The following is a 71712-nucleotide window of genomic DNA, read 5'->3' as shown; positions in this document are numbered from 1 at the left end:
CAGATGCATGATTTTGTCTGGAAACACTTCCCTCACTTTAAAGAACTTATTAGCACCTCTTCAATCATTTAAAGGCTTAATATGTAAACTGTACAGGGCGCTGTTCCTCACTCACCATCATTAGACAGAGATGGGAGCAGGACCTGGGTGAAAGCATGACTTGGGATACTATATTAAAAGGAGTCCACACCTCCTCTATATGTGCACTGGGCTATTACAGTGTAAAATACTGCATCACGTGTGTTTTTGTAAGCTCATCATTTAAAAAAATGCAACAAACAGAGATTCAAAAATAAAATCTGTATAATGTCATAAAGACTGTCCCAAAACTAAAAACATCTGTAGAGCTGAGGGGAACTGCAGAGTGATGACTCTTATTCACATTATTGTTGATATAAAATATTGATCACAGGAGCTTCAGGTAATCTGTCTCTGTGAAAGTGTAAGAACCAGGGTGAAAACCTGAGATGTTAAAGTGACAGACTGATTTCAAAAGGTCCAGAGCTGAACTGTGACACACAAAGCTCTTCATGGTGAACATGTGACCACAGCAGGCCGAACACAGCAGAGTGGGTCCACTAATCCAGCAGACAGACAACAGTTAGTCCGAAACTGATGCATCATTCATCAGTTATGGAGGATCTTCTTCATCAGACAGTCACAATTCACAGCAGTACATCAACAGTCAACCTATGACAGCAGACACTGATGAACAGAGCATGAACAGTTCTCACTCGGCACTGTGGAGGAACCAGGTTTAAGTCTCAGTCAGATGACGTGGCCTCAGTCTGTCCGCTGGTCTCTCTACAGAGAACCTGATCCGTGGACAACAGGTCGACCTGTCGACTTGTCACTGTCAGGTCGACCTGAATCTATTATCATTCATGTGTTATGTTTCACTGTTATGATAAAATCATTTATATCCATGTTTCCTCATCAATCTACCCTCAATATCCCATAATGACCATGATAAAACTGAATTTTAGAATTTCTTTGCAGACTTACTAAAAAGTAAAAACTGAAATATCACATTGACATAAGTATTCAGACTCTTCACTCAGTACTCAGTTGAAGCTCATTTGTCAGTGATTACAGCCTCCAGCTGTACACATCTGGATCTGAGGATTTTCTGCTGTTCTTCTCTGCTGATCCTCTCAAGCTCTGTCAGATTGTTACCTCCACCAAGGAGGTTCTGTTTTTTTGTTTGTTTGTATGTTTGTTTGTTTGTCTGCAGGACTTCACAAAGATTACTGAACTGATTTGCACCAGACGTGGTGGACGGATGGGACACGGACGAGTAAAGAACCCGGTAGATTTTGGTGTTGATTCAGTTAAAAGGGCAGATCCAAGAATCTTTTATCCCTTTTCATGATAGAACACTAATCAAAACTTTAATTAATTTCTCAGGGAATAAAGTTTGGCTCCTGATGTAAAAAATCAGACATATTAATGGTGACGAGATCTATGAGTTTGTACAGTTTGGTGCAGATCCACGTGTAGGACTGTTTGGTCTTGGTGGAGGTCTGAGCTCTACTCAGACCCATTGTAGTTGTGTTCCAGATAGCAAAATAAATCCGGCCTGGGCCACATGCTTGTTTTCTTCAGACCCTGTGTACAAATCTGGTTCATATACAGCATGGTTGTCAGATGCTACTTGCACATCTGGACCAATTCTGGCAGCACACAGAAAATCTTCCAGCTGACAGACAATACTGGAGGATAACAGCCAGAATCAGCCCAGATGTGGAAGTATATGGGCCAGACTCGGGCCAAGGATCCAGGTATATGTTGGTCCGGGAAATTTCACTTTGTTATTTGGGTGAATTTTATTGTTAGTTACATGTTGAATGAGATGCTGATGTCATCATCAGCACTGTTACTCAGTATTAATTACAAGTACAGCTATGTGGTATGTGGAATCAGATTTTTCTTCTAAAGATCCGGATTATTATTATTATTATTAACGGCAAATGCTGACGTCATCACTTCACACAACAGCTAATAAACTTTAATACAGTCGATTTAAGGATTAAAGACAATAATAAAGTTAAACTTGAGGACTGTTTGTCCTTGTGAAGTCAGAACTTTTAATTACCATTAGAGAAGTTATTAGCGATAATGAAAACTGTCTATTTTAATGACAGTTTCATGGAGAAAGTGCAGAGAGAAGTAAACCCAGACAGCAGTAAGTACTGACCTGCAGCAGCTTATGGAAAACCACACCGGCTCCGAGGTCAGTGAAACAGCTGTACAGGGAGTAAACCAGAACAAAACACCCAGTCCTGGTCCCTCAGTCTCTCCGTCTCTAAAACCGAGTAATACCGTTTCCAAACAGACACGGACCACCTCTCTGAACCGGTTCACACAGCCCCGCCGAGGAGGTCCGTTCTGACGTCTTCTTCACGTCAGGCCGACAGGAGCTCATCACTGCCCCCAGCGGCCACAGGGGGAAACGCGGAGCCACCTCCACACAAACGCGAGGCGTAATCTGGTTGAATCTGGTTTAATGAGACCGCTTCACAACGAGGAGCCGTTTGTTTAATACCATCATTCATTTTAATGCATGTCTGCAAACATGTAAAAACATATGTACAAGTGTAACACAAAGACGATACAAAACTGTGCTTAGAAAAGAGTGGAAACATGCAAATAACTCCGGTAGTATAGAGAGAGAGAGACACACACACACACACGCACACGCACGCACACACACAAGCACACACACGCACGGATAGAAATAAATACACATTACAGGAGGATCATGTGGATTCATTAGTAACAGTCCATCAAAGATTCAACACTTCTACACATGGTGAAAACACTGTCAGGCACAAACTATTTGTTTTCCCGCTCTTTTCAAACTGAACAGAATATTCTGGACTCGTCTGTCTGGACACAGATCACAGGGCTGGTGATATGACTGTGTCTCTCCACTCTTTCACATGTGAACGTTAATGAGACTGTTCACATGTGAAATGGAGTTAAACAAGAAAAAAAGAAACAAAAGCTTCACTTTTTATTTCATTTTTCTCAAATTAAGCTCTTTAAAAGGCATATTTTTCTAAAGCTCTGTTACGTTTCTTATTACAGATCTTATTTTCCTGGAAATCAAACACAACATTTAATTATTATGGAAGTTATGACTGATAATTCCTCCAGTTTGCTTTTCGTTACTGAAACAGAAACAACTTCTGTCACATGGACAGCACAGTATGGTTATATTAAACCATACTGTAATTGAATTTATAGAACAATCAATGTGTTACTGTGATATAAAATCACTGTGATAGAAGACTTTGGTCTGAAGACTTCAGTAAATGAGATTTCCGTTTTTGATTTCTGATAATTTGCATACATTTCTGAAAAAAAGTTTTCTCTTTGTAATTATGGATTTATTTATAGACTAGGTTTTTATAATACTGTGAAAGTGTCAAAGCCTCAGTCCACAGAGAAATGCACACAGCCTGTATTCAGAAACTGAGCCTTAAACCCCGCCGTCAGGACTTCTGGTTGTTACTAGAGCTCCAGAGAGAAGCCTGAGAGAGGAGATGTGAAACTACACTGCGATGGTTTTTGGTTCTTAAAACCACAAATATATCTTCTTGTGGATCAACACTTCAAATAAAACACAGAGAAGAGGAAAATATGGGACATTTAAAGTGCCAAGTCTCAGCTTTAATGTGAGTTTACCAGTAGAGTCATTGACTGCAGAGGATTTTCCACTTATTATTAAATATTATGACTTAGTTTAGCTTCATGTAATCTGTCCAGTTACTGTTGAACACATAAACTTTGGAAACTTGGAGTTTAAAGGTCTCATCTCCAACACAGTTTTTACTATACTGATGTACAACTGCCACGTTAATGAAGTCTCCATTATTCTTATTTCAATCTGAATGAGGCTCAAAGCATGTGACATGAGATATGACATATGTTGGTTTCTCCTACACTCAGAGAGCTGAATTCTGAGCTGAAACTCTGTCATTTGCACACATTTTACACCCTGATGGATTTTTGTTTTATTTGTGTTAGTCCTGGGCTCACAACCGATCGAGGGGATTAACAAGTCACTTCTGGTTTTGTTCTTTTCTTCAGCTTCTCTGACGGTCAGAGCTTCCAAACTGTTTTTATTCAGTTTACAGTTTGGTGTTTAAATCATCCTGAAGTCTGAGGTCCTGCCTCCTATGGACTGAATATTAACTCATGATCCATCATTTGACTCTAAGCCTCTTGGATGATTTACAGTTAGAGTTTTATATAAAGAATGGTGGATAGAATGAATTTTTTAATAAAATGTGGCATTAAAAATAAAACAGCTTTTGACCAACTCACTGGAATTTACCGGTTTCACATTTGAAAACACTGAATAGATTTCTCAACTTCCTGTTTCCTGTATCTGATGTCTAATGCAACAGTTCTGATTGGTTACGTGATGTGATGCAGTGCATGACACAGTTCAGAATATCCTCCTCAGTTTTAAAGAAAGAGCTCTTCAGATAAACGTGATCTTTGAGCAGCTTATTAAAACACCTTCAAAGCACTGCACTGTTACACACTGTATGTTACACACAAACACACACAGCCCTCCACAATATTAAAGACCACAATTCAATAGTGTGTGAAGAGGGTGGTCCAGTCTGATCTTCTGTGGCAGAACAATCCGACGGGGTAAATCATGAGTTTTAATGCCCCATCCCACTTCAGAGGAGTGTTTATAAAAATTATTTTAAAAAATCATACATTACAGAAATTCTTCAGTTGCCCTGGAAACAGTGTCTCTTACTGTTCTGGGCTTGTGTGAAGGGTCATGTCTGAAAAGTCTGAACTATCTACAAGATGAGATCAAGACTTCCTGTTTCATCCTGGTTCAGGTTCATGGTCATCACAGATCTGAGTCCTTCACACCACTGAGAGTCAATGAGGTCAAAGTATAGATACCTCCACAGATTCACCTGTTAACTTGGCACCAGCTGGTTACTGGATGTTACAGCTGTGGTAGGTTTAAGATTAATCTGTAGTTAATGAAGCCATGACCAACCTGCCACACAGATTATATGTTTGTATCACGTGATGAACTGAATAAAGAGGGGGGAATCAACACGAGCTTTTTCACACTGAAAATGAACCAAGAGGTTAATCTGTATGTTTAACCCACAGGACTAGTCTAGATATTAACCAAGAGTTAAAAAGTGTTTTATTTCCTTAAACAAACAGCTGCAGGTTTGAGTTCAGAACAACAGCTGATCTGTGTTCAGTCCACTCCACTGTTTCACGTTTTAATCTAATAGAGACAAGAGGTTCAAACTAAACAGTAAGCTTTTTAACATGCCCTGGCCCATTCAGACCTGTTCGGACCTGTTCGGACCTGTTCGGACCCGTTCAAATTTGTCTTCATCTGATCATCAGTGGTCAGCTCTAAGTTCAGGTATGAACGCACCCAGAGCACATTGAGGTCACATTTGAGATCTAATCACTCAGACCACATTAGGAGCTGGTCTGGACCACGTGTCCACATTCTACTCAACTACTCTACTGACGTCTCCTGACACAGTCTGGTTAGTCCCAACACAGTTTCATCATGAACCGAAAAGTCTGACTGGTTAAAAACACCGACACGTGTGTTTATTTATATATGAAGCAGGAGGAATGTAATCACAAGTGGTCACTAGAGACAAAGTAAAAATAACATACACAGTGATTTTAATAGACCTACCTAGTTAACTTGAAAAGGTTGAGCCATGTAAATGAAGAGGAGGCGGCTGGAGCAGCAAACAGCTCTGGTGCACTGACTATTGCTCCTTGGTCTCCTCCCTGACACAGGTCCCCCAGGTGTGAACAGGTGTGAACAGGTGTGAACAGGACTTATCTGACTGTGTGTCATGTGCAGTTAAGGTCTGTTCTGTTCAGATCGTTCAGAATTTAAATTTGGCAATTTTAGATAATTTTATAAACGTGTTTGTGTTTAAAAATCAGAGCTTCAGCTTCTTTGGAAATTGTAGAGAAACATTTTATATTTCTCAAAAAGGAAAAAACACTAAAATAGTTTTATCAACTAAAACATCTGTTAACCCACTGATGTCATATCACACTAATGTCTGTTAGAGTCAGTAAAATAACGATTCTCCGTGCCACATTATAAATTACTCAAGATAAACTACTATTATGTAACACATGTAAACCCAGGTTGGAGAATGTTCAGTGTGTAAAGCTCCACAGTTTCCTCTGATTCTTTCAAAGTAAAAGGACTTTTATTTCCATTTGGACTGGGCGGCTCTGTTGAGACATGATGCCCAGGAAGTCATGATTCTCTGAAGGTTACTTATACAACATCCAACAGACCCATCACTTCATGTTTAACCAGACAGGAAATAAACCCAGAAATACTGTCATTACTGTACTGTCATCATTGAACAGCTAAGGCAAACATGTTTCTGACATTAAAAAACATTTAAAAATTAAAAAACACACACTATTGCTCAACCCATTTAAACGCTCCGTCTCTACACACATGATCGCAGTGGGATTTATGTCAAATTCTCAGGCTCCAGGTCTGGAACCAGGTCTTCATGACAGACTAACATCGGTAGTGTAAGTTAAATGTGGCTCCCTCTGCCTCAGACAGTTATCTGAGCACAACATGTTTCCGTGGGAGAGACGGCTGTGAGAGGAGGAGGACCGTGTACCGAGGCAGCCCTTACCCACAATCCACCAGGAAGCAAGTGGCCTCTCCTGCTTGCTTTGAGGAGGCATTTGTTTCAGCACGTCCTCCAGTTTTTCACAGCAGCCCCCACTGACCAATCACACATCAAGTTAAAAAGCAGAGTGCTGGTTGCCCCAGCTCATCCGTCCAGGGTCTTCATCGATCCTCCCATGACACGTTTGACATGACAATGTTTGTAATGTTTGAGCTCCCACCTACCACGTCAGAGCGGGAGGCAGGGGGACAGGGTGGACAGGTTAGGAGTTGTCCTGCAGCTCTTTGGCCTTGGTCAGGATGGTGTGGACATCAGAGATGGGGTAATCCTGCAGGGGCATCAGGGAGATACATCAGTCTGTGTCAGTTCATCTCAGCTGTGTGAATATGTTTCACTGTGTGTCGTTAATAAGTCTCACCTGCAGTAATCTCATGTTGACTGTGAAGTCTCCTGCCAGTAGGTTCTCTCTGATCAGTCTGTGAACACACAGAAAATAAGCCATGATTCTCATACAGAGTCAGAGTCGCTGCTGCAGGAGGGAACAGAGTCTGAGAAACTCACACCAGCATAGCGCAGCAGACCAGGATCAGGAAGTGGAACCGGTCCTCGTCAGAAAACAGGGTGTCCCAGATGCGGATGACATCTGGCAGGAGGAACTCCTGAGATAACAACAAGGTCAGCCAGCGGAAGGTGAAGTACTGAGGCTTGATGTTCTGCTCTTCCTGAGAGGACACACGAGGAAAAAGAAAGTCACTGAATTTGACGGAAGCTGTTCAGAGGACACACAGGACCCTCACATGACTGGAGGACTTACAAAGGTTACTGTTCATTAGCAGTCGGGACATTTTACTATTATATGAAGACTGCACTAAAAACTTAATCACTGACCTCCAGAGCTGAGGAAGATCTGTACCATTAAAAACAGACACTTCATTACACTAACCCAGGCAGCTCAGGACACATATGAACTTCAGTTGAACTTTTAGTGTTGTTCATAATTAACCATTATCCCATAATAAGAATTTGACATATTAATCTTATCCATTAAACAGTTAAATATCCTGGGACATCAGAAGCATCTGAGCAGATGTTCTCCACCGCAGGTGTCACAGTTAACAGACCGACCCACATCACGTCCACATGTTGCTGTGTCTGAATAAAAACCAGGACACCAGCTGTCTGCTCTGCTGAGCACTGAACCTGTTCACTTTAGTTTGAGGTTTAATGCCAGTCTGACTCTGTGTCAGGTGAGCAGCTTCACACGTAGAGCTAGATAAAGAGAAAAGGACCATCGCATTGTGTGGCGATCTGTGGGAGGGGCTTGTCTCCTGCTTCTGTGTGTGCTCGTCTGTCTCACTCTCAGACTCCAGATGTATTCACTTATTAATCAAAGGTGGCTTAATGCAGTTCTGGATTGGTGCGGTCCACATTAACCCCTGTGTATTAGTATTTTTTAAAGGGTTACGGACACTCGTCTTTTCTAAATAGTACATTTTAATCTCGTTGGTTAACGGTTATTGGTCTGTAAACGAGAGTTGGTCACACAGAAAGAATTCAAAATGAAAATCCATATTTGAATACATTTTTACATAGAATGAGGACTGTGGGTTTTGTTCCCTTAAGACAGGAACTTAGACAGCAGTGACATAAGAAGGGATCTCCTGACAGAAAAAGTAAACTAAACACTGTACAAGTTGTTGTGAGTGTTGTTTTAAGACAGAAGATGTGAACCTATCCTTTATGAGGCTCAGACTCTGCCTCCATCTCACTTTCTTCCTCAACTCTGAGTTATTGAATGATTTTCAACCGTGAGGATTCACCTTTCTTTGTCTTGTTTGATAGTAAACTATTTATCTCTAGGTTTCAGTCACTGAGCTCTGTGAACAAATAATCAATAAATAATCAATCAAGGAAATAATCATTTGTTAGAATGCTAATTCAAACATCAGACCTATTTTAGGGTCTGAGCCGCTCCACCATCTGCATTACGCAACATGTTGTCAGTCACGACCAACATGTTTACACGGCAACCTCGAGAAAAGTTTTATTATGATTCCATTTTTTGGTCTCATCACCGAGATCTACAATCTCAAGTGAATTCATGCGTCAGAGATCCGAGCTGCTCCAGCAGCATAGAGCTGTCATGGGCAGACAGCAGAACCAAGAGAGGAGCTGTGACTGAGCTGCTGTGGTCACACAGAGTCCACAGCTGTAAAAGAGAGGGAACACAGCTGGAACCAGTGGCTGTTACAGCTGAAAACATAAGGTCTGAACTGACAGCTTGATTTCTGATTCATATCACTGAGGTTTGGAGACAGTTTAAAACTTAAATGCCCCTAAAAGCATCTGAGAACGGGCAAACAATGGGCACGAAGCCTCGACCTCACCAGCTTGAGATAGAGCTCCATGTCTTTATCTTTGAGCATGGAGTACACACTCTCCATCTTGTAGGTGATGCCACACTGGGAGTCATCCAGGCTCTTGATGAAGTTGTCTCTGTTCTCCGACATCAGGTTGGTGAAGCAGAAGAAGGTGTCAGCTTCAGCGTGCTCTGAACAGTGACGCAGAATCACACCAGGGTTACATTTAATTCCTTACGGGTGAAACACGGTGAATGATGTTCAGCTCAGGGGTCACTGACCTTTCCACTGACTGTTGGGGTCCGTGGCAAACGTGTAGTAAATCGGCCCGACGATCTCATTCATGCCCTGCACATAGGCGATCCCAGGGTTGAGTTTGGCGTAGATGAAGAGGATGCGCTCCACCACCTCCCAGTGTGCTTCACTCCCATTGGGCAGCACTTCATACTCATTAGATGGATACAGGTTTAAGGCCTTTCCAGGAGAGCTCACCTGAGAGAACAGATTCAGGTTACCAGGAAGTGACCAGCTCTCCAAACCAAGCAGACAATGTTTACGACAAAGTACAGTGATACAGTCTAACTGAAAAACAATGCTACTGAGGGAATACAAGGAAAAACAAGAAGAGATTTCAATGTTAAATCCCTATGAAAGAAAACTGGACATTAGCAGTAACCTGAAAACAATAATCTAATAGTTTCTCTTTCTGTGAAGCTGATCTGTTGGACAGCCGTGTGACAGCAGGCGCTGAAAGTGAATTTATATTTCATAAATTATGAAGTCAAATTTGATTATCCTTCAATTTCTCAGGACATTCCTAAAGACTAATCTCTGTCCATTACACTGAAATTTAAATGTAGACTAGTCGACTAGTGTAAAAATAAGAAATCATTCATCATCAGCAGCTACGTACAACATTGTTTTCATTCTCTAGATCAAAATCCTGCCAAGCCCAGGACCTCCCTCCTCCAGACTCCACCTGAAACGGTCTGGATGTTGTACAAAAATATTAACCTCTCCCTGAATAAAAGTCCCTCCAAATTAAAAACCCTTTTATTGGAGGGAAGGAGAGGGCTGCCTCTCTGGACCCTCTAATATATAGGACCCCCTGAAATACAGTGAAACAGTCACTTACATTGGTGACTCCACTGCGGTTACGGTTCACAGTCTGAGCCTTCAGGGTGGTTTGTTCAACTCGTCGACGCAGCGTCTCATAATCATTCTGAGGGTCCAAGATGAGCTGGCAGGGGTACTCGGTGGGGCGCTGGAAGAACGCCATGTCCGGGTACAGCCGCCTGGAAACATGCAAACACTTTTTTCAGCTACCTGGATCCCTTCAATAGGTCAGAAGAAATGTATTTCTTCTACATACAGCCAGGCTGTGGTGTTTCTATAATCACAGACTAGAACAAGAACAAAGGGATAGAGTAATACCTCACATCCTTGTCAATCTGCAGCAGAATTTCATTGTCTTTGAAGTAGGTGTTCCACCTGCTGTCTGGGTTTGGATTTAGAGGCTGAAAAAGTTCAAATCAAAACAGAGACAGATTCAGTTTCTTCCCCAGTCAGACACAATCTGTCCCACGTATGAACGAAGTGTTTACATTATCAGCTGCAGTGAGAGCTGAGCTGATAGTGTGTTTCATATTTAGTGTTAAAATCAAGGCAGAATCTGTGAGTGGCAGTCAGTGTGCAGTTTATACAGCAGTGAATGAGAGTGGGACAGTGCTCTACCTGTGTATTAAAGCTTATATGTGAAGACCTGTAACTACTGATGTTTAGATGTTTAGACATTCTGAGAGAGAAGAGGCCTGTAGCTTCATTTTAAGGTTTTGTATAAACTCGTAGTTTATAGCGTGAGAGTAGGTTAGAAATTTCTCCTGGGCTAGAAAAACCACAGGGCCACAGTCTGGGTGATCACATGACCGACTGATGAAAACAGCTGGACAACTGTCAACTTTAGGTCTTAATTCTGTCAAAGAGCATCAACCTATCATGACACCGATCACGACTGTGAAAGGTCGAAGTCTCAAGAGCATTTTACAGTTTGAATGAAGTCTGTCGCTGCATGTCAGAGCAGCGAGCTTTAGAAAGCCAACACTGAAGAACCAGAAGCTGCAGTTCCTCTAATGGCCACTAGAGTCTGGCTCCAACAGTGAGTCAGTCCCCATAGACTCCCATGTTAAAATGTCCAACTTTCCAGCAGAAATAAACATGTTTACAGCCTCAGAACTGCTCTTCAGAAACCTGTGGGTGACGTCACAGAGGATACGTCCATCTTTATTTACAGTCTGTGGTCTGAACTGAGATGAATCCTTCCTCTCATAGACTTCAATTTAAAATTATGCTCTTTATAATCACTGTTAATACACCACAAATACAAAATCTTTCCTCAATTAGTTGTTTTTATAACCCAGATGAATTCAAGTTTTTTTTTTTTTTTTCTGGAGCCTTGCAGGAGAAACTGCTGGCAGGTTGTTGAAGGTTGGACTGTCACACAGTATAAAGTTATGTGACTGTAATCAGCTGTGTGCGGAGCAGTTACACAGTCACAGTTAAATATTTACCATAACACAACATTAAACAGTGTGTCTGGACTTTTCCTCTCTCTGCTGTGTGTTAGTGTTGAATCTTAACATCAGCTGTCGTACAGTCTCAGGAGCTGTAGAGCTGCTGCTCAGTTAAACAGTCACATCAGAAAAGAACAGTCTGCTCACTGCCTCTATAAGAGCTGTGTGTTAATCACACCGAGTCACTGAGGTACACTCTACCTCACACAGCAGACCCTTCATTCACTCAGGCCTCATCTTAGTGAACACCAGGACAAAAGGAGACTGGACTCACGTGGTCCTCCATGGTCACATCTTCTCTGGACAGGCCCAGGTTGGCTTTGGCGATGCCGGGCTGGATGATCATTTCCTTTAAGAACTGGGAGTACACGTCCCTGTGAGAGAACCCATCAGTCAAACCTTCTATATATGTTTACAGTAGATATATATATACATGTATATATACACATTTTTAATTTCTTTCTTTTTCCCTTTCATCCCAGTTGGGTGTTAGGTATTAATATTTTTCCCCTTCTCCTCCTTTTTTTTTTTTTTACAGTCTAGGAGGAAAACAGATACTTGGGGTAGGGGGGGTGGTGGAGTCAGGACCATCCACCAGTGGGAGAAGCAGATAGTACTGGCCAATGATTTACAATAGAAGTGTCAGATGGTTTTTATTTCATGTTTCTGTTTCAGAGAAACAAAGGTTTAAGAGCAGGTCGAGTTCAAGGTTTTAGAGGATGCATCAGGTCTCGATGGGTTAAGCCGACAAGCATGAAGACGCTTCTGGGAAACTATAATCTCTATTTTCCAACTTTTTCTGAACGTTTATTGACTAAACATTTAATCAATTTATCAATAAAATAATTATTTTGTTCATATCCTAGCATTAAAAACACTCATCTAACATTCACTGTCCAGTGTGAAGAAGCTGAGGTGAAAACCTTTCTGTCAGCTCAGATATAAACAAGGAGGAGGAAACACTGAGATCATAATAAACAGCAGCAGGTTTGGTTAGTCACAGTTAAAGAGAGTGTCTTTTTCTTTTCTGATCAGCTAACCACATTAGCTAATGTCATCAGCTGTGCTGGTTGATAGCAGGTGATTGTGTGGTTGCCTAGTGACACTAAATAAAGGTTCCACCGAATAGAAGTGAAGCAGTGGCTGCTAAACCTACAGGCTGTGTGATCAGTAACATGTCCCCACTGACCTCTGCTTCTTCAGGAACGACTCCCACAATGTCTGATCCAGAGGGAGGTAGTTAAGAAGGATCTGAGGACAGGGTGAAACAAGCTCCAGTCAACAACACACATCACAACATGCTACAAGTCCATGGAGTCAAATCTTCTTTATTGTAGAATAAAGATGTAAAAATGCTGCTTTGCCCAAAATGTGTTGTGAACATCTCCCACACTGCAGCACCCATTGACAGAAGCATCATTACCACCTGGTGTTCAAACCCACTAAAATTTATTTTAGACTCACAACGTACATTCTGAATTAAGCTTTAGGAAATGTTTAAAAAACTAGTGTGGAGTAGTGGATATGTTCATGGTTTCAAACCACGTTTTTATGTTTAAAAGTCTTCAGATAAAAGAAGAAGTGTAGTGTTCTGTATGTGGTTTGTTCCTGTTGAAGAGTCAGATATGTTTTCATGAAATGTGAATGTTTTATCTGAGCTGGCTGCAGCTCTCCTCCCTGTCCACATCTGGAAGTGTCCTCCAGCTGGTTTGCATGACGGATCGTCTGCCCTTGATGTTTGAGTATGCGTGTACGTGGGTGGATAAAAGGTTCTTTTTTTTTTTAAGTATATTTTTTGGGCTTTTTATGCCTTTATTTGATAGTGCAGTAGAGAGAGACAGGAAATGGGGAGGCAGAGAGAGGGGGAATGACATGCAGCAAAGGCCGTCCGATGCGGGACTCGAACCGGGGCCAACTGCAGCGAGGACTGCGGCCTCTACACATGGGGCGCCCGCCTAGACCACTACGCCACACGATGCCCCGATAAAAGGTTCTTTAAACGGCTTTGTCAACTCCAGGGTTTCCACTACTCTCACACATGATCTCCCACCCTGAACTTATCCAGACTTTGAAAGTAAAGGCACATGATCGTTTTCAAGTTATCTAATTACAGGCCTGAGTGTCACAAAATCCTGCTGCTAAATTCAGATCAAACTGGGTGCTGGTCATCAGCCCGACACAGACACCATTTAGCTCATGTCACAGTAACTCAGTTACTGCTCTCCACAACTGTGTGACTTGTTAAAGTCTGACAGGTGCTAGGAGCCTAATTCACACCTCTGTTTCACTGAGCCCTGATTATTCAGAGAATGTGACCATATTACACCAGTTTTAGTTTCTCGTCTCTCTGTCCATGTCAGGTCAGACTTCATGTGCAGGCTTTTCATACCTGTCTGCCCTTCTAAAACCTAGAACCTTGTATGTACAGTAGAGTCCATGTTGTACTAACTATGGGATTTCTCTCTAACCCTCTGTTTGTTTATCACCTCAAGCACATGAGCATTCAAAGTGTGCCCCCCCCCCTCCCTTTTTCCTCCTCTCCTCACTCCCTCTCTGTGCAGGACCATTGACCATCCTGAACTCTCTCTCTGTCATGCCTCATTCCAGATGCTGTACAGATGTTTAAGCCCCTTGAGGCAAAGATCTGTGATTTGTGATACTGGTGTGCATACATAAAATGTGACTTGGTTTAACAGTGTGTGGATTCTACTTTATTCAGTCTGTCCCTGCTGGAGAGTGAACAGCAACTAACATCTGTCCACAGCTGTCAGTCTGACGTCCTGTCAACACCAACAGATGAATCAGTGACAGACTGTCAGTCTCGCTCTGTCTGTGCTCAGTGATCATTAAAGTCTGACAGTCCATGTGTATCTGTATGGGAGAGACTTATGACGACGCCTTGTAAGCGCTTCACATCTTTGTTTTGCTAAAAACTTAGGCCTGTATTTTACACTGTTTTATATTATGTTGAAATTTGAAACAGCTTTATACTAGTCACTGATCAGTGTCAATGTCCAGCCCTGACATTTAGGTCAAGAATATGAAAAAGGTCATGCATTAGGCTCATTGTGGTATAAACATATCGTTACTGAAACAGAAGCAGGACGACTTACCTTCCAACAGAGCGCTCGAATGCCTCCTTCAAATGGGATTCCTGAGTTGAATAAAGAGAAGGTCAAACACAACACAGCAACATAATAAAACTACACTAATATCATCAAGACAAAACACATGGAGGTGTGACAGTTACCATTGAAGCAGAGCTCCCTTAGGGTCTTCAGGTTTATGTTTTCTTCACTTAAGGCCACTTTGAACTCCTGTATTCTGAAACCAGAACCAAGACCAGGTCAGGACCAGTTTAATGACAGCATCACTGCTCAGTAACAACAGCACAACTCTCACACTAATGTGATGGAAGAATCATTATTGTTAACTCATGGTCTGTTTTCTCTGGAATAAATCTTTAGTGACGGGAAGTTTAGAGAAAGAGTTTAGATTAATAATCATCAATACCAATACTTTAACTCTGCTTCATCTCAGAGGGAAATAATTCACCGTATCATATCAATATGGATTAAGTAGCAATTTTAAAGATTAGACACAAAATTCTAATTAAGGCCCTTTGTGGTTCCATTAAAGGTTTCATTTAAATGTCAACTGTTGAAATAAAATAAACTCAAATAAACTGTTGAAGGCCATAAGAGGTAAAATGATCCAGTATTTCATAATAAAATGAGAGAATCTGTGCTTTTATTTCTCCCATAACTGACTGTACCTAGTATTTAGTGGTCAATAAAACATATTCTTTGTATTTTTATCATTTGACAAGCTTACAGCCTGTATTATTTGACCTAACGCATATTCTATCCCAGCCGGTCATGGGTGAATGTTGGTCTCTGTAATAATATTATTGAGTCTAGACCTGCTGTACATGAACAGAGCCCTGAGATAACCTCTGTTATTTTGTGCTATAGAAATAAAAATTGAATTATCTACCATAAGATCTGTCATTTTTTCAGTTAAGACCCATCTGCATATTTACATTCATTTAGGGCTGAACAATTAAATCAGAATACTATCAAAATCTTAATATGGCCAAGTGCAATATCCACATCACAGGAGCTGGGACTTCAGTGTGTCACACTTCAGTTCAAATGTGTCACAACTGACCACAAAGGAAGCATTGTGGTGCTACAGAGACACAGCAACCTATAAATTATATTCTCCAGATGTAAAGGAACACGTTTGTTTGGTATAGGCCTCATCTTAATTTTTATGAGGAATTTTTCAGTGAAACTGAAATGCAAAATTTACCATTCACATGATGAATATGAAAATATTAATCAAACTTGGACAGATCACCACTTCATCATGAGCCAGAACAGAACCTGTTAACTATGGGCTGAGATGGAGGATAGTAATGGGATGGTTTATATTTGACGGGATAAAAACAACATCTAAAATAAAAAGAGATGCTCAAAACATATATAACTAACTACTTTCAGTTGTTCTTCCTCATAATTAACAATATAGATTTCCACTGTGGTTTGTAATACAAATAAGTTGAGACAATGACAAATCCATGGAGAATGGATTAAAACATTTTTCTGAACAGGCTAATCAGTCATTAGCTCATTTAACGTCAGTTCAACTGTAAATAATCCACATTAGTTTCCACCCTGTCAGAAACACACTGTCAGCAGATTCAGTTAGCTGGATGATAGCTAGCTGCTAAACGGCTAAGGCTTGAGGAAGTATGAGAGTATGATGTGTCAGCTGATGCGCTAACAAGGAGCTAACGTAGCCACTTAAAACGATGAGGTTGCTGGATCAGTTAGCACCTAAAACGCCCAGATGTGACGTCTCAAACTGAGAAAACTCACAATAGCATATACGAAGTGTGTGTTTCTTGCAGCTTCAGTCTAAAACCTAAAGTTAGCATATGTTTGGTTAGCTGAGCTGCTGCTAGCTAACACTGAAGTTAATGTCAGTTTTGCGGTAAGGATGCTAGCTGCTATATTAAATGATGCACCACAAGTTTCTGACCATCCGTCCTGAAACAACAAGGGTTTGTGTGTGTCTCACCTGTTCCTGTAGGCGGTAGACATGTCTGAGGAGGTGGAGGTGTTTTCCTTAAACTCTGTCCACAAGGAATGAATTATTGGCCAGAGGGAAGTCCTCCTACTACTTCCGTCTTCACCACAACACTGAGGACAGACGGCTTCAGTGTAGGAGGACACTGCAGCGGTGTCTGTCCTCAGATCTGCTTCACCTCCAATAAAACTGGGTATTCTGTTTAACAGGAAGTAATGTCATTTTCATTTAAAAATAAAGCTCTTATTTATTTACATTTTTATTTATCTGTGGATTCAGTAGGTCTACATAACACATTCATATTCAGTATGACCGAGGTTTGTTTTTTCTTTTTTTTTGTTTGTGCATTTACACAAACAGGTTTTTTTTCTTGTATTTAGATTTTGGGAAGTAAAATCAAATTCAGCTAGATGTCTTCTTTTCGGTTCTCATTGACAAAACAAATTTACTATTCAATGTTTAGCTTTCACAATGAAAACAGTAGTCAATACATTTATTTGAATACTGTACTTCAGTGTATTTTTCCAAAGGGTTTTTTTTTTTTTTTTAACATGACTTTTACTCCACAACACTTTTAAGACAAATTTTGTACTTCTGACTCCCCTACATTTAAATGAAGTTGCCATCCAACTTGAGAAAGAATGTAGAGGTTTGTAACTTTATTTAATTCCAGATGAACTTTCAAACAGACAGCTTGTGGTAGTGGCTGTTCTTTTGTTGATTCAGTTGTGTTTTATGAATATTGACATTGTATCACAGCCTATCGTACAAACCTATCATATTACATCTACAGATTATTGTGTTATTATATTATTATTACTATTATTATTATTATTATTATCATCATGACCTAAAAATAATGTCTAGGTCACCAAATGAACATGCTTTTTTTCACGCTGTTCTGTTGTTCCATAGATCATAAGTAATACAACAGTGTTTTATTGTGAGCATAATGCCCTCGCACTTTGCTGTTTTTTCAACAGGTTTCTCATTTACATGTCTTTATTTAAAACATTATTGATGCTCAGTGTTCAGTGTTTGATGTTCTCTTGTGAATAAATTAAAAATACCCTCTGAATATGTAAGTCAATTGTATAGTTAATATGTGTTTAAATACAGAAAAATATACAGATATTTCACATACTTTTATTCTATACTCATACCGAGATATTATTTCTTTCTTTCTTCCTGAATTTAAAAATCAAATGGCTCCAGGTGATCTCAGTTAATGGAGGCTACTGTCCATGGAGAGCTGGATTCTACCTGATACCACCTAGATGAGACTTCCCAAACAGACTCACTGCACAATACTTGATGCTTCCTATGATATATATTTATATATATATATTTATTTTATTGTCCATGTGTTAACATCTACATTTCTATTTTTGAGACACTGAGTGAACAAACCTATTGACTAGGAGGTTAACACAGTTTGACACCTGCTGCTCATTCTGTGTAACTACAGTTCTATGACTGATCTTTCTGATTTCACTGTGTCCACAGTTCATCCAGAGGAAAACTTCTTTAAAACAGACATGACGTGTTATGATCACTCAGCTGCACATGAACAGGTAGTAAAACAAAACATTTGTATTACTGTATAATCTATGCTTCAAAAGAACAAAATGAAACGTTCAACGTTCATTCCATATGAAAAACATTTTTAGGTCATTAGAAGTAATACACAAAATTAAGTGCAGTATGTCAGAGTCCATTCTCAGTGTATGTACACTGGAGGTTTCAAGTTTCTAGGATTGGCTTTCAGACTAGTTGTGATGTCATAAAATTCTCTTGTACATATTTGTTTCTAATGTCAGAGTCTGAATGAACATCATTCTGCACAGTGAACCTCAAACATCTAAATAAAGAAGCAATAAGCTAAACACATTCTGAGTGCAGGACTATAAATGCATGGATAAAGTACAGAGTTCCTTCATCCTCTTTTATATCCATGTTTTTTTTTGATCTTCTGTTGGTCTCTTTTGAAAACTGCATGTACATTTTCCACACCAAAGGTTAAACATCCAACCTGAGTAATTAAAATGTTAAATTAATAAATGAAATACATAAATACATACATAATCCAAACACATTATTGAGTGGAGGGGGGCTTATGTGATTACAGAAGCCAAAAGTGAGTTTAAAAGGATAACATCCAACCATCTGAACATCTGTACAGTGCACTTTCTCTGCAAAAACACAAACTCCAACACATAGATGGCTAATAATACACTCACAAGCAAATACAACATGTAAATTGAGCACAGTTTGATGTTCTGGTATAGCTTTGAAGAAAAAACAGCTCACCATGCTTCAGGCCATTGAAGTGAACAGGGCAGGAGTTACCTGCTGTGGGCAGAAGGGCCCCTTTTCACTTTCCATTCCTTGCAGTGTGTTGGCACAAGAGAAAATGTAATTTAACTACTTAAATTACTATGTACATATGTGTACATATGGAGATGCGATAATGAATGAGATGACATATTACACTGTAAAAAATATTTGTAGAAAGTACAGTAAAAAACTGTCAAACAGCAACAGTTGAAGACGGATATCGCTGTAGTAGATACATTAAATTACCCTACACCAAGAAACAGTACATCATGTTAATTTTTACTGTCATAATACGTAGTAAACACACTGTTTTACTGAGAAAAAATTTTTTTTGGTAAAATAATGGGAAAATACCCTAATTTCAAAAACATGTTTACTCTACGATTAACAGTATTATTCAATTTAAATTACATATTTTGCAGATGTGTACATTTAAAATTACAGTCCAAAACTTTTCACCATTCAGCAAAAACATACCTTAATTTCTACAGAAAGACCATGTTAAAAATATGGTACACCATCAGGTAAAACATATAGCCTGTTTGAATATACTGTCTTAACATGGGATAGAACAAATAAAGGACACTTCAAAAGAAAATTTGTGCAAGGATGACCAAATATCACAGCGGACGGGCATACAGACAGGTGGAAAGCAGGAGTTAGACAGGCGGAGAGAAAGACAGAGCGAAGAGAAAGAAACTCAACTTCACCAAGGACGGATTTTAAATTTTCGACCGCGCGAAGATAGCGCCTAGCATTGCTGATCTGTGGGGGTGGCACAACGTCCTGAACGCTGCTGCTGCAACGATCCTTCCTGAGGTAAGTATCAACACTAGTTGACTTTGAATTTAACTGGGTTTTTTCTGAAGTTTTTTGAAAAACTACTTATTTAAGGGCAGGTTAAGTTAATGTTGGCCGTCTTGGGAGTTGAGAGAGTTGACTTTTGTCTCATGTAGTTGAATGTTAGCTAACGTTAGCTAACATTCAACGATTATTGGGGAAAATGTTTAGCTGCAGTTTCTGTGGCAAGTCTATATACTTAATTACAAACTTCACAGTAATGAACCACGTTGTTTATTTAAGTGCTTAGGAGATGGAGAAAGTCAGTTCATTCTACTTGAAAGGGACTTGTTAATGTACAGCCTATATTGGCAGGTGTATAAGTAAATAAACAAACAACAATGACCACAAGCTAATTTTTCATTTTCGTATTTCATTTGTGGAAAGTTATTACAATTTTTAAAGCTGAAAATGTTCAGTTAGTCTCTAAGCACTGTGTAGCCATTTCATGTTCAGACTGTGCATGCAATTTGTTGATGTTAAGAACTGCATAAATCTAGGCAATGTATAATTTAATATGATTGTATCTTCTTACCAGTCTCAGCCATCCACTTCAGTTTTTTGGGCTTTTTCAATATTTGATTATTATCGTAATAAATATTTTATTCTCAGTTATTTCATTAAGTATGTTAATGTAATGTAGATATTAAATTCCTTATGGAGACTTAGTACAAACCAACAGATTGCTGCCCCCTAGTGTTACTTTGTCCAACTAGCTACACATTTCTGAGTGCCCTGAAGTCCACCAACACCGGGAGCTATTGTTTAGTTCAACCACCTCTTCTGTCTCTTTAACTGCTGGATTTTTCAATAGATTTTAATATTTATCTTGATAATTTCTCCAAATCCCTAGCCATACATTTTTTTTTTAACACTACAAAATCTTTTAACTCTGTCCTCAGCACAGTGCAGCTAGAGATTGCAAGGCTGCCAACTTTGCAGGAATGTGGAATGGCCAGCTGTCTGATTTGTCATCAGCGTTGTCACCTCTCAGCTTCAGTGAGTACATATAATTGATAGACTTATGAACTGGTACTGCCCTTAAATGCTTTCTTTGTTTTGCTGGCTGCAGAGAGGATCAAATAAATCCCCAGCGATGATGAAAACGCCTACTCAAAGTGCCAGTTTCCTGAACATTGTACCATGTCTGTATGACACTCTGTCCGACCTGCTTTCAAGCCTGGACCCACTGATGTGGACACCGTCTTGTCAAAGCTAATTAAAGGTAAGCAGTGGTATAGTTTGATGTAGAAAATGGTAGGTGGATGCAAGTACTTCACTCATTCAATCTTACTCAGGTGCATGGTCCGAGCCAACGACTTTGTGCATATATACATAAGAAACCAGCACTCTGGAGTATAAGTTTGCAGATCACTTTAAGAGTATCAGGATGACGGGTAGCTTTCCAGCACTAAGCTATCATCAGCAGTTGTTTCACCCCTGTTGATTTGCAACATAAACAGGAGTAATACAGGCCTCTGGTAGTTGGCAACTAGCAAATTAAAATTATAACCAAAATCATAAAAGTGACCTACAAAACTATATTCCAGGGTGGTTTCTTCTATGTATTCTTCATTAGAGCTCACTTTAACAACAGAAGGCTGTGAGTTTATCTATGTTTAGGCATCATTCTTAAGCACTGCGTCAATCTAACTTTGGCTTTGTTTCTGTTTTCTGGCTGCAGGGAGGATTGTGCCAGTCCACAGTGAACACCTGATGGACCACATGTGAGTCCTCAAGCAGAACTGGAGACAATACACACTTCAAGTTCCAGTTTCTTGAACATCATGTCTTTGTGAAACTCTATCCCATGTTGAGCACCCTCTTCAGCCAAGTCTGGAGTCAGTGACTCATTACTCTTGATCAACCCAGGGCAAGTGACAGTAGTGGGACTAAAATATGGGATTGGAGCTTGAGGTGAAGTTATAGGGTCATAATGAGGGACTTTATCACCGTGGGAACATGAATGTGCTGCAGTTTGAACCAAAAGGATATGAATTGTATAATAATGACTTCTGTTCTGTGACCCATCATTTACTGATGTGGTTCATTGTGCTGGCACAGAGCAGACATGAACACAGACCTGCTACAACAGCTGCTCTGCTTCTGCAGGCCACGACCTGAACACACACACTGATACATGTACATGCATTAATTCTGTATACGTGGCTGCGTGATGTCTCTCTTAGTGCAGTGTTGTGAGTAAGTGATCTTATACCATGTGTGTTTGCATGGTAGTCATAGATACAGTTCTCTATCTCTATGTCTAGCGTGTATACCTGTACTGTGGAGAGAACACTGACATATCTGGAGTAAAGGGGGGGGGCAAAGTGGGTTGCTGGTTCCCTATTGGCAGATATTGACACATTCAACATATAAGTCAAATGTTTTAATAAATAAATAATAAAAAATAATAATAAAAAGTTATTGTTAAGTTTATTTTTATATTGCACATACAAAGAATTGCCTATATTGTATTTTATATTGTTAGTGTATATAATATTTCTATCTTATCTTAAATATCAAAAAATTATATATAGAGTATGAAAATTGTTGTAATAGCTTGGCACACAGTTTATTAGCATAAGAGGTTGGATGACAAGAACAAATAAAGTTCTTCTAAATAGGTTTGATTAGAAAGAAAAATATATTTTAATTAAGATTCGTTAAACAGAAATTTATTTTCAAAAATCTTTTGTATGGATGGATTTAAAAATATCTGCATCCATTTGCTTTATCAGTACAGTTAAGCTTGTTTTTGTTTATACAGTTTTTACTACTAGTAGTAGGCTACAACTAAAATTAATTACAACAGGCTGATGTATTGGTTAATAAAACTGGAGTAAAACTAAAGTAGAACAGAATGATCAGATTGTACTACTGCAGAGTAAAAATAGCAGCTGGAAGGAGGAGAGATGGAGAAGAGGAAGAGAAGGAAAGGAGGAGGAGTAGAAGTAGGAGGAGGAGGAGTCTGTTTGTTGACATCGGACGAAAACGAAAATCAGATGAGTGAAGACTGGTGATAATAACTCCACTTCTCGCCGTCATCGGGACACACAGCCTTGGCGAAAGCTAAGGTAGAGCTCCGGCTGCTGAGCCGTGCACTCAAACACCGCTGACCACTGTTTGTAGCCCGCATTTCCACACACAGCTTTTAGCTAGCGCTAGCCCCACCAGCTAACTTAGCTAACACCATAGCAGGGAAAGTCATCGTTAGCCACAAGCTAATTTGGACGCTGAAGTGCACTGCTGATACCGTATCGGCAAATGAAGGCTTCATTTACAATAACACGTGTGGCTCTGTGGGATTTTGGGTTGTTGTGAGTGAGTAGTCCAACACTTGTTGTCCGCTTGTCAGCAGCTATGAAGCGTTAGTGCTGTTAAAGTAAATTATTCTACAGTGTTGCTAGCTAGCTTGGTTGCTAACTTAGTGACAGTCTGCTGTCTCCCTCAGGATACAGGGCTATGTATGGTTAGCTAACAAACTCGTAGTACAGACCAAAACACAGCGGGCTGGTGACTAGCTCCGGCTGATCAGCTGCAGCCATTCAGCGTAATATGATTACTATAAAATGATTTTGTTATTAATGTTGAAACAAGTTGTTGCAAAGTAGGTAACAATAGTTGCTAACAGTAGGCATGACAGCTAACTTAGCTTAGTATGCACAGGTCTGCAGTGTCTGCAAATAGGTGGTCAAAAATGGACATATGGACTGGTTTCTCATGGCAGTGAGGCCTTTTAACAGCAGTATGATCATCAGTTAATTAAACACAAAGCAGACACGGGACATGTAATATAGAAAACAAAAACTGTAACGTCCAGCTAATATCTTTAATGCTGCACTTTGATGTTTAGATCAAATGTAATGTCTTTAATTCCTTGTCTCTCTTTTTATTGCATACATTGTTTATTTTTTTTCATTGTCACATGTTCCCTATGAGGATATACAGTATAATAATCTAAAACATTAATGTTTACCTGCAGTGATTGACAAAGATAATAATAAAATCAAGCAGACAATAGCTTATTGTGCTATTTATAATTAGTGTCTTCATGTGCACTATTTGTATTTAAATCACACTGTTCCTGACCCTTGACTTTGATCAGTGCTCGCCTCTTAAGGTCCCCTGCACTGCCCTGTCTTTGATCTACGCCGGAGAGGAGGAGGCTAACATGGCAGCCAAAGCAGGAGACAACCCTGAGAGCCTCATGACTCTGGCCACGGTCTTCTGCCTGAGGAACCTCAGGAAGACCATGTGCTACCAGGGGTTCAGGAACAAGGTCTGCCTGCGCTCAGACATCTTCCTTCCCAGCGAAATCTGCGACAAGCTGGTCAACACGTACGTGAAGAGATATGTTGCCGAGATGTTAATCTGATTTCTGAATTTTCAGTATTTCAAACTATTCTGTGTTTATTATGATGTTGCAGGTTATACATGTTTCTTTTGTTTGTTTGTTGAAACAGATATATGGAGTTGGTCCACACAGACAGTAACTTTGAACCAGAGGAGAACTTCTTCCAGCTGTTCTCAGACCCTCGAAGCACCAGACTGACCAGGGTACAGCTGAGAGAAGACTTTGTACATGACAGAGATCTGGAGGCAATTAGAAAACAGGTGGGATGCCACAAACTAATTTTTCAGAATAAGCTGATGACACCTTGAGTAGAACATTTTCATTTTCCAGTTCACCTCTGTGGAGAATCTCAACTAGAAAACTTGAATTCAATCAGACCCCTCAGGTTATAATAGCATTCTATTTATCAACTGAACAATAGAGTCACAACGACACTAGTAGACTGTGTGTATGATAACATAACACAAGCAGTCTTATTATGTGAAAATGAAAACTGGTGATTTTGAAGGTATTCATTTAAATTAGTGTGTGAAGTCCATCTGACTGTACCTTCTTACAGTCAGACTCAGTGCAGGAGCACCAAGTCTTTTAAACAGCTGAGGCCTATTTAGAAAAGCAGCAAAGCTGTCAACAAAGGGGATTCTCTGCTGGTGCAAAAACCCTTTAGACAGATATGGAGTTGGTGGAAATGACTGATTTTCATGTCACCAAAATGGGAGATAATCACCTGTTGCCTGATGGATGTCCAGCAGACACAGTCTTTGAGCTCAGCCTCATGACCTTTGATGTCATTGGTGCCAACATGAACAACAACTGCAGAGGTAGAGTTATTTTGTCAGTTGCAAAGCGGTTGGTTTTATATGCTTTATATAAGCATCTGGACATCAGCCTGGCCACCGAGTACCGCAATGTGCTGAACCTTAGAGGTGCCAACAAGCGCTGAGGCCGGGCGCTGGACCTGAGTGTGCACGCCTGACCACCTGGGGGCATGGCAGTGGTGAGGTGCAGCCTCCTGCAAACTCAGGATGTGAAATTTGTCCGCCAGCGAGAAGTTCAGAAGTGATGGAGGGGGCAGACGGGTGCTTTGCAGCAACCCTGTTGGCTACAAACCAGTGCGCCGGTTCCATCTTCAACATCGTCATTGACTCTGTAGGTTTTTAACTCACTGTGATCCCGCAGACAGCTAACACCCCTCAGTTTGCAGCCAGGGGTATGAGTAATGTGATGCTCTTTAACTAGTTTTGGCAAAGCTTTTACTAACTCAACCGAGTCTGTAGTGTGTAGTGTGTGTGCAGCCGACCACCACTTACCTTACAGCCACCTATTTTACATCCATCAGTAGAACATTCCGATGTGATGGGATCCACTTCTCCTTTTGTCTGGACTAGATCTGGAGGAAAAAGTCCATCCGTATTTTCTGAACCGTCCTTTTTATGCTTTCTCATCACAACAGTTTCCTTTTCTTCAGTTGTTGTCTTCATCGGTTGATCTGAAGCGCACTGCAAAGAGTGTGTTTCAATGTGTGGTGTACATTCTGTAACCGTGTCGGTGTCGGATTGTCCTGCATGGTCCCCAAGTTCACCGAGCAGAAGGAAGAAGTACAACCACCCTTTCACTCCCCATGGCTTTCCACCTCCTTTCTGATCTGTACCTTGAAGCATGGATCCATTTTGTTCTGCCCTGGATGTTAAGAGCTGTTGTGGTTGTCAGCAGCACCTAGAACAGTCTTTTCCACCTGGGAGACCTTGTCTTTGTCCAGAGGTCTTATTAATACAAAATCACCTCTGTGAGACAGACGAAAAGGCTCCTCGGATGGATGGATGGATGGATGGATGGATGGATGGATAGATAGATACTTTATTTATCCCACATGTGACAAATAGGCGAGATACGGAATCTCTAGATGATGCGACGCAGCCAAAGTTATCATTCATGAATCGTAATCGAGATAATGGTTTGAAATAATTATATTGCATTGATCTGAAGTCATATCGCCCAGCACTACATGGAGCCATGTTAGACCTGTTGTCATCATCTCTCGACCTGAGCTCTGTGGATGATTAGAGACTTGCCTCTGCCACTGAAATCCAAACACTAAGGCAAGAATCTGAGTTATCTTCGCCACCTGTGCCAAAGGTTGTCACTGTTAATTCCCTGCAGTACTCCAAATCTTCATCACATAAACCTCACAGTGGTTCAAACCATTGTGAGCGAATTACCCCATTTATCCCCCCTTCTCCTGCCAGGAGAGAGCGAGGACATGGTCAGAGTTGGAGTTTTACATTTCCACATCGTTGATGGTGCACAAATTGCATTTGCTGGTTGTGTAGACGTTCACTGATGGAGAAAGAGGAAATGGTTGCTTGTTTGGCTGCAGAATAAACCAGGGCATTTCCACATGTTACCCTGAAGTGTAAGCAGCACATTTGACAAATGCAAGTTGAGATGGGAACAAAATTATTTGTGACCAAATCATGAAGCCGAACTTGTTTTCCAGAGCATTTCAGAAACCCTCTCATCTTCCGCAACTGACCACAGCCATGAGCAACACATGAAGCCCATGTGAGAGCAAACAGTTCTGCTGCGTGGGCTGAAGTACCATGAAGTAACACTCGTGCTTCCCACTGCTGCCCAGGCATTCACTACTGCACAGCAGCAAGATGTTTGTCATCAGACGGTCTACAAGCTGGTCTGATGTCCACGGGTGAAAGTCCAGAAGTGTAGTACACACCAGGCTGGTCATGTGACCCTTGTTTCTGCACTGATACCTGTACTCACAGCCATCCTTCTCATGTACCTGTAGATGAAACAGCTGACGATAATCAGGCAGACACCAGACTCGGGCTATGCTGAGTATGTGTTTCTGATCGTGTCCTCTGTCCACTGCACAGCGGGAGGAGCAGATTGTCTGAGTCCAGATCAGAAGTCTGCAGTAATTTGATATCTCCAAATAATAGAGCACTTCTTTCTTGTTGTTAGAAAGCTTCACTCTGTGGCAACAGGAGACGATGTCCATTCTTCAGACCGTGTCACAAGGGGGTCGGTTCAGGCAGATGAAACTGTAGCTTAGCCAGAGACGCCCTGTGACCACGCTCAGCCAGTCAGTGCCGGAGCAAGACAGAATCAGAATGACTGACTTCCAACAAGTCGTCGACATATTGCAGGAAGGTGGCAGCTGAAAATCTTCCGGGTCATGTTTTCCCACTGTAAACTGATACTGGCTGTCTGGACGCAAAGAAAAAAATACTGTTGGATTTGGGGGGGCATTGAGGCAAGAATTAAATTGGTATCTGGCCCAAGCTTAATTGGAGCTTAATGAGTTCTTTGTTTTTTGCCGGTGTCATTACCGGACGGCCCGCTTACTACACGCGCCAGACTCATGGCGGTTTTGTATTTCTCTGTAATGTAGCTCTGTGTTAGCAATGTTTCTTTCCCATCCCTGGACTCCGACCTTTTTCAGATGTCCCCCAAAAACATGTGTTTACCTAATTTAATTAATACCATAAACATACAATGACTAGTCGATCAGGAAAAGTATTTGGTTGGGGGCTAATATATATTTAATAATATGTATATTAATATGTATGTATATTTATTTATAGAGTCATGTAGTTATTCATTCTCTTTTCAGAGGCTGTTGTTGTTGCCGAGGCTTCTACAACCAAATATCAGTGAAGGCTGCTGATAATTGTGTTTTGTTTTTTTACGCGTAACTTTGGACATTTTATCAAAATATTCTGGTTTTACAAAATTATATGTAAATGTATGTGCTTGAAATTCAGGGATGCCAATAGATGTGAAAAACCATATTCTCATTTTGAAGCAGGTACTGTGATAAAGTTTAAGTCAACCTGTAGCTGCTGTCAGTGTGTTGCTCACTGGTCAGTTCAGTAATTATTTCCTCTTGTGTGTTTTTCTAGGACCTGATTGAGCTCCACCTCACCTACTGCAACAACCTGTCGTCCCGCAGCCTGAAAACTCTCACCTGCTTCCGCGAGACCTTGGTGTCTCTTTGTCTTTTCGGCTGCAGCCACATCTTCTACAGGAGGGGCGGCGCCCCGCTCGCCTGCAATGAAGACACAGAGGACGAGGAGGACGAGAGCCCCGCCTCCAGGCAAGCGTTAGAGACAGACTTTAACTTCCAGGGGTTCAACCGCCTCAGACTGCTCAACCTGGGGGGCCTACCTGACGAAGTGGATGCTGAGACCCTGCTCAAACCCCTGAAGTCACTCACCTCACTAGATCTGTCTAATGTAACGTTGGAGGGAACAGCTTTTCTCTGCCAGTGGAAAGACAGACTGGCCTCTCTGGTCCTCTACAACCTGGACCTGTCGGAGGAGTTGGTCAGTACAGTGGTGCAGCTTGTTAATCTCAGGTAAGGAGGGACAGGGCTTTCAGTTCTTTGTAGCCTCATCCCATTCACCCAAGTCAAAATGAAATGATTCACTGGTACTGAATTTAAACACATTTATTAAGTCATCAGCACTCCAGGCGATTGGTGGCCAGTCATAGGATTTAAACCTGTGGTGACAGAAAGAATTATTAATCATCTGACCGTCACCAGAGTTACATAGATGAAGGTGTGAAACCACATGGAGGAGATAGGACAGGAGGATTCTGAGGAGGGATGGCTGAAGACGAGGTAGTGCCAGCTTACGTAGGTTTAATACTTTTTCGGTTAATTGCCCAGCTATAGGTGCTCCTGTATGCTTCCTGTAGATTAACTGACAGCAGCCACCTCAGCGTCAGAGAGAAAATGCCAACTCACACACAAGCTCGTACAGGCATGTGTACATTATTCATGGCGGAGAGTGCGCGCGCAGCTGTAGCAGAGAAGGCTCATTTACCATGCTGTCCAACCAAATCAGACGACGTCCATAGTTTGCTGGAGGTAGAACAGAGGATGAAGTGTATTACACTGAGCATTAGAGTACGAAGCATCAAACTACACTGCAATGGAAACAGTCACAATATTATCTTCATATATGATCTAAGGGTTACATTATGTGAGTGTAAGAAAAGCTGTGGTAAGAAAAAGTCAGTGAAACTTTGTAATTATCTTCATTTGTGTCTAAATTTGTTCCTTCATCTTAGTTACAATAATGAACACAATCTAGTTGAACTAATAACACAAATCTTATTGAAAATAAACTTTCTCAGTGTAGCTGGAAACAGTGTGTGAAGCCCTCGACTAAAGACATGAACAGAAGCTAGCTGGAGTCAGCAGTTATCTGACCTGGAGTCAGTCAGTGAAACCAGATTGGAGGTTTTGGGTTAGAGACACGTTGACGAGAAACATCAGCTGATGTGAACCAGGCCTCACAACAAAGATCTCAGAGACTGAGGATGAAGTAGAGATGATGAGCATGAAGCTGAGACAGTCTCAGAGTTTAGCTCTTCATCAGCCCACAGTTAAACAAACTGTCTATAAATGGAGATGTTTCAGTTCTGTGGCTACTCTCGCTAGAAGTGTTCGTCCAGCTGAGATGACTCCAACAGCTCAACATCTATGTTCATCCCCAGCTTTTCATGCTTTACTGATTTTTTACTTTTAGTCATAGTGGATTAAAGTACAGTCTGTCCCAATACAGTTCTTCCTCTCACGGCTTGGACAAAACCAGTTTTTTAACCATATTAATATGTAAGTGTGTAGATATGTAGTTCCCTTTACATGTCCTCAAATCATTTTAAAACTTGTCACTGTCCTCCAAACTTCAGGCATCTGGACGTGTCGCGGGAGAGCAGGCGGACCCCTAAGTTTAAGATGACCAGGAAGATCCTGACGGTGGTCGTGCAGCGTCTGGTCAACTTGGTGTCACTGGACATCTCAGGTCACATGATGCAGGACAACAGCACAGTTCCGCACTTTGATGAAGCTATGGGGCGACCCAGGTGGGTGACTAACTGAGAAGCATACATTGGTACGTCTGATTCGGGGGAACATATCAATGAGCCACGCTGTTCTTTGTTTCAGCATTGAGCCGTGCAAGAGCAGCATCTATCCTTTCCAGGAACTGAAGAGGCCCCTGCAGTTCCTGGGCTTATATGACACCAGCCTCTGTAACGTGACACACATCCCTGCTTACAAGGTACCGGACACACACAGACCAGTTTTCAGTCTCTTAATATTATATATACTTCCGATTCCACTGTTCCACTTCTGGACTGGTTGATATTTGGATGATGAGGTGAAGTCCTTTTTGCCACCTGATCCAGATGCTTCCAAACATTCCTATTGCTACTGTTTCAATACAGTTTTATTTCTTTTGTATCTGTTTGTTTGTGACGTTCAGTGTCAACAGTAATTTAAAAAACTGGTCATAAGTGTGAAGGACATTCAGAAAAAGTGCAGTGTGCAAAGATTCAGAAAGTCTTCTTTTGTAATTAAGGTTAGGGGTGAACACTCTCACTTTGGTCTATGATTTACTTTTCAAATGAATCTTAAAGATCCCATCATCAAAAAACTTTATTTAGCCACTTATAGTTAGATACTGAAATGTAAAAGTTCAATCGCTGCTAACCAGACCATGTTAACAGCTAAAAATGAATCTGAGGGGTCACAATAGGATTGGTGGGATAAGAAATTTTACTAATGTTATTATCTGATTGAACTTTTAGCTTTTTGCTTGTGAAATTCCGGATCCTTTCACCTGTTCAGGCCTCAACGGTTTCCCCTCTGTCAAGTGAAACAGTCCAAGAAGGAAAAAGCAGTCTTCGATTGGACTGTTGGAGGCGACACCTGTGATGATGAAGTAGTAGAAAACAAAAAGACTGACACCAAGCAGACATGAACACACGATATGAAATACAGTTGATCTTAAGTTACGGGTTCAAGAAAACTGGTCAGATAGAAAACAGGATAACTGTAACTGAAATACATCTTTAGTTCTTTCTTCTAACATTAGTCGGTGCACATGATGGTGATCTATCAGAGCATCAACAGTAAAGGGTTCAGTGTAGGAGAGCAGGGATTGAAATGGGAAAAATTCATTCTTTGTTGCTTTTTCAGGTGACTGGATCAAAGAATGAAGACCAGGTCCTGAATGCTATTGAAGCTTACACGGAGTTTCGCCCTGAACTGGCCCACAGAGCCATCAATCAGCTGTTTGACATTGCCAGGATACAACACTGCAGCCAGCTGCTCCGAGCTCTGCAGGTACGATGAATTTCTGTCTGGTTGTTGTCTGATGGAGGGGAGATAAAATCTTTCTGCATGTTGTACCTGTAACTCTCTCTCACACCTCTCCGGTAAACTCTCTGTCCTCGTCCCAGCTCGTCATCGCAGCACTGAAGTGCCATAAATATGATAAGAGCATCCAGGTGACCGGCAGCGCCGCTCTGTTCTACCTGACCAACACAGAGTACCGCAGTGACCAGAGTGTGCGGTTGCGCAGAGAGGTCATTCAAGTGGTGCTGAATGGGATGGAGCAGTACCAGGAGGTCACTGTGAGTACTGTCTGCACATCATCATCATCATCATCATCATCATCATCATCTCTGAGGAAGGAGGCTCAGATTTCAGTTTATTTGTTTTAAAAGACAGATATTTTAGTGAAGTGATGATTTAGATATTTGCCTTCACAAGATCACATTCACATTTTCAAAAAAACATGATTTCTTATTTTGCATGTCAGTATGTCTGATCACACAATAAAAGTGTGTATGTAATACCTGGATATACATCATGCGCATGTGCAGATGGTTGAGTCATAATACCAGCCAAGCCACATGTGACGCAACAGCCTGATGAAGGGGGCGTGTCATCCTGCAGTCCTCTCCTTCTCATCTTCACGCCTAAATACACAGGTTGTGAATGCTGCGAGTGTTAGCTAGTATCAGTGTTGACCTCCTATACTAGTAGCCTTGTAACCAGAGATGCAGTCTCTGGTTACAAGGTGAAAGCAGTCTGGTGAGGAAGAAGTGCTCTACAAAGTCTAGTTCTTTAATATTGTAATCTTAAGAAAACATAAAACATTAGCTTGTTATATAGTTGATGAATGACATTTTTTATACACCACTTAATCAAAGTGTATCAAATAATTGTCATCAGATTAGCTGTTGGTTCTGTTTGATCTACACTGTTTTCATTTATTAATCGTCCTCTGTTTGACCTTGTGTCCCCTCCCCAGGTCCAGAGGAACTGCTGCCTGACTCTGTGTAACTTCAGTATTCCAGAGGAGCTGGAGTTCCAGTACAGTCGGGTCAACCAGCTGCTACTGAAAATCCTGGAGCCGGCCAGGCAGGACGAGTCCATCCAGAGAATTGCTGTTCACCTCTGTAACGCTTTGGTCTGTCAGGTGGACAACCATCACAAGGAAGCTGTGGGAAAGATGGGATTTGTTAAGGTAATAAACTTTGTTCAACTTTCTCCTCTTCCTGACAGATGTCCAGTTTAAACAGCTGTTCTTTGAGGTCAGGTGTCAGGACAGTTAGAAGACACCAATTCTTTTTGTTCTATAGAGAGCTGCAGGAATGAGTCTTAAAACTCAGAAATTAGTTGCATATTAGCACTTCCTGTCCTCTCGTCCCGAAGTTTATGGGTTTTTGATTAAATGAATGAAATAAGGACTGTAGTTAACACAAGCTCAAGACATTTTTAGCTTTTATTCTATGACTAAAAAATACGTCAATAAATACCCCAATCCTGATTTCTTTCAGCTTCAACATGTCTTATAAAAGGCTGGTTGCTAACATGGGGCTATGTTTATACTCACACTGTACATCATCTTTTACACCTTAGTAACAAGCATTTTACCTTGTTTTGTCATAGTGTTACTACCTGTGTGACATCACCCTGAGGATCTCAGCTCCTGATCATTATTTTTTTTAAATTGAATTCATTATACACAAACTTTATTCTTTTTTCCCATTTTCAGACAATGTTGAATTTAATTCAGAAGAAGCTACAGGACAGAATGGTGAGTCTGTGTTTTACTCCTGCATCATTTCAGTTCTAAGTTGTATTGCTTTATCTGCATAAATCTTGTCTGGCACTTTACTCAGTGGATGATTATGAATTTTGGTGCAGTCTGTTATGAATAATTTATCATTATTTAAATGCAGACTTATCATGATTCCAGTATTGAATGTAATATTGTGTGTGTGTGTGTGTGTGTGTGTGTGTGTGTGTGTGTGTGTGTGTGTGTGTGTGTGTGTGTGTGTGTGTGTGTGTGTGTTTCCCCTCAGTGTGACCAGGTGATGGAGTTTTCCTGGAGCGCTCTGTGGAACATCACTGATGAGACACCTGACAACTGTCAGATGTTTCTCAACTGCCGGGGGATGAGTCTGTTTCTGGAATGTCTACAGGTGAGTCCACAGTCCAGAATAAGTTCCACAGTGCATGTTAGAGACAGTGTTGTAGTTGTACAGGATTAAACCTCTTGCTTCTGGACTACTAAGACACTGATCCTCAAATATTTCTACTCTATGATCTCAATCCAGGAGTTTCCAGACAAGCAGGAGCTTCACCGCAACATGCTGGGGCTTCTGGGAAATGTTGCTGAAGTCAAAGCTCTGAGGCCACAGCTGCTCACCCCACAGTTCATCACTGTGTTCAGGTAAGAGAAGAGTGGGTAAAATGGTTCTTCAATGATTCTGGTCAGTCTGCCTGTCATCAATAAACTTAAGGACCTGTGACAAGTTTACTCATCAAATGTCTTTGAAACACCAGTGGATATTCTCACCTGCTGCTTGACACAGAGCTCCTGAAGATAATTTAAACAACTTTCTGCTTTTAGATAAGATTAGTATCTAAGATTTGCATGTACTTAATTAGATCATTTACAAACAGTCTTTGTCATAACTCAAACACAGTGGTAGCATCTTTCTGTTACATGGTACAGGTTCAACTTCACTCGACTATACTTGTTTTTGGTACCAGGTACCTCACTTGTGTGTCACTACAGCCTCACTACAGCCTCACTACAGCCTCACTGCATCCTCACCACATCCTCACCGCATCCTCACTACATCCTCACTGCAGCCTCACTGCAGCCTTACTACATCCTCACTGCATCCTCAGCGCATCCTCACCGCATCCTCACCGCAGCCTCACTGCAGCCTTACTACATCCTCACTGCAGCCTTACTACAGCCTCACTACAGCCTCACTGCAGCCTGACTGCAGCCTTACTACAGCCTCACTACAGCCTCACTGCAGCCTGACTGCAGCCTTACTACAGCCTCACTACAGCCTCACTGCAGCCTGACTGCAGCCTTACTACAGCCTCACTACAGCCTCACTGCAGCCTGACTGCAGCCTTACTACAGCCTCACTACAGCCTCACTGCAGCCTGACTGCAGCCTTACTACAGCCTCACTACAGCCTCACTGCAGCCTGACTGCAGCCTTACTACAGCCTCACTACAGCCTCACTGCAGCCTGACTGCAGCCTTACTACAGCCTCACTACAGCCTCACTGCAGCCTGACTGCAGCCTTACTACAGCCTCACTACAGCCTCACTGCAGCCTGACTGCAGCCTTACTACAGCCTCACTACAGCCTCACTGCAGCCTGACTGCAGCCTTACTACAGCCTCACTACAGCCTCACTGCAGCCTGACTGCAGCCTTACTACAGCCTCACTACAGCCTCACTGCAGCCTGACTGCAGCCTTACTACAGCCTCACTACAGCCTCACTGCAGCCTGACTGCAGCCTTACTACAGCCTCACTACAGCCTCACTGCAGCCTGACTGCAGCCTTACTACAGCCTCACTACAGCCTCACTGCAGCCTGACTGCAGCCTTACTACAGCCTCACTACAGCCTCACTGCAGCCTGACTGCAGCCTTACTACAGCCTCACTACAGCCTCACTGCAGCCTGACTGCAGCCTTACTACAGCCTCACTACAGCCTCACTGCAGCCTGACTGCAGCCTTACTACAGCCTCACTACAGCCTCACTGCAGCCTGACTGCAGCCTTACTACAGCCTCACTACAGCCTCACTGCAGCCTGACTGCAGCCTTACTACAGCCTCACTACAGCCTCACTGCAGCCTTACTACATCCTCACTGCAGCCTTACTGCATCTTCACCGCATCCTCACTACATCCTCACTGCAGCCTTACTACATCCTCACTACATCCTCACCGCATCCTCACCGCATCCTCACTGCATCCTCACCATGTGAAGCAAAAAAAGAAGAGATAGAACCCTTTACATATTTTAACAAACAGCTTGAGTGAATCTAGTGTTTGCAAGTGAGAACTGACTTTTTGCTCTTTCATACAAACTAGAAGTCAGACCTCTTATTAGATATTTTTTCATCCGACCCCCCACCCCCACCCCCACCCCCACTGTGTGATGGTCTGACAGTAACCTGCTGGACAGTAAGGCAGATGGGATCGAGGTGTCGTACAACGCCTGCGGCGTGCTGTCACACATCATGTTTGATGGGCCGGAGGTTTGGTCTATGGACGAGCCAAGAAGAGACACAGTGATGGACAAGATGTGGGACGCCATCCAGAGCTGGGATGTCAGCTCCCGCCGCAACATCAACTACAGGTTCTGTCCAATGTCTTTGTTAGAGCCATATCAGCGTAATTTAAACTGTTTCATATTGTATTATATTAATAATGCATTTTATACTGTAGTGTGTATGTATTTATATCAAAATGTTACAATGAAAATTTATTCCTGCTATATGTGATTTCTTTCATAATATTGCTGCAGAGTCCAACCCTCATTTTACTGCTTTGCCTGAAACATAAAATACAATAATATTATTATATGTTATTTAAAAAACACCTGAAACACAAAATACAGTAATATAACTGTATTAAAAAAATCCCCCACAAAAAAAAAAAAAAAAAAAAACCTGCGATAATAACATATATTGCGATGTTTGGGCTGGACTGTATCAAGATATTACATTTTGGATAACGCCCAAGCCTAGATTTAGACAGAGTACAGTTTAAATCAGTGTAATGTAAATAGGTTTAAAACATATGTTTTTAAAACATATTACTGAATAATTAAATGCTTCACATTATCATATCAATCAGTGATTATAACCTAGTACCATATATTTAGTGACAATATAAAATGTAGAAATTCTCGTGAAGTTTAAAAATTTGTAATCACAAGGTTTTTACATTATTCAGTAATCTCTAAGTCTACAGCCATGACAGTGACTTTGTGAGGCCATGCTTATGCTAAGCTAACATCATATGCTCACAGTGACAGTGTTACCATGCTGGAGTTAACATTTGTTAATAGCAGCTAACATAAAGCACAGCTGAGGCTGATGGGAACGTTAGTTTAGTTTTGCAGATATTAGGTCGTAAGCGTCGGACAAATTCCATGAAATGCAGATGATAAGAAGTAGTAGTAGGTAGTAAAAGTTATATTTAATGTAATACATTTTTTTTGATTGTAGGTATATAATTACACTAACATTGTTTGTGAAGTTTTTGATGCATTTATTTTATTAGATGTCTGACTTTATTGAACAGTGTCTTCTTCTTTGCTGTTTAATGTGAGTTTTTAACTGGAGTCTGGTCTCTCAGGTCGTTTGAGCCCATCCTGAGACTGCTGCCTCAAGGCATCTCTCCGGTCAGTCAGCACTGGGCCACATGGGCTCTCTACAACCTGGTGTCAGTTTACCGTGAGTATCTGCTTTACACCAGGCATCACAATCTGTCTTTACATCCTCAGAAGAGTCCTGAAGACTCTGACGCTTGTGACTGTAAACCTGTGTTTGACTTAGAGCTCGCTTATATTAGACCAGAACAACACACTAGTACATATTTGTGTTGTGACACATTCATATTATTATCTACTGTGATCCAGCATCACTTGTTACTAACATTTTGTCTAAATTGTGTTGTATACAGTAATACACAGGTGTAATTCTCAAGTCTTTCTCTTTCATTTATTTGTGGCTGCAGCGAGTAAATACTGCCCCCTGCTGATAAAAGAAGGAGGAATAAGTCTCCTGGAGAAAGTTCTGGAACTGGACAGTTCACAGCCAGAAACCAAGGACATGGCCAGGTAAGACTGACAGCTCTCTGTACAAACTGCTTCACCCTCACCTCTGCGTACTGCTCACACTCGTTAGTGCTCTGGTAGGAAGCTTCTGATTAATAAGATCAATTCTACAGCTGATGATTCAGTCGTAGGCCAAGAAGTGTGAAGACCCTGGTTTTAGATTCTCTCTGTTATATGTAGTAAAGACATAATTTTGCTTGGTCCAGACCATGGTTATCTCTCACCTCGACTACTGCAATGCTCTTCTGACAGGCCTCTCTTCATGCACAGTCAAACCCATACACATGGTCCAGAATGCAGCAGCCTGTCTGGTCTTTGATCAACCTGAAGGGTCACATGACACTCGACCTCCACTAACTACACATGGCCCGCCTGAATCAGATTCAGTCACTAATGCTGCCATCAGAGGGACCTCTGGCTCTGCTCCATACTTGAACTCAATCATTCAGCCTCATGCTCCTTCTCAGCCACTGTGTTCCTCTAATGAATGTGGTCTGTCATCACCATCTCTGCACACAAGACGGTCTCAGACTGTTCTGGTCTGTGGTTCCCTGATGGTGGAACAAGCTACTAAAGTCTATCAGAGCAGGAGCGTCCCTCTCTGTCTTCAAGGATCTGTTGAAGACTCCTCTCTTCAGAGAGAACCTCCTCTGTAACACCTCTAACACCTGCACATGTCTAAGGCCTCTTTTCCATTGATCAAAAACCCACTACGACCTGCTAACATCAGGCTTTTGTCAGTCATGAAAACTGAACAATCTGCATTCATTTTACTAGTTTGCACGGCAGTTAGCACCTCATTGTTTCTCCCTTGCGTTTGTGTGTGTGTGTGTGTGTGTGTGTGTCCTCTCTGACAAACTCGGGTGGCAGTGTAAAAGGTGTTAATTGCCTTTTTTAGTGGGTTTACCTGCGTTTTAAAAACCTGCTTATACCTGTTAATTTTGGTGTAAAAAGTTTATAACTAGCTCTCACTATGAACTTTCACTGCACTTCTTCACCTGATCTCCTTCACTAATTAAACAGATGTAGTGCTTAGTTCTTACACCAAGGTCTCTACTGCTCTGAAGCTTCAGTGGTGAACCTCACTGTAAGTCTCTTTGGATTAAAGCGTCTGAGTAAATGTAAAATGTAAATGCATCTGTAGTTGCTTGAATGCTACAACTTGAATGGTGAGAAAAGCTCGGAGGGCATCACCCTTCATTATAGACACTAGTGAAGTGAAGGGTGTGTTGAGAAATCTTTGCCTGTTTAATGTAAAATCTGGCATCTTCTTCACTGTGACTGAGAAATATTCTGCTGTAGCAGCGGACAGAGTGCAGTTGTAACTGAATACACACCATGTGTGGTAGAAAGCCCCGGTGTACCTGACCTGTAGCTAACTTGAACTGTTTTCATGTTTGCAGGAAAGTGATGGAGCAGTGTGAAAACTTCAAAGAAGACCCCATGGAGACGAACCATGGACAGGAGGTAAACTATGGACAGAGAGGTTGACCCCACAGGAGCCAGAATTCCCAGCAAACATCCAGCAAACCAACCTTAAGGCCCCACCTACCGTCATCACCACAAGGGTCAATTGTGTGCATTCTTCTTCTTCTTCTTCTTATTTTGTAGAGCAGAGCTGAGTCTCTGACCCTGTTTGCAGCAGTTTGGACTGAACCTTAATCTCTGACACATAGGACTTGAGATCTGGTGCATGGAGTTTTGTTGTGAGGGTGATTACCTTTGCTGCACACACACATCTCTTCTGTTAGGACGGGGGTTATGGGGGTGGGTGACTGTTATCTCTCAGTGTGTGTGTGTGTGTGTGTGCGTGTGTGAGCGTGTGTGTGCGTGTGCGTGTGTGTGTGTGTCAAAGACTTAACAACAGAACAAAACAGTCGGAGTGATGCTTGACTCAGTGGAGGGAAACTGAAGCCCTCGCGAGCTCTCCTCTGTATAACTATGTTTGAATGAACGGCTGAAGGCTGCGTAGTGTCCTGCTCCGCCATTAGAGCTCACAACTCTCACACTGCTCTCTCACACTCACTCATGCTTGTGGGGGCCACTGAGCTGCCACAGATGTACAGTGAATATTAGCCATTATGTGTGTGTAGGCTGCAGAGAAGCATCACACTGATGTTGGCGGGAGGGAAAACTTCCAGACCTTCATGGCACAACGATGGACTTGTTTGTTAAATATGTAAATATTCAGTTTGTCTCATCCTTTTACCGTGTGTATGTTTTATAATATAACTGTAAACACTCATGACTTTACTCTGTATTTAAATTTGTTTAGGTTTGACTGATATATGGTCAGTGATAAGAAACTATACACAGAACACCCCCTCATTCAGTCGTCATGTAGAAATCCTGGATGCTCTTTAAAGGAACCTTTTAGGTGTAGTTCAACCTGACTCTTGTTTTTAATTGTCTGGCATTTTAGGCTGATTCTTCTGGAAGCAGTGGTGAGCTTCAGCTGTGAGGGAGGTCACAACACACTAAGATGACAAACTATATGGCCAAAAGTATGTGGACACAGTGTGGCAGTTTTCCATGTTTGATTTTTGGAAGCACTTGACTGGCCTGCACAGCGCTCAGCACGACCTTAATCCCATCCAGCAGCTTTGGGATGAACTGGACCGCTGACTGTGAGCCAGATCATTTAATATCAGTGCTGCACCTCACTGATGTGTCCGAGTCCCTGCAGCCTGAAACCACAAGAGTGGAGGCTGTTCAAGCAGCGGTTTGGGTGTAATGTTCAAAGAGTACTCCACAGATTTAATGTTACACTCCTGTAACAGTGTCACTATTTAAAGGAGCTATTTGAAGGTTTTGCTATTGCTACAATGCTAACTTTATCGTTAATAGATGTTTACTTACCGGTCTTGACGAGATCTTCAGACATTGTTGTCTTTACAATACAGGAGGTTACAATACGTCCTCTGAGCAGCTACTTCTTCAGTACAGACTGAAGAAGATCTGACCAGGCCGGGGCTAGCTGGTTAGCATGCTAACTTCAGTAGAAGAAAAGAGGTGATAGAAATAGAGGCAAATCAAGAGGGTTGCTTTCCACCTCTGGAGACAGCTGTTGGTGAGCGAAGGAATGAAGTTTGTTGCTGAACTCAAAACATTTCTTCTAGACTGGTGAGTAAACAACTGTTAATGCTAATGTTAGCTATGTAGCAATAGCAAAACCTTAAAGATCAAAAGTGATCAGAATTGATCGTCTTTTTTATTCCACTTAGTCCTCTTCCTTGTCAAGACCTTGCTCCTAATTACCCACAATTCAACTCGACCATCAACAGTCTATTCAGAGATTCAGGTGTGTTATTTTATTAGCAGCTAGTGTAGCCTGGAGCAGAGGTGAGGAGCAGGCTCCGACACGGCTTTGTTTGGGTGTCCGCATACTTTTGGGAATATAGTGTTTGCAGTGTGTTCCCTCAGTGCTCCCTCAAGATTTCACTGATAAATCACTGACTAAAATATACATGAATGTCACAGACAGCATCTGTTCCGCCTCTCAGCTCAGCAGTGCTTCGGGTCAGGGGTCAGGTAAGATGCCAGATAATAACAGAGACCAGGTTGACAGAAACACATGTCCTTTAACACCTGATGGCCCATCAGTTTCACTGGTGGGTCAACATGCTGCTAAGTTACTGCTTCACTTCAATCACAACACTTTTCTCTACAAGCTGATGGGAGAAAATAAAATGGTGCGTTCACATGTTTAAAGCTGAAACTGGAATGATCTGTTCAGGAAGTGACATCCTTACGTTGGGGGGGGGGTGATGGACTTTTCACTGTTTGACTGTGAATATAGAAGCTCTCTCAGTTCTCACCTTTGATTTTACCAAACTTGTTCTGGTTTAACTTGACTCTTTTCTCCCAAATCAAAGTTACTCTTAGAGACACCCCGTGGTGTTTTCTTGTGAAAAAAAATAAATATATAAAAATATATATATTGGGAAGTACAACAGACACCATAGGAAAGTTTATATAAAGACATCCAGCAGTAAACACAGCAGGTTTGTTAGTGTGTGCAGTGTAGCAGGAGGTTTGACTCTCAGAGAAACGTTCAGTTAAATAACTTTATAACAATCTGAATCAAACAGGGCCATGAGTGAGTGAACAAAATTCATACTTTTATTTCTATTATTCATCTATCCTTGTTTTTAAAGTAATTAATTGTGCAGAAAACAATGTGAACATTATTATATCCCAGAACCCAGGTCCCCAAAGAGATTCGTTTTACAACAATATTAAACAATTAAACAATGATTCTGTCAATCACAGTTTCATTTTTCTACTATGTTTAAATACAGTTTACTTTAGGTCTGTGCATCGTTGCCTCTGTAATTTAATTTGACTTGAATAAATGAGCTGAATGGACAGTTTGAGCAGGGATTACAGACTCCCTTTACCTCCAGCAGTGAACAGGATCTGGATGGTGGTCTGATCAGGACTCTTTGCTCCTGGTCCAGGGATTCTGAGACTTTAAACTTCCTGCCAGTGAAGGATCCACTGTCGGTCACTTTCTCCTGCAGCTGTAAAACGAGTTGGTTCAGAGGAAACAGCTCAGAAATCTTGCACAGTGGTTTGTCATGAAAACACACTGGCTCCACAGTGTGTGTAGCTCCAGCTGGTTCCCAGTATCAACCTCTGTACAGCGTCTCATTCTGCATCAATATGGTTAAAGATGACGTGGATGAATGATGCCTAACTGATCTTTTATAAGCTATTTCATATCAGTTGTATTGGCTTTGACTTCCTGGTTGTCATGTACGGTTCTCTGTGTGTTGATGGGATCTGATCGGTACAGTTCACAGTCACAGTGATAGCTGGTGTTGGAGTGGACAGCTTCATTAGAGACTCACTAAATGTTTCTGTCTAGGAATTAAAATGTGCAAACATGAAGAGGATTTCTCATGTGGTCACAACTAAATCAGAAATATCCTGATGGTGGAGGTGTGCACTTTCTGTAGAGAAAGCAGATGATCTTCATCATCGACTCCAGCACTTCTCTCTGGTTTGAATCTTTGTCTCAGTTATTTTCCATGAAGAAAAAGACGTCTTGGGGTGTTGACTCTTCCTGATTATTTATAAAGATGTTTGTGCTGAAAATAAAAGAAATTTAAAAAAAACAAAAAAAATGAAAGTGAAATTCTGCTTCAGGAGAACTGCTGTGTCACAAACGGTTTCAAGTGTCATCTACTAATTTCATCATGTTTCTGAATCTGTCAACACTCTGTCATTGATTTCTTTTGTAACTGCTGATCCGTGTGAAGAACATTTGATCCAGTGTGGAGTTGCAGTTTTTCCTGATCTAAATAGAACCAGGCCGTTAGTGTAAAGGTATGAATAAGCAATAAAATGGAGTGGTAAAAATGTTATTGTGTTGTTTTTCTCTTTTCACTGCAGCTGCTTAAACTGTGAAAACTAACTGATGAAAACACAACTCCAAGCACAAGAAGGTCATTTCCACTGGGGACAGGATCACCTGTACATGACTGCAGACAGCATCATCAGCTCCTGCACAACACACACACAGGACAAACATCTGCATCCATCACAACACCACACACATCCATCACAACACCACACACATCCATCCACAACACCACAACACCACACACATCCATCACAACACCACTCACATCCAATCACAACACCACACACACCCATCACACATCCATCACAACACCATACACATCCATAACAACACCACACACATCCATCACACATCCATCACAACACCACTCACATCCATCACAACACACTCACATCCATCACAACACCACTCACATCCATCACAACACCATACACATCCATCACACAATCCATCACAACACCACTCACATCCATCACAACACCACTCACATCCATCACAACACCACACACACAATCACAACACCAACAACACATCCATCACAACACCATACACATCCATCACACATCCAATCACAACACCACTCACATCCATCACAACACCACACACATCCATCACAACAACAACACCACATCCATCACAGCACCACACACGTCCATCACACATCCATAACACCACACACCATCCATCACAACACCACACCACAACCCATCACACATCCATCACAACACCACTCACATCCATCACAAACACCACTCACATCCATCACAACACCACACACACCATCACAACACCACACACGTCCATCACACATCCATAACACACACACATCCATCACACACCACACACACCCATCACACATCCATCACAACACCACTCACATCCATCACAACACCACTCACATCCATCACAACACCACACACACCCATCACAACACCACACACTCCATCACACATCCATAACACCACACACATCCATCACAACACAACACACACCCATCAACACATCCAATCACAACACCACACACATCCATCACAAAACACAACACACATCCATCACAGCACCCACACACATCCATCACAACACCCACACACATCCATCACAACACCACACACATCCATCACAACACCACACACATCCATCACAACACCACACACGTCCATCACACATCCATAACACCACACACACCCATCACAGCACCACACACATCCATAACAACACCACACACATCCATAACAACACCACACGCATCCATCACACCACAACACAACACACATCCATCACAACACCACACAATACACATCCACACCTTCAAATGGTTCAGAATGCCGCAGCTAAAATTGTTATCCAGATAATTTGACCATATTACACAGACTTCAGCCTCCCTTTATTGGCTTCCTGTCCATATCAGCTCAGACTTTAAGGTGCTTTTGATGGTATATAAGATTCTAAATGGACTTGCTCCTTCATACCTGTCTGATCTGCTTAAACCTTACACTCCATCTGGTGCTCTCCGTTCCCAGAATTTAGGGCTCCTGTCTGTTCCCACAGTTAAAAAGATGTCTGCTGGCTGCAGAGCCTTTTCCTACCGGGCCCCTCTGCTCTGGAACCACCTCCCTTCTGATATCAGACTGTCTGACTCTGTTCAGACTTTCAAATCTAAACTTCAAATGTATTTTTATGCCTTAACTCTCAGTCAGCTTCTTATTCTTTTACAGACTCAGGTTCTGTACCTGTTGCCATCCCACCACCGGCGGGTGGGCCTCAGTCTCAATAAATCAGTACTCTCAGTACAATATAGTCCAGGTTGTCCTGCTGACGAGATCACTGTAAACCTTCTGAATATCACTGCATCATTTGTTTTTTCCCTCAAGCGCATGAGCGCCCAGGCTGTGTGCCTCTCTCTCTCTCCCCTCTCCGTCCTGTTACTCTCTGCATGTCCTCCTGCCTCCAGAGCTGCAGAGTCTGGACCTGCAACTGCAAACCACCTACTGCCCCATGATCCTGTTGAACACCTGCTGCTAAACCTGCTAAAATTTACTAGTATAATAATGATAATTATTAATGTTATTAGCTGTCATTACTATTTTTATCAGTAGAAGCACTACAGTTGCCATTACATTACTATTGCTGTTACTGCCACTACTATCTCTATTATTAATATTGCTATCACTGATTTGTAGATTTATTCCTCTGGGGCCCTTTTGATATTTCAAAATTTCAAGATGGCCACCGTTTCTGGCATAGGAAACATTTTAGCACAGAATTTTACCCACAGGACAGATTTCAATGATTTTCTAATGTAATCCTGTGTTTTAGACTATGAGGATGTCAAATTCACAACTTAAATTTCTTCAGAGCTTCATGTAATTGAAAACCATTTATTATGAATGATGTACCAAAAAGAGTCGGCAGTCTACTTGTTTAGGCTACTTGTTGTAACATTAGCTCACTAGGCTAACTTGCTAGCACTAGACTAGCTAGCAAGCTTCTTTGTGAATTTTTTTGTGAGTAATTTTTTGCTGAAAAATACTTTTTGACTATTTGATTTTTTACAGTAGGCCTTCACTAAATTTCACCTTCTACATTGTTAAAATGTTTGGTTTGACACCTACATCATTCATATTAGAAAATAGTGGATGAACTGAAAATTTCCTTGCTAGAAATTGCGGCCATCTTGAATTTTCAAGTGGCTGAGTGTATCAAAAGTAATACCCAAGGAATTTGGAGGACAATTTGTGCCAAGTTTAGCGTGTGTATCCACATTTGAAAGATTTCCCTAAAATATGCGGTTATCTGCTGCACCAATTCAGCTACTAACTGAGAGCCATGAGCTACCACCCCTGATTTTGTCCTTCTCTGATTGGTTAGACGAACGAGGCATGCTCAGAAACTTTATAAGGGAATTTCCAAGCACACAAAAAAGTACAAACTGCAGCTTTAAAGTGAAACCTTCACCAATTTTAAATAAATGTTAAATACTTGGGGTCCGCTGTGTGTGATGCTCAAAGCAATTAATTACATTCAAAATTTCAGCACCAGTGCTCTTCGCAGGAATCCCGTCAATCTCTCTGAATAATCTACAGAGGGCACATTATTAAATTTCGGCTGGAACAGTGTCTGTTGACCTGATGACAGGATAAAGATGCAGCCACAACCAGAGGTCACGATGGGGGGGGTAAAGGGGGGGGGGGGGGGGGGGATACAGTACATGCTGCAGGGGGGCAGGGGCTGTCGTGACTTGCAGTGCGGTGTTGTGGGCTCTTTAAACGCAGGGCGGAGAGCAGATTTCCGACTGTCCATGAAGCGGATTACGGCTCCAGTCCTACGTCTGCTGCTGCATCATCTCAGCTGATCCGGAGGATTTCCTCTTCAGGGAAACAAGCAGCCCTGCCTGTGTGCTCGGCTCAGCGCGGCGCCATGGATTTCAACGTCAAGAAACTGGCTTCCGATGCGGGGGTCTTCTTCACCCGGGCAATGCAGGTAAAGAGCAGATCCTCGGCAGGACGACCCCCCCCCGCCCCCGCAGCAGAGCTGGCAGGCACCGGCTACGGGCTGGTTTACCGTCATCCTGCAGGGATGGAAACAGGCTGAGGGCCACGATGCTTCACTCACTCAGCGCACACACAGCAGTCTACGGTGTTTCAGTTATTGCTGAGGAGATAACAGCAGGTTTATTCTGGGGTGTGTTTTGATGAGCGCGGCTGTAAACCGATAAAGGTTTGTCAAGCCTCCATCTATTATTGATGGCTGTGGTCGAGTGAGTCACCCACGTGACACAAGCTGAGCAGGACAGGGCTCCTTCATGGACCAGACGGCAGAGCCAAATAGGTTTTCTAATTTATCACATATTCACAAAAAAACGGGTCATTTAATGACTCCTCTGTATTAGGAGTTGCGTCAGGTTCGTTAAAGATGTGGGCTTCCACAGTAAGACGCAGTTCTCTCGTGGACTATTTTTCTGCCGAATTCATCTAAACCTCCCTACAGATAAATAAACTGTCATGTTATATCATGAACCTACCTGTGCTGATTATTAAGGAAAGGTTTAAGTACAAGATTTTACAAGGGAGTTCCTTGAGGGCTGTTTCACACATTCCCATCATCACACAGCTTTTCTGACAGCCTGTGTGAAATACATGTAAGTCTATTGTGACAGCTGGATACAACACGGGTTAGATCTGACACTAAATGATATAAATAATAATCATTACACTTATTACAGGAGGGAGTTTAATCAGGAGAGTCAGATTAATGTGTCAGGAAGCTCACACAGCAGGCAACACCGACGACACAGTTTCAGCACAGAAAAGCTTCTGTCGTTTCGTCTCTGCCCACATTTTTCTACCATGTTTGATTGAATGCATGAATCCATTAATGCTGTTTTTCTGGAGGTTGTCCAATGGCATTGTGGGAAACACAGGAAACCACTGACTGCAGAGGAAGTAAGCAAGACTGCTGAGGAATTGTGGGTACAAGAGCAAATGATGACAGCTCTAAATAACTTTTGGAATGTGCTCAGTGTTACGGAGGAACTAATGATTTATATTATATTATATCATATTATGGCGAGTCATGGGACAAATTACAGGGCTGCAGTCCTCTCTTTGTTCATATATTCTGCTGCATTTAAAGAGCAACTTAAATAGCCACTAGTGTTTCACCTCACTGCAGTGAAGTAGAAGTGTACTCCAGGGTGTGTCAGTACACTGTGACATCACTGTTGGGTGTTGTTACAGGTGCAACAGAGACACTTCTGACCGCACTCACCAGTGATGCAGGATGTGCCTCAACATTGTGCTGTAGTGCTGCTGATTACACACCTAAACCAAATCAAATGAACATGTTTGATGGTTCAGTTTTCCAGTAAATTTGAACATAAAGTATGTTCCTAAAGTATTCACCTAAAGTAGGTGTTATCACAGTGTTGGCCTTATTTGTAAAGTTTTAATTGTAGCCTCTTCTCTGCATATTACCTGGATTATTCTTACAAAGGCTTTTCTTTTAAGTGACTAGTGAAAGAAAACATTAGTTAATATAATTTGTAAGCCGTGTGTGATGTTCCAGGCTGGTACCTAATAATCCAGCCTCCAAGTGACTGGAAAAAAGTCATTTAGTCATGTGATCTGGTCCACAGAGCTGCTGTCAGTCTGGGTTTTTCCTGCTGTGATATGTCAGTGAGGACGAATTCCTCAGTCATCTGTCTGTCTCTAAGTCCAGCTGGCTGCTGCCTCCCATCAGTCAGAGCTGGCGGCCATGGAAGATCCAGAAGGAGAAGTCAGACTGATAAGTGCCTGATAACACAGATGGTATTTTTTATGTCAGCAGAAGTGGGCGTTCACATGATTTATTGCACAGCTCCTATTATGACACGTCAGTTGGTGAGAGGGGAAAGTTTTATAACCTGGTCCATTTGGTGATTGCTGCTATCACAAAATAAGTTTGATATAATTTGCATAGATATGTCTGCTGCTGGTTTTACCATGGTGATGTCAGATATTACAGTCAATAGACTGAGAACAAAGGGATTAAACGGAGAATGCTGGTATTTGGGCAGTGCATTTACCACTTCATTTCAATTATACTTATTTATAGCTTGATATACAGTATCTCACATGATACATATTGAAGTCCTACAATGGAGTGTTAGGGCCACATTGAGGAAAAAAATCATCAGAAATTATGAAAAAAAAGTCGTAATATTATGAGAATGAAGTTGTAAAGTTTGTAATCTCACAGACCCAAAAATGTCCCAACAAGTCAGTATGAACAGTGGATTCAGAACTTGACGGTCATTGGCGGAGCTCCAGAGATCCTGTGTGCAGATGGAGAAACTTCCACAAGGAAAACCGGTTCTAAGAGTCACGCCTGGTTTCCTCCAGAGACATCTCAGAGACGATCAGGAGAAATGGAGGAACCTGAGCTAAACTTACAGAGTCACAGTAAAGTGTCAGGACATTTTCTGAAAGCTATGACGTGGGTCTAGTTCATTGTGACTGAAGTTATATCCTGACCTGTCTCCCAGTTCACAGAGGAGAAGCTGGGCCAGGCGGAGAAAACAGAGCTGGATCCTCACCTGGAGAACCTGATCACTCGGGCTGATGGCACCAAGAACTGGACTGAGAAGATCCTGAGACAGACGGAGGTGCTCCTGCAGCCCAACCCCAGTAAGTCCTGCTCAGTCTGTCGAAACAACCACACGACCACGGCCATTAGTCCATGCGGAGTCCCAGGACCAACAAATTACATCTATGGCTTTCTGATTTGATAACTGAAGAAGTAACAGAAATAATTTGGAAATGTAAAAAGTAAAAAGACAGAAATGTACTTAACCGTCAAACGAAACTGTCTCACATCCACATCGCATTATACATTTTGTCTGAAACATTTTTCATTTCATTTTCTATGTCACCCCTGGGACCCAGTAGTCGAGTCTGAAACATGTTTTTTGTTTCAGGTAAAGGCAGAAAGTGAAACGTCTTATTTTCAAAAGCAGCTTAAATGAATATGTGATGTTCTGAACATAATTGTGTATGCGCTACAGTTTTCATTTTTCACCTATTTGCACATGAATTTTAACAAGCAGTTTTGTGTTTTGTTTTTTTTTTTTTTTTAGCACAGTGACTCCATTTTGGTGAAGGATTATACGTCTTTAGTCGTACCTGAGTCTGTGTCTGTGTGTGATGTGTCTCTATAAAGGATTCTGGTTGTGATGTCTAACCTTTGCTCTGTGTATTTTTATCATTCCATGCTTCAGTCGACCACACTGGTAAGTCTTGTCCTCATTTATCAGTGTTGTGTAAGAGAACTCCTCCACAGTAACGACTACAGATGATGTGCAGCGCAGCAGATGCAGTCTGAGGGATGAACAACAGATAAATGGTTGGTCGTATTGTGTCCCATGTTGAATGAACACACGCTCAGGGATGTAGTCTGCTGTACGGTGTATGGACTGACTAACACTGTGCAGATACAGACAGGTGTTGAATTACTAATGACTTTCTATACAGGAAGACACCTGCCAGCACTTGTTTGATTGGACACAGCCAATGCTGCATTCAGGGGGTGCTGGAAATTCTAAAATAAAAGCAGGCATCCAAACAAAGAAAAGCCATTCACTAATAAGTCTGATAGAAGTCCTATTTCCTGATGATTAACTGTCATAGAAGTTGACTGTGTTTTCTAAGAGCAAATCTACAATTGATCTTACATTTCTACACGTTTTCCAAAGCAGCTCCTCAGAGCGAGAACATGCTCACATCTTCAAGATCGTCTGTCAAAAAGCTGAAGATGATACTGAAGATGATGCTGAATACACTTTAACTTTGCATCTTAAACAGTCTGTAAACTGTGCTGTATTAAAAAAAATACACACATCACAAAGTGGAAGTGTTGTAAAGGTCACAAAGAAATATTTTAAACTTGGAATAGTTCAGTATGAGCTGAATGTGCAGTAAAGCAGCTGTTAGCTCATTGTTCTTTATGATTCATGTTCCAGGGTGGAAGTCAGTTTAGTCTGTGATCTATCTGCTGCTGGAGGTCGACGTTACTCTCAAACCCACATTAAATCTAAAGTGAAGCAGAGATGGTTCCTACGAGCTTCGTGATTATGCAGCTCATGTATTGTGAATGTTCTGTTGTCCTTTCTCCATCAGACCGGCTGTATATAACAAACAAACAAACAAACAAACCAAGCATGTTAGCATGCTAACAAGCTAAGACTTGCAGTATCATTAAACTCAATAAAAATTCTTTGGGGGGGGGGGGGTTGGAGGAGGTAGTACTTTTATACACTAATTATCACCCATCACTTCTTCCACTTTTTCCAATCACTGTTAAGTGATACTTTCCGTATCTTTTTCACATTAAAAGCCTTGTAGAAGGGGCGTCACGTAGCGCAGTGGGTTACCCATATATAGAGGCTACAGTCCTCGCTGCAGCTGGCCCCCGGTTCGACTCCCGCTTCCGACGGCCCTTTCCTGCATATCATTCCCCCTCTCTCTGCCTCCCCATTTCCTGTCTCTCTACTGTCCTGTCCATTAAAGGCACAAAAAGCCCAGAAAATAATAATAAAAAAAAAAAAGCCTTGTAGAAAAGAGGGGCACTGGAACCACTGAACCACTGGAAGGCTTTTAATATGAAATATTAAGAATTCACTATGGGACAGTTAACAAAATCAGTGCACCAGGGAAAGGACGAGGAAGGACGATTAGCAACAAGCTAAAGGACGCATTGATCGTTCCTTTAAGTGAACCAGGCAAAGATCCAAGTAATCCAGCAAACTATAGGCCGAGTGCCTTAACACACATTTACTAATTGATGGAACTCGTGGTAAATGGAAGGCTTATGGATTATTTAGAGAGAAGAAGTATGAATGTGGCCTGCTGTTCTAATACCAAGTAAAAAACCTCAACTCAGAGTTCATCTGTCAGGTCCGGTGTGTTCATTTTTTTGATCGAAGCTCCTGAAACTCAGTGTTTCACACTTTACACTTTCTCTCTCTCTCTCTCTCTCTCTCTCTCTCTCTCCTGTTCTCCAGGTGCTCGAATAGAGGAGTTCATCTATGACAAACTGGACAAGAAGCTTCCCTCCAGGATGACCAATGCTGAGCTGCTGGGCCAGTACATGCTGGACGCTGCCAAAGAGTTTGGTCCAGGGACGCCATATGGTGAGTGGAGCTGTCACTGACACTGATGAGACTCTGAGCGTCGTCTACCTCCACCACTGTCCATCGCCGTTTGTCCTGACGAAGTATGAAAAGGGATGAGGCAGCTTCTCTCTATTTGTTATGGTCATTAAACAGTTTGCATTAAAACTCTCTACTGTGAAACTGAACAGCATCTGTTTGGATATAATGAACCATAGAACCAGTCAGTCTGCACCTGAAAGTGTTGATGTGTCAAGTTCAGTTTTCTGGGACCAAGGTCATTGAAGTTACGATCCATTAGATTTTCATTATATAAAGCCCATTTTTGCTACTGTTTATATAGAGGATTTATTCTGCAGCAGTGATTCATTGTGGTTGTGTTCTCTAATTGTCTTCATTTATGTCACTGTAGTAGTTTACTTTGTTCCCGGCACAGTCCACAGGATTCAAATAGTTCATCCACACACTGGAGACGCTGCATGTAGAGGAGCAGATTCAGAGGTCACCGCCGCATTTACACATTTCACTTCATGCAGAACATTCAGTCCTGAGTCCGTTCAGTTTTACATTGTCACAGATGGTTGTCTTCTTTATTAAAATAATGAGATGTGATGAATCATTAGCCCAGCTGCGTCTGTCCTCTGCTGTGTCTCTCCACTATGAAGCAGGTAGTGGACAGTGCCTTTATCAGAGCTTTTCCACTGAAACAGCTGCTACTGCTGCTGAAGACCAGGTCCCCATACCTGAACCAAAACCGAAAGAGTGAGCTTAAAGATGCTAAAATACTTTGTAGAGCTGAGGGGACCTGAACTCTGTGAGTGACCTCATTACACATGGTGATCGACTGTTAAAGGTCCATGTTTTACACTTTTCCAGTGTTTTATTTGAAGTGTTGATCCATAGAAAGAGAACATCTCCTCTCTCAGGCTTCTCTCTGGAGCTCTAGGAACAACAGGTCGGTGAGCCAATCAGAAGAGAGGAGGCTCTGGGCCTCTCTTCTGATTGGCTGACTGTTTTCTGACTGATCCAGTAAAAATGTGGCAGATTTCAGGTAAAACACTCAGAGAAAACAAATCCTGCAATGTTGGATGGTGGGTCCAGGTGGGCGGGGCTTGGGGCACGGCTGAGAGCGGTGACTGCTTTGTTGTGACATCACAAAGTTCCAGAAGTCCTGACGGCTGGTTTTAAGGCTCAGTTTCTGAATACAGGCTGTGTGCATTTCTCTGTGGACTGAGGCTTTGACACTTTCACAGTATTAATATAGAACCTAGACCTGATCTATAATCACACTACACATGGGCATCTACCTTTACACTGGATGGGACATTTAATATAAGAATATTGATTAGTGAAGTTTTAAGTATTGTACCTTCTGGTGCTGATCATTTCAGTTGGTTACATTCCTTTATTGTGATTATGAGTGAACCTCCAGACTGAAGTCACAGAGAGACCACAGCACATTCACAGAACCTGATGAAGAACACTGGTGCTGCTCTGATGTGGAGCACGGATTGGTCCAAAACATCTAGTTTGACGTCAGTGTTAATACATCACTTAATTTGACAAAACATACTGTGTTAACACGTCAGTTTTGAATGTCAAAGAAACAATTCCCCATTCAACCTACCTATGACTTGAGGTTAGGAATGTTGACATTATTTATAATAATATTAACATATATATATAATATTGACATTATTGATATATGCATTTTTATAGGCTGCTACTGAGAAAAATGTAACTTCAATATCATATTTATTTCATGTGGTGTGTTTGTCTAAGTGCCACTAGATGGCAGTATTAGAGCACAAATAACAACCTGTGGCATTTTGAGCAGAGGAGGAGGAAAGAGAGTGTGGGTTCAGTAAGCCTTTGATTTCAGTGTAAACTGTCCGTTCTGTAAAGATCCATTCAGATTAGTGGATAGAGATTTTTCCTGTTAAACGAAAACACACATATGGTCTGTTGCTCACCCTCTGGACAGAGATGAGAACCTGTAGAGACAGAGCAGGTGAGGGGGCGGAGCTGGAGTGGAGCAGGGCAGGAGCGCACCTGAACCACTCACTGATACTTAATAACTTAAACAGATTTCACTCATTTCCCACAGATTTCACTCATTTCCACTCAAATTTAACTCATGATGTTTCATTGCCCCAGCTTGTCTTTCACTAGTTTCAGTGATTTTAGTCAGTGGTTTTAACTAATTCTTGACCCCCCCCTCTGCACAAATGGACTGTCCCAAATATTGATTTGCAGTTGCATAAGACACACAATAGGCACGTAGCCCAAACGTACCCACTCGCAAGAGCCCACGACCACAACCCAGGCATACACACAGCCCAACATATATGAAAAGAACTAAAAAAGGGGGGGGGATGTTGAAGCAAACCAATTGCATGTCAGCATTGATGGTCCAAATGTCTTAAGACGTTCAAAACTGGCCTGTTAGCACGGTATTCTCTGTCGTCTTAAGACATGCAAATTTGACGTCTTAACGCAGATGTCCAAATAGACGCTTTGGACCAATCTGCGCTCCATACTCTGACTGTAGGTCCAGACCCTCACCCCTGACACACGTTTACACCTTAAACAGGCTTCACACAACATTTACTGTAGATCCACATGGTCCCCATAGAATGACCCCTCATGATTTTGGTGGGACCCCGACCATCAGTCCGAACCTGTGCAGAAGAAAGTTCTCACATCAGGCTGTAGCTCTCTGCAAAGCAACAAGTTGTCTAAGTTTGTAGCTATGAATCCTGTTTCAGTAGTCTGCTTATGTGTAATACAAGAAGTGTGCATGTGTGCGTTTGTGTATTGTGCCAACTGTAGGTAGCACCCTGATCATAGTGGGAGAGTACCAGGTTAGACTGGGAGGAGCTGAGCGCGAGTTCCTGCAAACCTCAGCTGCCAGCTTCCTCACCCCTCTACGCAACTTCCTAGAAGGAGACTGGAGGACGATATCAGTAAGTCTGACTGAGCCGCTCATCATCCTCAGTCCTATGGGGCTCATGACATCTGTTCATATTAACACCATCCACGCAAAGAGAAATCTGTTGTCAGGGATCATCAGACACCTTTTTCACTTGATCTGACTATGTGCTGTTTCCTATGAGATGTATTGTAACACGGAGCTAGTCGCCTCATTGTGCTGTTAGATGGATAGAAACCTAGTCCTGCAGGGTGTGCTCCCTGCGGCAGATCAGCTGTTTCTGATTGGTCACCTCGTGTCCTGTGCAGAAAGAGCGGCGGCTCCTGGAGAATCGACGGCTGGATCTTGACATCTGCAAAGCACGTGTGAAGAAAGCCAAGCAGGCAGAGGCCAAAGCAGCAGTGAGTCTCATCTCGTCCCTGTTGCTACTGATGCTGCTTCTGTTCTTTCCTCTTCTGTCCTCTGCCACAGGATTTGAATCACTCAGTTATGAGGTCCACAGTAACAGGGTTCACTGAGTAGCAGACAGAGGTCAACACGATGATCCATGTGGAGTGGTGTCTGTGTCACCTGATGAATATATTTTAGCTCTGTGTTTTGTCTCCACCAGCTCCTCTTTAGCTGCTTCAATGCTCCACTACAGTATGTTCACCAGCTGCTGAGCAGGTAGAGGACAGAGGCTTTTTACAGCTGCAAACAGCTGCTGCAGCTGCAAACAACACTACGAGCTCTGAGAGGGAAGAGACAGTCAGACCAAACCGATGAGCTGAAAGACATTTAAACGCTCTTTAAGGGAAACTGCAGAGCTTGGTGATATTAATTTAAAATGACAGATGACTGCAGCTTTAGCAGCAGTCAGATAGACACAATTCACTTTTCCCAAGATTCCCTGGTAAAGGAACACGGTAAATTAGCTGCGTTAAGAGTGTGTTAAGTGGTAGACGTCAGGGCATCTTGATTTTCCCATTATTAAATCATCACTGGGTGTTTTCACAGACAGCTCTGATTGGATGATGTTGCTCTCTAGCTGTTTAGCTTGTTAACAGGTGAGTCATAAGCCAGGTGAATTGAATTGATAGTTGGCTGACAGTGAGAGACGGAGCTTTTGTTTTCTTTTACATAATCAGCTCAGTTGATGTGTGGTTGTTCGAGGCGAGCTAAGTAAAAGCATATGTTGTGAGCAGATGGAAAGTTCATTCTTCAGAATAATTCGTGCAGTCATCTTGTCCTTCCTGTGTCGTATGAGTGGGTTCCTTCTTCAGACAGCATGGCTGCATTGACCCAACATCCTGTTCAACTGCTGGCTGCCGTCATCACCAGAGCCCAGTCAGATCAGCAGTTCAAAGCCTTGTGCAGACTGTCAGATGAATCAAAGCTGCAGCGCTGAGCTCAGACACGAGTTCATAAGAGCTCAATTTTATAATGGAGGGAAGAATATGACTAATCAGACAGTGATTCAGTGTCAGGGTTCAGGCTGGATGCTGTTTGTATGAGCTCTTTGTATCAGACACTTTGAATAAGCCTGTAATTACTGTGACTGTACAGCACCCTCTGCTGTGACCCTGCTCTAAATGATGTGCACTTTTTTCTCCTGCTCCGTTTTCTTCATGCTTGTATGCTTCTGGCTAACTGTTTTTTATTTCTTCTGCTGAGTGACTGTAAATGCATGACTGTGCCAATATGCCCCCCTCCCCGCTCTTGTTTGTAGGCTGCACCTGACTTTCAGGAGACAAGGCCTCGAAATTATGTTCTGTCTGCCAGTGCATCAGCGGTAAGAAAAGCAGCAGCTAGGCTAACATGCTAACACTTGTACACACAGTCAACTGGCTTTTATGTGCCTCCACCTTTAACATGGACACCAACAAATCAGAAACATGTTAAAACCAGAATGTGTTGAGAAGAAATAACTTGTTACACGTCACTGCCGCAGCCTCAGCGCTCTGTGGTCTGGTCTGACAGTGGTTTATGAGAAACAGTTTCTTTAATCTGCCACATTGTACATGTAACTGATATAAACTCTGTCACGTACCTGCCAACACTCCTGGTTTTCCTGCGAGTCTTTCGTATTTCAAGGTTTTGTTGTTTCTCCTGGGAAACTCCAGTAATTAGCCTGGTTCTCAAACTTTATTATAAATAATCATCATACACAGATCCAAACGTTTGTTTGTCTGTCTGACATAATCTTAAATTGTCAGATTGTGTATGAAACATAGGAGAGACACACAATCCACACACATACATACTTGATCATTTTATGTTCATGTAATGTTTATCTAATGATAAATGTTAATGTTAACTGGCATGTGATGGAATATGAATATGTAATATGTAAGTGAATCTGAAATGAAACCTGAATGTTAGCAGGTGTGATGAGGATGAGAGAAGCAAACTAAAACCAACCTCTTTCCAGAATGCCACTTTAACACTATTCAAGTGTTTCATGTATTAAACCTGAATTTAAATCAACAAAATGATCCTCAAAAGTTCAACTTTAGGTTTAGGGTTTTCACTAAAGATTCTTGGATGTTTAAAGCCACTCAAATAACTTCATTTTCAATAATCACACACTTTCAAACCCACAGATGTTGTTAACAAGCTGTAACGACCCTAAGACCTGGAAATGGTAGAGTCTGCAGTCGCCCCGGCCATCGCAGCAAATAAGCATCTTTATTAGAACAAAGATAGATATAATTATAACGGAGAGTGATGGGCAATGCTGAGGTTAATGACCTCTCAAGGTCACCTGAGGTCAGATACAAACCTTGGGGTGTGTAGATTATATGCTGACACCTTCATGCTTTAGTCATAAAATGCAGAATTGGTTTGCCTGACTGCCCCAGTATGTAGTCTGTAACTGTAATAACATGTAGTATGTTAACAGATTAGCTCAGTGCTAGCTTGGCTGTCCCCCGTCGTTGGTCACGTGACCCTTGACCTGCTGGTCGTAACGGTCCAGCCTGTTTTTCTCAGTGATGCAGAAGAACAGTTTGACAGGTGTGGACATTTGTTTTACTGTCACTTACATTTTCTGTCCGACCAGTGAAAAGAAAAGTGACCACAGTGATTCAAGTCAGAGAATCAATCAGTAATCCAACCTGCTCGTTTCATATGTTAATATGTGAAATACCTGAGGAGGACTCACCTGAATCAGTTTACACCAACACTGTAATGTCATCCACCTGTAGTGGCTGCATATTAAAGCAGCATCTGCTCTCTAATCCTGTAACATGTGGCAGGTCAGACTGACACAACAGCAGCGCTGCATGACATGATGCTTATGACACAGCATGTTCCAGCATGTCTCATCTGTGTTGTTTGAATTTGCTGATTTTTACTTTAATGAATGAAGCACAGTTTAAAGCTCTAAACTACTACTACCTCTGGGCTGTGGTTTAGTCCTGGTTCAGCTAAACCAGGACTTGCTGTGTGACCATATCACTGAGAACCCCTGGAACAACAGCCCATACCTGTGTTTTATCACTTTTGATTGTCAACAAGTATATTTTTATCCATCGATCATCCATTATGACAAAATGAAAACTACATTTTAGAAATGTTTGCAAATTGATTAAAAAGGAAAAACTGAATTATCCCACTGACAAAAGTCTTCAGACACTTTGCTGTGACTCCTGGTATTCTGGAAGTTTCTCTGTCTCCACACAGGATCTTTGGGGCTCAGAGTCACCATCAAGTTCTTGGTGTCCTCTCTTCTCCCTGATGTCTCAGTTAGTCCGGGTCCAGCTCTAGAAGAGTCCTGGTTGTTCTAGACTTCTTCATGTCCGAATGATGGAGACCAATGTTGGAAATGTTTCTGAGCCTGGACACAGTCCTGTCTCTGAGCTCTGCAGCAGCTCCTTCCTCCTCGTGGTTTCTGCTCTGATCTGTTTGTCAGCTGTGAGACCTGATACAGACAGGTGTGTGTCTTTACACATCATGTCCAATCAGCTGAGTTTATCACAGGTGGACTCCAGCCAAGGCGGAGAAACAGCTCAGAGATGCTCAGGAGAAATGGAGGAACCTGAGCTAAACTTCAAGAGTCAGAGTAAAGCGTCTGAATACTTATGTCAATGTGATATTTCAGTTTTTACTTTTTAATACATTTGAAATAATTTCTAAAATCCTGTTTTCACTTTGTCATTATGAGGTATTGAGTTTAGACTGGAGAGGGAAAAATAATTTAAATGATCTTATCATAAAACTGCAACAACATGTGAAAACAGTGACGGTGAATGAACTGTAGGGGAGACCAGGGATGGTTGTAACACTTCTGTCTCGGGTGTGTGTGTGTGTGTGTGTGTGTGTGACTCTTGTAGCCATGAACTCACAGCTAAAACATTATCACTGACAAAATGAAAGATATCTACATAGACATACACTGTCACAAGTGAAGTCAAGTAAAAAATGAAAAAAGAAAAAGTCTTAAGTCTGTCCGTCACACAGTGCTACTTCCTCACATGTGGAATAAACTGGACTAGATTGAACATGTATAGAGTGAATCAGGTGATTTGTAACTTGTTCCTGATTGGAGAAATTGGAAGTGTTACAACTGACCCATGTTACAAGCAAGCATCGACCTTTGGAGCTGAAACATGAAGCCAACACTGATGAACCAAAACCTGCAGTTCCTTTAATGACCACTCTTGCTATTGTTTTTTTTTTGTTTTTTTTTAAATGATGTGTTGAGTTAAAAGGCTTGAGGCTTGTTGACCTTCAGTCTGTCTCTCTGTGAACCAGCTGCAGAGTGGCTGGGAGAGCTGGGATGTGGTGACGGATCCCAGTGTCTCAGAGGAGAGGAAGGTTGTATTTAAACATCTGTCCACAGAAAGTAGAGCTAGAACTTTGTGGTGTTGGTTTGTGATGGTAGAGATGTAGGATATTTTAGTCTCCAGTGATTCAGTGTTTTTTTTTTTTTTTTATCCACCCCTTCTCCACTCTGAAAAACCCCTAAGCCACTTTGCCAGTTTGTCATTTTTCTTACAAGTTTAAAAAAAGAGGAGAAACCAGGAAATTATTGATATTGATGGATGTGACCTCATACACATACAGAAGTCTGCAGCTGCGGTGGAAATTTTTTTTTTTTTTTTTTTTTTTTTTTTTTTCTTCCGAAGTTTTTCTAACTGAGTGAAATGACCTGAAGTGTCGACCTGGCAGCCATCATAAGAGCTGAGGAAAGGAGCTTCAATGCTTCCTATCTTATCTCCTTTAACAAAGGAAACACTAGACCTACCTTTATGAAAGGAAAGGAGATAATGCCGTCCCACAATTCCCTGTAGCAGCAACATTTAAAGCAACACACCATTATAGTTTCACCACAGCAGACCCACATCAATGTAGAAACATCAGAGCAGCTGTTTTATGTTTGTGACACGATCCAGAACTGATGGAAATCCTTGTCTGATCCACTGAAGCCCAAATCCATAAATATAGATTTATTCTCTTTAAATCCAGTGAAGAACAAGCAGGTTGAATATATAGTTAATAATATCATCATCATAACTAAATACTACAGTTTACACACAAATTTTGTGTAAAGCACAAAACATGAATTTTCTCTACTTAACAAATGTATAGAATTGTCAAAAGCTCTTATGTCAGAAAACTACAAACTTATGTCTGAATATAATTTCTTCTGGCTTCTTGCTCAGTTCCTTATTTCTGTTTAATTATTATTTTACTGGCTCAACACTCTCTACTTGTATTTTTCTTTCATGTGATCTTATTTCAACATTTCAGTCCTGTTTATTTTGTGTTTGTGGTTAGGAAAGGAGGATTTATCCTCCATGTACAGTTGGATTCTCTCAGCACTGTAGTCATCTTTTCCTTAAGTCCTTATGAATCCTGCTTCACAGCTTTCTTTGACCTCATGATATTTTCCGTCGAGGAGAAGTAGAAGGAAAAGGAAAGGAGATTATTTTGACTTTTCTACCACAGTCTGAGTTTATGATTTTATTCTAACCTTTAACCACATTGTTTGTCCTTGTAAATGCCTTAAATATTTTAAGCTTTACTCTCTCTCTCACAGTAACACCAGCTGAACACAAGGAGGCACAACAAAACAAATTTTCCTCAGTCATGCCTCTGCAGATGTAGAGTAAAGGTCAACTTCAGTTCAGGCACAGGGCCAAGGACAGCAGCTGTTAGACACAAACACATCACTCCAGTATTTACAGCATTCAATCTGACACCGTCACACATATTCTGAGTACAGCCACGATGTGACTTCAACAGATTTAAAGTACCTGCCTGGAATAAACAGTGTGAACACAGGTGTCAGATCATAATACCACAGATCATACTAACTGAGGATAGAGAGGTCACAGCTGTGGCCTTCACAGCCTCCGTAGTTCATAGTGAGTATACAGTGAAGCTGCAAAAGCCGCGATCGCAACCAGTGTTGTGGGACAGCAGATTTTCATCACTGGGCCGTAGACGCTGATGCAGGTTTTTTTTTCTCCACTCAGACTTAAACAGCAGCAGTCAATGTGCTGCTTCTGTCCTGTGGTGGTCTGACTCAGCTCGCTGCAGCGGTGCAGCGGTGTCAGTGACAGCACTGGTGGGTGTGGTTTCAGGTGCAACAGACTTGGTGGGTGTGGTCAACACTGCTTTTTGTGTAGGATATAAAAAGTGAAGGACAGGTGTACCGTTAGTGAGACTGCTGAGCTGTTTGTTATTAAATGTGTATCGGCAGGGCTCTGCAGGCAAGCTGGGTAGTTACCATGGCAACCACCAGAAGGTCAACAAGGAAAGTGTAGTTCCACATCATATCCTCAATATGATCATAAACTAAAGATAAACTGAAATATTTTTTAAATGATGGAGCTATGAAAAGATTACTTCCCTTGGAGATCCCACTGGACTCTGGTCCATAGTCAGAAATGATTATTGGTCACACTGGGCTCTACCTGTAGGCTGCCTGAAATAGACTGTCAGAATAATTAATTTAAATATAGAACTGAATTAAATAATCTAGATTTAATAAACTCTGTATTTAATTGTTGGTGCCTGAAAACTGGTCTGGAATCAGGGGTTTAAGGTGCACTATGCATTCCTGCATGATGTCACTTCTGTTGACGTTCGAAGTAAATACCAAACAAAACAGAGCAAGCCCCCCCCACCCCCACCCCCCGCCCCCGCCCCCCCGCCCCTAGTGTTTGTTTGCCGTTTGTGACACCTGTGTTGTCCTCAGAGACAGCGTTTTTCACAGTGTATTCAGGGGGCAGGCAGCTAGCGGATCGAGGGGAGATGCCTATGATTTGAGACAAAAATAAAATCGTGCTGAAACGCATGCCAGAATGCATAGTGCACCCTTAAGATGTAATTAGATTTAAAGTAGAAATTGTCTAATAACAAAAACAGACTTCAATAAAGGCCGTTTCTGGAGCTAGAGTTCCTGACTTTAGATTTAAAAGAACTTTATTTCTTTATTTGGATAACATTATCTTCCACACAGTGGTCGTTCGTCCTCCTGGGGTCAACACACAAACACAACAAATAAAACAAACCTGTAGAACGATAAACAATAGTAACTTTTAACGAAAAATAACATCAAAATTGTCACAAATGCACGAAAAGAATATGGAACAAGAAAATATAAAATATATAAAATAGAATAAAAAAAAAGAAGGGAAAAATGTTTACAAAATAAAGAAATAAAAAATAAAATAAAGCAAGAAGAAAAAATATTTAATAAAAAAATAGAAAAAGAAGAAAATAATGACAATCAAAGGCACAGACACCACAACAACATCTATCTAAGATTCATCACATTTAGTTTTAGTGACCTTTGCTGTGTTTTAGATGAGAATCATGTTCCAAACAGAACCCACCCTATGAAGCACAGTTCCATCATACATCTGATCTGTGTCCTTGTTAACTGATGTGTAGAGTTAAGATGTTTGAGTGTGACCATGGTTCATGACTGTTTCTCTCTGTTCTCCTGCTGCTTCTCTCAGCTGCTGAGTGAGGAGGTGGACAAAGTGAGTACCTTTACTGCTGAAGATTGTGATCTGTGTTTGTTAAATACGTGTTCAGTTTAATACTTCCTTTCCTTCCCTTCCCTTCGTTTCCACCCACAGGCAGAGCACGAGCTCCGTGTGGCTCAGACCGAGTTCGACAGACAGGCCGAGGTCACTAGACTGCTGCTGGAAGGAATCAGTAGCACACACGTAAGTCAGTCATGCAACTCTCTGTGTGAGCCAGCAGTGATGGGGCAACTAGTCAAAGCAGCCAGACACTCCAGTCCAGACCAGCAGTACAGTGGAAATGAGCAGCATGAATCATTACATTCTTTTCTTTTCATTTTTTTTTTTTTACAGAATTATCCAAAAATTACTAAATACATGTAGAGATTATCAGAGATTAGACAAACAAGATTTAAGATGATGATAATGAGTGCTAGCGGTGCTGGTGGATGGATTTCCGTTAGCTTTGGACAGAACCCGGCTAAACGTCTTTATGCTAAGCTAACTGCCTGCTGGCTGCAGCCTTATATTAAACAGACAAATGTGAGCGTGAAGTTGATAAGTTTATTTCCAAAAGTGTTTGATGATTCTTCTTCAGATTCCAGTTTGTCTCCCTCTTCTGCTCCTTTCCTCTTGCGTTGTTTTGTGCTCTCTGGAACACTTGACGGAATATATACAATATTTTCACACGTTCACACGTCAGGAGGCTCATGTGACCTGGATCAGTGTGTTTTGATGATAATATTTGGCTGCTGTGACGATGATGAAGCAAGCTGTCGTGTCTTTTCTTCCCTCCACAGCTCAACCACCTGCGCTGTCTGCAGGACTTTGCAGAGGCTCAGGCCACGTACTACGCCCAGTGTCACCACTACATGCACGAGCTTCAGAGGGAGCTGAGCAGGTGAGGATTTACTGCCCATGGTGGCTTCCTGCTGTAGCGTTAGTCAAACACATAGAGATTAGATTAATACTCAGGTCAGTGGGTCGTTAGGACTGATGAAAAAGTGAACCAGTTGCTCAACAGCTGAAAGTGCTTATCATGATTACACCATATAATGATTACACAAAGAGAATTATATCCCAAAACCACATGCTGCCTCTTATGTCTGGCAAACAAAAATACAAGAAACGCCTTCCTGTCAAGATGATCACGGCACCAACATTTTCTTCATGAGTTTCTAAAGAGCTGTGGATGTTCTCCGTGAGTTACAGTACTGCTAGATCCAACATGAGTGTTACGTCACCCTGGTTCCAGTGATTTTATCCAGCCATCCCTCTCAAGGAGCTCTTTTTATTTTTATTTTAATTCACTTACAGCATGACCACAAACGTATGACGTAGCTCTTAGTTAATATGCGTAATTCAGGAGTCGCTTTATTTTGTGCTTAAAGACAACAAAAGTGAAAGCAACTTATGGTGGTGCCCTTGAGCAAGGTGGAGCCGCTCAGTGGCCAGCAGGTGAGACTGTGGTTGTACTGAGCAACTTGAATGAATGTGTGTAATTGTTTGGATCAGGGCTATAAAAAGAGAGCTTGCCTCTCAGTGAAACTACCCTGAATAGATAAAGGTTAACTAAACTGAGAACTTCAGAGGTTTGGATTATCTCGCACAGATATCAGCACTGATGACATGTGTAAGAGAGAGGAAGAAATAAACAACCCCCTTCATCCTGTGAATAACAGAACCATTTCCTCCTGCACCTTCCCACCTTGTCTTTCTGTAGACAAAGGGTGGAAGTCATCTTCTCCATGGAGTGGATATGATTGAAAAGGTCCACAGTAGAAGGCCCACAGTAGGGGGGGTTTCTCTGAAGCCAGCTTTTTTTTATATGCACCCAAGACAATCTTCAGGAGCTGGGCATCACCTTTACGTCAGCCTTCGGGAGTGAGTCCAAGATACAGGGAGATAATGACAGTGTTAAGGCCAGGGATCACACATGTGCCACATTTTCCCAATAAGGTTTAATGCGTGGACACAATCAAAATATGTGGACATGGCCCAGTTGCATTGATCCCAGTGCTGGTCCCAGGTGTCTTGGATTTGGGGTTATAAATACCTGAATCAAGCTCCTCCAACATAAATCCCTCCAGTTCAGTGAGTTAGTTTCCCAGACATAACTACACCTCCTCAGGTATTTCCACCCTCACATCTTTTTCTCGAAGTTATCTCACAATCAGTTGAGTCATCAAATAGTTTGCCCATAATCTCTTTGTCACTTTCAACCTCATAAGCATCAATGAAAATGTGAATCATTCAGAAAATCTTAGGGTTGGGGCCTCTGATCTCCTTCAAAACAGAATGGCTGACCTTTAAATACCAATAAAAACCCTGTTGAGTTCAAATAACTGGCACAGGTTCTGGAAGCAATCAAATCCCCCCCTGTGATATAATTCTACAGAGAGCAGTAATGCCATGTTGGTTCCATTTCCTGTGACTGTGATCTTATGACATGATTGTTTAACCACCTTCAGCCACATCTTAACAGACGCATTGATTCTGTGATTGACAACACAGAACCAACTGTACTGGTGCATCCACTGAAGGAAATTCTGTCTGTCCAATACAGCTTCATAGGTTGAATTACACCAAAACACTAGTGATCTTACCTGAGCAGGTAATTGATAATTCTTCAAGCAGGGGGCAATGCTATACCTCCCCCTCCCTCTGCAGCTGCAGGGTTGAGCATTTTAGTCAAGGTCTCTTTTTGTTCCAAATAAACCTAGAAATGTGTTAATCCATTCTTTAAACTGTTTAAGGGGTCCCTCTCGTACCAGAGCTATGAATAGATTAATAATAATTTGAGAAGGATACGCAGCTTGATTGATGTCACTCTGCTGTCTATATCAAGGTTCATCTGTTTATAATTTATGATATACAGGGTAGACATATCTTTTGGTATGTAGACCCCTAGGTACTGAATAGATGGGAAATGCCAATTGAAATTATACTCGTTTGCCAGTTCTTGGGTGGGGACATAGTTAAATATTGAGAGTAACTCCGACGCATCTTAAGAATATTCTTTAGCAGAGGTAGCCCTGAATCTGGGTTTTGTAGTGACACCACTACATCATCTGCATACAGGCAGACTTTGTATTCTACTCCCCCTATAGTTGAACCCTTCATACCTCTTTCCTGTTTCCTGATCTGGCCAGAGGTTCAGTAAAGAGAATAGAGACGCTAATGCCCTGTCTGCACCCTCACTGTATCACTATAGAATTAGAGAAACTGCCGTTAATGTTTATCTTCAGGGTTTTTTCCTGCATAGACAATTGGGAGGCGGCCGCCTCGGTCAAATTTTGTGCCGACTCCGCCTCCTGGCAAATTTCTAGTACTTGTTTTCTCAGTACTCGGTGGATTTGACGTTTGTAACTGCAATTGCGGCTGTACGCCGCTACAGCAATGTAGTGGCACTGTATCGTAATCCGTGCATCAAGCAGAGCCACCTGAAATTGCCGAAGAAGAAGAATACGAACGCGCTGGATTTTCTGCCTGTGGAAGGAGGCAGCGACCTGATTTCGCGGCTCTTCAAACAGGTGAATAGGGTTGCCAGTCGTCCCGTATAATACAGGATCATCCCATATTTGAAAATAAAGCGCTACCTCCACCTCCCGCCAAAATTCTACTACTTCTTTTCTAGGTACTCTGTGGATTTGAATCAATATGGGACGCAATTTGTCCCATATTTTTCGTTCATGTTATGTCCCCAAAGTGCTGTGAATAATGTAATGTCAAGTAAAATCACACCAGTTGCCACCTTTTATGTGAAAAAAAGGTGGCAATCCTACAGATAAATATTATCTGTTTTACATCTGAGCACACCCAGCTTCTTGAAAAGTTTCCCTAAATTAACGTAACATCCCATTGTGTATGTTTTTTTTTTTTGCAGAAATGTCTCAAATCACAGATTATTTCACAAGTGTTCACAGGGAAGAGAATCGTGAGGACAGGTGAAACAGTGCAGAGTGCAGACATCATTAGTTCTAATATGGGAAAAAAGTTAATTCATGTTACTGATGAGATATGGTTAATGTGTCAGGACTGAAAGTAGGCCAAGTTCTCAGGCCTAGTAGGCCTAGTCAGTTTCGAATTGCACAGTTTTTATTTATAGATATAGATATAATCAATGATATGGAGTCCTCTTTGTGTATTATCATGGGCTGTTTTTTTACAAACCCAGTTTCATCTATATCCTGCAACTTTCACCTTCCATCTTCTTAGATTGTTTTCACACCTAATGTTCATTTGCTCTGGTCCGATTCAGTTGATAAGTTTGTAAACTTGTAGCTTGGTTTGGTTTGCTTTCACAAAGAGAAAAATTCAAGTGAACCAAAATATATTACTACAAACCATGTGAGAATGTTCACTCCACTTATTGGTCAGATTTTCTGACTGGAGCAGGAAAGTAAACACAGGAAGAAGATTGCAGTAACCGTCTGGCTCACACTTGTGAGTTCTCCTGCCGGTCGGGTCAGATTGAGTTCAGAACTCATTCACACCACAAATGAACCGCTCCAGAATTTGTTTGGGAACGGACCCTGACCAACCAAAAGGGTCTCGGTGCGATTGTTTTGGTCTGCACCCGAACGCGATGACTGTTTTTACACCTCTCCAAACGAATCACACCAAGGGTGACAACTAACCAGGGTTCGGGTTAACTGGACTAAAAAGAGCAGGTGTGAAAACACCCTTAGACAGAATCGATGCCTCCACTTTATAACCTGTACTCAAGACTCTCCATCTTATCATTGACGTCCTCTGGTATTATAGAAATAAAGGCCTTGAGACACATCCCATCATAGAGTGAGGCAGGTTTTAATTAGCCAGGGTAATGACCGTTACAGTTCTGGTGGAAGTTCAATGGAGAAAGAAAGTCCAGTGAATTTAAGAGCTGTTCAGTTTTTTTTTTCCCCAGCCTCTCTGGTTATGTGTGTAGTGGTTTGTAGTGTTTCTGGATTCCTTTTAGTTTGGGTGTTTATTTATTTATTGTAGAGTCCCTGACTTTATAAACTGAGCTGTCTGCCTTTTGCTTGCAGAGCCTCCAGGCTAATAGTTTTGCTGATTTTGGACTAGCATCATATCTTTGTTTTACGAATCTTATTTTCTTCTCAATCTGTTTGCTGTTTAATACATCTAATTTGTAAAAACAAAGGCAGCTGGATGTTTAGTAGAGCTATGATGCAGATCCAAGTCCCTGAGTTTAGCATCCAGATCAGGCTTCACTTTAGAGCAGTTTGTGTAGAAAGTGTATTTCTTCCTCTGAGAAAAGCTTTGGCTGATTTCCACAATATAGTCAAACTGACTGTTCGATTATCAATGTGCTCTAGACAGATCTTCAGTTCTTCTGTCGTTGTGGGCCAAACTGTTTTTACATCTGTGAATAGGGCAGCGCAGCACACCTGTGTTTATCCTCCACACAGTTGTCTTTGGCAGACAATCAAGATGTTTTAAATATAGTATAACACTTAAGATAACAGCACTCATGCAAAGGGGATATGAGGCTATTGACAGACGACCGGGTGAAAAGTTACATATTATACCTTTTAAGAGAAACCTGAAGGGACAGTTTAATGACTTAATCCCAATGTGATTTCTACATATGAAATATCTTTCAGACAGTTTAACTAGTTTGAAATTCAATCCATTAACCTTTTCATTACCGTGGGGCTTTGTACAGCCATGTGTGTGTAAATATTTACTAGAATTAGAATCACTCCACTTAGAAAGCACTTTGCAGTCTGACGGTTGTTGGGAAATGAGACTCTGGCCTTTTGTCTAAACAAATGCAGATGTTTCTAGGTCGGGCTGTGGACCAGAGGGAAAGGGGGGTTCATGAATATTACCACACATTAATCCTAAAACCAGCACTGCTCACTGACGCCGTTACATTATTGATGCATCACCAGCTACCTCTCAACTTATTTTCATTCATTTTTATTCAACAATGTAAACTATTGGGGCGTTGAGTAGCTCAGTTGGTTGAGCATCCGCCCCATGTGCAGAGGCTAAGGTCCTCGCTGCAGTTGGCCCCGGTTTGAGTCCTGCATCGGACAGTCCTTAGCTGCATGTCATTCCCCCTCTCTCTGCCTCCTCGTTTCCTGTACTGTCAATAAAGGCATAAAAGCCCCCCCCCCCCCAAAAAAAACAATGTAAAATACCCACAGTATTATTTCCTCTAGTTATTTTCATATATATCAAATAAGAAAGACCTGTGAGCTGACCAACAAGTGTAGCAAACATAACTGAAAAACAAGATGCTCCAGTTGTAATTACATTTTGCAAAATAAATTCGACTCATTGAGTTTAGTTTTATTTGTCTGTACAAGTTAAAGTCAAACCTGGCATAATAGCAATGGAAACTAGAAAATTCCAGGGAAATTTTAAGTGCCGCGGGGGCTGCTGCCGGGATGAGTACATGATTTATTTCCAGTGTTCAAAAGCCACCCTGATCACATTCTGGTTTTGAGAAATGTCTTGATATAAAAGACTCTGATATAAAACAATGTCACATCCCTCCATCATGTATTATGTGGGAAATATCTCATATTCTGTGTTGTTGTTTTTAATAAAACAAGAGGCAACATGTCTTCAAACTGGCATTTAAAGGGTTAAAATCCTGAAAACTAATAAACATTTGGTAGGTTTGAGCAGAACTGAAGTGGTTTAAGAGATGAAAAAAGGTGAAATTTTGTAGAAAAAAGGTGAAATTTTGTGGGTTTCTAAAGAAAATTCCAATGCATTCCTAATGCATTATTTATTCCCAGTATTTTGGGAATAACTTTGGGAAAAATTGGAATTTTAACCCCAAAAGTCATAGCACCTCTTTCGGGATCAAGACGCACGTTTTGATGTATATATTACCGGGGTTTTCTCAAAGCTGCGGGACGAGTTACGCGCCAAAATTTGGCGGAAGAATAATAATAAGCCCGAAGGAAGCTTACTCTACAGCTATTCTAGCTGTAGAGGAGTGCCTCGGAGCTGAGCACCCGTGGCACTAATGAATGTAAACAGAGAAAAAAAGCGCCTCATTCATAACTTAAAGTAGGAGTGAATCTGTGAATCAGTTTGAATATGTTCTCTCAATATCATCAATCATCTTGGCCACATTAACCTGTTTGTAGTCCCTGGTTAGATTGGTTTGATTTGGATCCTCTGACCTCCTCTTGCGTCACCATGAGGTTGACATTTTTGGTATGTGTTTAGTGCTAGTGCATGCTAATAGGCTAACTTAAGATGGTGAACATGACCTGTAAAACATCAGCATGTTAGCACTGTCACTATGAGCATATTAGCACACTGACATTAGCATTAAGCTCAGAGCACAGCATTGCATAAGTACAATCTTACAAAAGCGGTTGTGTCGGACTCAGTGATGGTTCAGAGGGCAGAGAATCCGCAAGTCAGTGTTCAAGTTCAAAAGATGAGAAATAAATGTGATTATTATCAAGAGGATGTAAAATTCATGTACAGACAAAAGATAAGCAAAGCCTCCAGATCTGTCTTCCCTTGTATGGGTGGAGGCGGCAGTCGCTGCAGCAGCGACACAAAATCATGAAACATCAGCATCAAACCTTTAATACACATCTGGATCTGATCCCTCTTCATGTCTTGGCCACAAAACATATCAGCCTCAAATAAACAGTCTGGAGAGCTTCAACAGCTCATGGCCTTCATTTGTCTTCCACACTTTCATACAGACATGCCAACGCTGTTGGCGCCCCCAACTCCTCCGCTGCTGTCTGCCCCAGCCCCGTCTCAGCTGCTTTCCTGTCAGGACCACCACCTCCTGGCGCCACGGTCTCTTCCTCCTCCTCCAGCCAAAAGCCCAGCACGCTTGCAATGGAGCAGACTCCATTCCCTGTTACTGGCACCAGAAAGGCCAAGGTTCTGTATGACTACGACGCCCACGATGTCAGTGAGCTGTCCCTCTTGGCTGATGAGGTACGGTTGGATGTTCTGACTCACCCCACACTCACATCTGTGTTATATGAGGACCTTTGTCTGACTCACAAACAGAGACTGTGTGACTGGCACAGTGTTGGACAGCTACTCACATATTTCATTGCCTTTAGGCTAGAAATAAAAAAAACATCAGATACTCATGGTCATGTGGCTGATCCATCGATCTGTTTTCTACATCTGCTTTTTTATGCAGGGTCTTAGAGGACTGGGGCCTTTCCCAACATACTCAATATTCATTACACATAATGTTCCATTCCAAGAGCAGTTCAGGAGTCAGACCCTGCTGTCTTGAGCAGCTGGTTCAGGACTTTTTTTTTAGTTATTCTTGAAAGAAAGTCAGGGAGAGAGAGAAAGAGAGAGAGAGAGGGAGGATAACTTGTAGCAAAGGGCCATAGGTCGGACTCGAACCCATGGTGCTGGGGTTATCACTGCATGTGTTTTCTTAAGTTGCAATGCTTTTTCAGTCTTCAGGGCCACCGTACCGCTGAGTTCCTGCCATGCTTATTGTTGAAGAACCAGGCAGATAATACAGCAGCCCAGGAGGGGAGAAGCTGCTCTGTTGGCAGTGAAAAGAAGGACAACAGAAGAAATGTAGTAGTGTAATTATCAGAGTGTGTAATGCTGCTGTCAGGCTGCCAGACCTGCTGCCTTCTGCAGCGTGCCCTAGTTGTGACCTTGCCCCGGTCTCTTTGGAAAATGACTAAACGGAGGAAGTGGAGGCAGATAAGGAACATGACACAGAGAGAACCACCAGCTCAAGAAAATAAACAAAACACTACCTCACACACACACACACACACACACTTGGATTAAGAGTCAGAGGAGGGAGATGATGCAAATGTGACCATGATGAACAACACACCATTTCCCTTTCCCTTTCCCTCTATATCTATCTATATCTAGAGGCTATTTCTTTTTTTTTTATACTTTCATGTCATGTTTTTTTTTCTCTCTCTCTCCAGCTGATCACTGTGTACACCGTACCTGGGATGGACCCTGATTGGTTGGTTGGAGAACGGGGAAACGAAAAGGGCAAAGTACCCGTCACCTACCTTGAACTGCTGAGCTAATGGACTGACCACCAGACACACACACACACACACACACACACACACACACACACACACACACACACACACACACACACACACACACACACACACACACACACTCACTCTCACTCACTCACTCTTGCAAAAACCTTCATCTATTCCATCATGTGTGCAATCAGTACATTTAGTGTATTTTCATTTCAAGCACTTATGCAAACCTGTGTGTTGGGAAAGTTTCTATAAATAGAGATGTCTAATGGGAGGAAATGGCAGCAAACACTCGTGACTGTTTCATGTGGATGATTATAAGTTCCAGTAATGTGTGATGAGGCCACAGTTAAAGCTACTCTCAGTTTGTTTGGGTGATTTTGTGTGATGACTTTTCTATGTGTTGTAACGCTGTACTCACCAGTCATCGCTGAGATCCGGGAAGACTGACAGGAAACACCAGTAGTCAGGTGTGAACAAGCCTGATGCTCTAAACCAGTCTGGAGAGAAACTGGGACTTCTGGGTCCTGTTTCACACTTGTAATACAAATTACTACAAATCTTGGGA

The 71712-nt window shown here is 41.7% G+C and overlaps 4 protein-coding genes across 7 annotated transcripts in view; 2 read left to right on the top strand and 2 right to left on the bottom strand.

Moving 5' to 3' along the window:
- thnsl2 (threonine synthase like 2) overlaps positions 1-2398 on the bottom strand; it is a 9198-nt gene extending 6800 nt beyond the window's left edge. The window contains exon 1 of one of the 2 annotated variants that reach the window (XM_022744522.1): positions 2198-2398. The gene's annotated coding sequence lies outside the window, so the exon portion shown is untranslated. Of the gene's footprint in view, positions 1-734; positions 861-2197 lie in introns of those variants that run through there. The other variant, XM_022744523.1, reaches the window with a different exon arrangement.
- A 1209-nt stretch (positions 2399-3607) lies between these two features.
- On the bottom strand, positions 3608-16854 carry tbc1d13 (TBC1 domain family member 13). The gene is made up of 12 exons (XM_022744577.1): positions 16711-16854; positions 14876-14949; positions 14739-14779; positions 12815-12876; positions 11900-11999; positions 10490-10572; positions 10191-10350; positions 9337-9547; positions 9083-9246; positions 7257-7417; positions 7114-7171; positions 3608-7023 (listed from the first exon to the last, which is right to left on the bottom strand). Exons 1-12 carry the CDS (start codon positions 16731-16733, stop codon positions 6958-6960), a joined length of 1203 nt encoding a protein of 400 aa, XP_022600298.1. The 5' UTR covers positions 16734-16854; the 3' UTR covers positions 3608-6957.
- Positions 16855-22891: 6037 nt separating this feature from the next.
- zer1 (zyg-11 related cell cycle regulator) lies at positions 22892-40271 on the top strand. Of its 2 annotated transcripts, none has more exons than XM_022744576.1 (16): positions 22892-22973; positions 24005-24237; positions 24363-24513; positions 28174-28628; positions 29972-30145; positions 30228-30342; positions 31263-31409; positions 31526-31699; positions 32383-32598; positions 33130-33171; positions 33440-33559; positions 33695-33810; positions 35567-35755; positions 36760-36857; positions 37141-37243; positions 38644-40271. In XM_022744576.1, exons 2-16 carry the CDS (start codon positions 24071-24073, stop codon positions 38729-38731), a joined length of 2355 nt encoding a protein of 784 aa, XP_022600297.1. In that variant the 5' UTR covers positions 22892-22973; positions 24005-24070; the 3' UTR covers positions 38732-40271. The 2 variants fall into 2 exon arrangements, with proteins under 2 accessions (XP_022600297.1, XP_022600296.1); XM_022744575.1 differs by having other exon boundaries at positions 22893-22973; positions 24020-24237.
- A 5710-nt stretch (positions 40272-45981) lies between these two features.
- Positions 45982-71174, top strand: LOC111221150 (endophilin-B2-like). Of its 2 annotated transcripts, XM_022744495.1 has the most exons (12): positions 45982-46088; positions 48631-48772; positions 49363-49374; positions 51145-51273; positions 54085-54218; positions 54493-54585; positions 55893-55955; positions 62137-62160; positions 62260-62349; positions 62946-63046; positions 69840-70083; positions 71067-71174. In XM_022744495.1, the coding sequence occupies exons 1-12, from the start codon at positions 46026-46028 to the stop codon at positions 71172-71174; spliced, it is 1203 nt and encodes a 400-aa protein (XP_022600216.1). In that variant the 5' UTR covers positions 45982-46025. The 2 variants fall into 2 exon arrangements, with proteins under 2 accessions (XP_022600216.1, XP_022600217.1); XM_022744496.1 differs by lacking the exon at positions 49363-49374.
- Positions 71175-71712: the final 538 nt, after the last annotated feature.

This window comes from Seriola dumerili, unplaced genomic scaffold (assembly GCF_002260705.1).
Source record: "Seriola dumerili isolate Sdu_G_001 unplaced genomic scaffold, Sdu_1.0 BDQW01000081.1, whole genome shotgun sequence".
In the NCBI taxonomy this organism is placed as follows: Eukaryota; Metazoa; Chordata; class Actinopteri; order Carangiformes; family Carangidae; genus Seriola; species Seriola dumerili.
Note: the sequence above shows the minus strand (reverse complement) of the source record. Positions and strands in the feature narration are given on the sequence as shown.

Excerpts from the sequence above, each read along its gene's own strand:
- LOC111221150 (XM_022744495.1), top strand. The coding sequence starts at position 46,026 with ATGGATTTCAACGTCAAGAAACTGGCTTCCGATGCGGGGGTCTTCTTC. Across the intron at positions 55,956-62,136 it reads TGTCTGCCAGTGCATCAGCG|CTGCTGAGTGAGGAGGTGGA; the intron begins GTAAGAAAAGCA and ends TGCTTCTCTCAG. Across the intron at positions 63,047-69,839 it reads CTTCAGAGGGAGCTGAGCAG|ACATGCCAACGCTGTTGGCG; the intron begins GTGAGGATTTAC and ends ACTTTCATACAG.
- zer1 (XM_022744576.1), top strand. The coding sequence starts at position 24,071 with ATGGCAGCCAAAGCAGGAGACAACCCTGAGAGCCTCATGACTCTGGCC. Across the intron at positions 31,410-31,525 it reads AGCTGCTCCGAGCTCTGCAG|CTCGTCATCGCAGCACTGAA; the intron begins GTACGATGAATT and ends TCCTCGTCCCAG. Across the intron at positions 33,811-35,566 it reads CAGTTCATCACTGTGTTCAG|TAACCTGCTGGACAGTAAGG; the intron begins GTAAGAGAAGAG and ends ATGGTCTGACAG.
- tbc1d13 (XM_022744577.1), bottom strand. The coding sequence starts at position 16,733 with ATGTCTACCGCCTACAGGAACAG. Across the intron at positions 12,000-12,814 it reads TCGTTCCTGAAGAAGCAGAG|GGACGTGTACTCCCAGTTCT; the intron begins GTCAGTGGGGAC and ends GTTCTCTCACAG. Across the intron at positions 7,172-7,256 it reads GTCTGCTGCGCTATGCTGGT|ACTGATCAGAGAGAACCTAC; the intron begins GTGAGTTTCTCA and ends GTGTGTTCACAG.